The sequence below is a fragment of the Lacerta agilis genome, chromosome 17 (genome assembly GCF_009819535.1).
Source record: "Lacerta agilis isolate rLacAgi1 chromosome 17, rLacAgi1.pri, whole genome shotgun sequence".
NCBI lineage: Eukaryota > Metazoa > Chordata > Lepidosauria > Squamata > Lacertidae > Lacerta > Lacerta agilis.
In genome coordinates this window covers 34619731-34691819 of record NC_046328.1, presented here as the reverse complement: position 1 = coordinate 34691819, position 72089 = coordinate 34619731, and the positions used below count along the sequence as shown (strand labels likewise).

The following is a 72089-nucleotide window of genomic DNA, read 5'->3' as shown; positions in this document are numbered from 1 at the left end:
GAAAACCCATTTCTTACAACACATGTCTTTATTCATTCAAAGAGAAGCTGCGATCTTGCCTGAATTCTTTTAGCATAGTAGGACTAAAACATGTGTCTAGTATTGTGTCGCACAGGATCTAAAATAGTCTTTTTTTCTGCCAAGCATGTCATCTGTTGCATAATAGGACGTTTGGGGCTTAGAGAGAACCCTCTCATATATGTTAGCCTGACTTCCAGTGAGTTCCCAAGGGAGACTCAGAGGAGGCCGGTTTATGCATGCCTTTCCTTGATGCAACATGTAGCAATCTTTAAACATACATTTCACATTGCTCTTAAGCTGTAATGTTTGGATATCTAAGGTGTTCTTAATATTGTGCTGTGTTTGCATAATGGGAATTCCCTTGAATTCTTTCAGCTCTGCCTTCCTTCTCCACCGCTAAGATGTCCTGCTGCTCCAATTGTTGCTGCTCTCCCTGCTGCTGCAAGTGCTGCTGCTGCCCTTGTTGCTGCTGTATTCCTTGCTGTTGCTGCTCTCCTTGCTGCTGCTGCTGTTCCCCCTGCTGCTGCAACTCTTGCGGTTGTGGTTCCTGTGGCTGCGGATCTTGCGGATGTGGTTCCTGTGGCTGCGGATCTTGCGGCTGTGGTTCTGGTTGCTGCTATCCTAGGCAAGGCTGCTGCTGAAGAAGTTCAGTGAATTCTTGAGAACTGCTGCCCCATCCATGCTGGCGGAATCCTTGGATTCATCTGTTCCTGTGCCTTAAGTTTATTCCTGCCTCCTTCTACAACCCTGGATTCTTCTCATCTCCTTTTTACTTTGCTTTGTTTTCCTTCAAGGAGGCATGCCAGTTGTCTTCTCTTTATCACCATGGTGGTCCTGGGGGTCATTCTCTTTTCATCTCTTTGAATAACTCCTCTATGGGGAGGAAATATGTTCATACGGCAGTTAATAAAGATTCTAAAGCACAGTGGAGTGTTCTTGTGTTCCTTTGCCTTGAGATGGGGAATGTGTCATAGATCCCTGCATAAGTCAACTGCCTTGCAACTGCCTTGCAACTGCCTTGCAAGCATCTCCTGCTGAAGGGCTGCTCGCCTAGAAAGGATCAGAAGCCGAGTTCTTGAGGAGCATATCTCCATCTCACATACAATACTGAGAAGGGGGCCATAGCTCAATGGAAGTTCACATGCATGACACACATAACATCCCAGGTTCATTAGCTTTTATCTCTCCTTGAATTAATGGGTGTAACAAAGACAAGGAAGAGCAAGGTCCTTTGTCTGAGATCTGGGACGGATGCCCATCAGAGGCACCTGTCTGGTTTGTAACAGGAGAGAATTCCAAAAATAGGTGCTGCCACATACAAATCCTGATTAAATCAGTATCTTGTAGGGATTTCCTGATAGGCACTATCTGCAGGAAGTTCTCTCTCATAGGAGTCAACTCCAAGGGGCAATATAATGTTTGATGGGTCTAGGTTCCTCCAAGTTGAGGTTCATTGCCATTCAACTGGTGTGTTTGCCCCGCACCATGTGATCAATCATGTGGGGTGGGGGGTATCTAGGTCCCCACAATATTTTATTCAAGTTTGCATCCCTGATCTCTCTCCTACAAACCAAGCTTGGCTGGCTGGCTGCGGGGCAGCGCTGGGGCCTCTGCTGCCGGGGAGAGGGCCCCCATCCCACCCCCAGGACCAGTGCTAGGATTTCTTGCGCCCTAGGCGAGACCACCTTCTGGCACCCCCTGCCAAAGCCTGCTTTAGCGGGAGGTGGGGTGGTGGAGAGGCAAGCAGCAGTTTCACTGCTGTAGCGGAGAAGCTGCTGTTCGCCTGCCCCGCCGCCCGCCCCACGCCAAAGCCTGCTTTAGCGGGAGCTGGGGGAGGTGTAGGGGGCAAGCAGCACCTCTCCGCTACAGCGGAGAAGCTGCTGCTAGCCCCCCCCCCCCCGCCCAAGCCTGGCCAGCGCCCCCTCCATTTTGGTGCCCTAGGCAATTGCCTAGTTCGCCTTAATGGACGCGCCGGCCCTGCCCCCCCCCGAAGCTGTGGAAGTGGTACCGCCTGCAAGAGGCACAGCAGGGTGCACTGCAGCCCCAAACCCCACCAAGGAACTAACCTGAGGAAGTCCAGAGAAGAGCCAGCTTGGCAAGAAAAAAAGTGACCCTGGCGGAAGTGAATCAGCTCTTTACTGACCCTTGTCCCGCCCCCAGCTTGTAGACCTCTTGCGATGGTCTGACCCCTTTCCATTTTAACAGTACAAATTCAACAAACACCCTCCATATCTCCTCCAAATCATTTCTCCTGCATATTCCCCGTCTTACCTTAATGGCACATGTTAATTTATCATTAATAGCTACACCCCACACCTCTTTATACCATTCTTCCATTTTATAATCTGCTTGCCCCTTCCACTTCCAAGCTATAATTTGTGCAGCTGTCAATAAATTTGTGAGAAGAAGAAGAAGAAGAAGAAGAAGAAGAAGAAGAAGAGGAGGAGTTTGGATTTGATATCCCGCTTTTCACTACCCGAAGGAGTCTCAAAGCGGCTAACATTCTCCTTTCCCTTCCTCCCCCACAACAAACACTCTGTGAGGTGAGCAGGGCTGAGAGACTAGCCCAAGGTCACCCAGCAGCTGCATGTGGAGGAGTGGAGACACGAACCCGGTTCCCCAGATTACAAGTCTACCGCTCTTAACCACTACACCACACTGGCAAGTCCTTCACAGCCTGTGAACCTTCCGTGCCATCATAAATTGTTAATAATGCTACCTCTGGACGGTCAGCTTCAACCCAGTGATTTCTGTTCTTTTCTTGAACACCCTTTGCCAAAAAAAAAAATTGTACATATTTACACCCCCACCACATGTGAACATAATTCCCTGTTTCCTGGCATCCCCTCCAACATAACACTGAATATTACTTGTTTATTTGATTTAATAATGTGCTTTTAAAAGGCATGTGCTGGATCGTTAAAACCCACCCTAATTGCTCAACCCATGTCCAGTTTTACAATGGTTACATTTTCTCTCTCTTATTTGTTTTAAGTGAGACATGCCATTCACGTGTGTTCAGCCGTTCATTAAATTTATTACGGTGAAACAGATGACCCCTGGAGACAACTGGTGAGAAGTCAGGAGGTTTTTCATTAATAAAACCCTTAGGCTCTTGACCATTGTGAGGAACACATGTGATGTTCCTACATTCATTCATCCATCTCGTCATAATTATTTGTAAAGCTATTAGATACATGCTACAACTGCAAAGTAGAAGAGTGATCTGGGTCCACCATACTTTATGACATACAAAAAAACCACTTTATTAGTTTGTTTGTTGCATGTATAACCCACCCTTTTCTGCAAGGAGCTCAAGGCGTCCTGCATGGTTCTCTCATTCCTCATTTAGGTGCCACAACAACCCTATGAGGTAGATCAGGCTGAGAGAAAGTGACTGGCCCAAGGTCACAGCTGGCAAGCTTCAAGACCAAGTGGGGGACTGAACCCTGGTTTATCAGGTTGTGGTCTGATATTCAATCCACTAGGCCACACAGGTGCCTTATATGTGCCATGTGTAATACAAAGGAAGAAAAATATAGATAACTAGCTTGATAAAAAGATTTCCGTGCTCCCCAGCAGCAAGTCTAGAATCCTTAGGCACTGTACCACGGGAAGAAATTCACATGATCTCCATTCATCTCAATGAAATTCATTTTAAAGCACTGCTGTGAGAATTGAAGGGTAGGAATTAAAGATTTGCTACTGGGAAATAGCTTTAATTACATACATTTTAAAGTGAAGGATGTGAACGCAGTCAAAGATGACACACTGGATGTCGGTGTGACAGAGGCCAACTGCTGGACTTTAATGAAAGCCTAGTCATTCTTAAGTAGAGCCTCACTCATTGAGGAAGGATGCACCGAGATGTATAAAAAGTCCCACCAACCAGGAGAGATTCACTCACTCACTGGATCCAACATCCGTACCAACACCTGCTGAAGAAGGTGAGTCACATTGCAAAGTTTGTTTAGTATTGAGGTTTCCTTGATTGGAGAAGAACTAAGATCTTGAGCAGCACTCAAACGATCCTGGTTGCTCAAAGGCTTACACTATTGGTTTTACGGTTGTTATTGACCCTGGTTCTCTTCCCACATAATGTGGGAAATAGCCCAGGGTATAACCAGGCAAAAATCCAGATTCTGTGCTTCCACATTGGTTCTCAAGAAGAAGGCTCTACCTCTGTTTCCTGACCTTGGGTCTCCAGCTGCTTTTGGACTACAACTCCCAACATCCCTAGCTAGCAAGCCCAGTGGTCAGGGATGATGGGAATTGTCCAAAAACAGCTGGGGAACCAAGGCTGGGAAACACTGCTCTAGATGGATAACCATGGAGACATCAGATCAAAACCTTGGACAGTGGCAGCCAACAATATCCAATCCTTTAACCAACATAGACATGGCACTTCATAATATAGTCTGAAATCTGGCAGAGAGAAATCACCCCTTTCTTTTAACATATGAAGAATTTGATGTGTCTGACTGGTTCATTTCTTTCAGCTGAACCTCCCTTCCCCATTGCAAAGATGTCCTGCTCCCACTGCTGTTGCCACCAGCGCTGCTGCTCCCCTTGCTGTTGCCAGCAGCACTGCTGCTCCCCCTGCTGCTGCTGCCACCACTGCTGCTGCTCCCCTTGCTGTTGCCACCAGCACTGCTGCTCCCCCTGCTGCTGCCACCAGTGCTGCTGCTCCCCCTGCTGCTGCTGCCACCACTGCTGCTGCTCCCCTTGCTGCTGCTGCCACCAGTGCTCCTGCTCCCCCTGCTGCTGCCACCAGTGCTGCTGCTCCCCTTGCTGCTGCTGCCACCAGTGCTGCTGTCCCTGTTGTGGCTCCCCCTGCTGCTGCTGCTGCCCTTGCTGCTGCCAGCAACACTGCTGCTGCCCTTGCCATTGTCAGCAGTGCTGCTGCCACCCTTGCTGTTGCGGGCACTGTTGCTTCTTCACCTGCCAGCCCTCCCCTGCTGCTCTGGACACTGCTGTTGCCCCCGATGCTGCTGCAGGCAGCGCTGCCGCCCCTCCTGCTGAAGCTGCTGCCGATACCCAAGATGCTGCGACCCATACTCCTGGTTCCACTGCTCTTGCAGTCAGTGCTGCTGCTCTCCCTGCTCCTCCTGCCCCCCCTGCCCGTCCTGCTGCGGTTACACGTGCTCCTCTGGATTCCTTCCGCGACAACTCAAGCCGCTCCCCGATGGAATGCAAGTGCTGAAGAACCCCAGTGTAAAGGCATCGCTGCCACCACTACCATGAGCAATGGATTCTCGGACCACTCCCTGCGCTCACCTTGCTGAGCTCAGCGCCGCAAGCTCTGTACCTTCCTCCTTTATCCAGAAGCTGTTCATCCCTCTCGTTGTCTCTTGGAATGTCAGGCATTTCCAGTGGTGTCACTGGGGGCCTTCTCATTTCCCCCCTCTTCTGTTCTTTTCCTAGCTCCTCTATTGCTGTAGAATCTCCTTGCCTGCATGGCAAAACATAAAGCAACAAATCGCTAATGCGTGATCTTCATTTATTACTTTTTCATAAAGAGAGCAAGAGCGAGAGACTGTGTGTGCGCGCGCATGCATTCATGCGCATGAGGGGGAGAGAGGGAGAGGGAGAGGGAGAGGGAGAGGGAGAGAGAGAGAGAGAGAGAGAGAGAGAGAGAATGAGCTAGGTTCCATAATCAGGTTGGAGTGACTCCATCTAGCAAAATCACCATTTATTTATCTCTAAAGGCAGCTTAACAAATATTCAATGCCATATATATATATATATATATATATATATATATATATATATATATATATATATATATATAAACAATTTAATTATATATATATACTGCTTTGGTGTTTTTAAGAAATCAAAGTGCTTTACAAAACAGTACTTTAAAACTATAGAATTAAAACCATACAAAAAAAGTTAAAATCAGAAATTAGGTAACTATTGTGGTAAGATGTAGTCTTAACTGCCTGCATAGAATAGAAAATAATAATAATAATAGACCTTCAGTTGTCTTTTAAAAGTAAAATAGTTACTTATTGTCCTGACATCTGGTGGAAGGGCGTTCCACAGGGCAGGCACAACTACCGAGAAGGCCCTCTGCCTGGTTCTCTGTAACCTCACTTCTCACAGCGAGGGGACCTCAGTGTCCGGGCTGGACGATGGGGGTGGAGACGCTCCTTCAGGTATCCTTGGCCGAGGCCATTTAGGGCTTTAAAGGTCAGCACCAACACTTTGAATTGTGCTCGGAAACGTACTGGGAGCCAATGAAGATCTTTCAGGACTGGTGTTATATGGTCTCGGTGGCCACTCACAGTCACCAGTCTAGCTGCCACGTTCTGGATTAGTTGCAGTTTCCAAGTCACCTTCAAAGGTAGCCCCACTTAGAGCGCATTGCAGTAGTCCAAGCAGGAGATAACTAGAGCATGCACCACTCTGGTGAGACAGTCCGTGGGCAGGGAGGGTCTCAGCCTGCGTACCAGATGGAGCTGGTAGACAGCTGCCCAGGATACAGAATTGACCTGCGCCTCCATGGACAGTGGTGAGTCCAAAATGACTCCCAGGCTACGTACGCACAGTTACCCCATTCAGGACCAGGGAGTCCTCCACACCAGCCCGCCCGCCCCCTGTCCCCCAAAAGAGTACTTCTGTCTTGTCAGGATTCAACCTCAATCCGTTAGCCGCCATCCATCCTCCAACAGCCTTCAGGCACTCACACAGGACCTTCACCGCCTTCACTGGTTCCGATTTAAAAGAGAGGTAGAGCTAGGTATCATCCGCATATTGATGAACACCCAACCCAAACCCCCTGATGATCTTTCCCAGCGCCTGCATGTAGTTTTCAGCAGGCATTTTTTTAAAAAAGAATTTATTGATTTTCCACATTAAACAACAAATAAACAAATAACAAACCACACAAAAACAAATACATCAACATTACAATTACAATAGCAAAAACATAAAAAAACAAAAGAAAAACTTATACATACCTGACACAAAAAAACACTGCAAACTAATTGTTTAAATCTAGTTTCAAATCTTCTTGTTCTATGATAGTTTTCAGCAGGCATTTAAAGGTTGACAGAGAAGGTGCCTACTGTATCTTTCTACTGGCAGAGTGCTCCACAGTCCTGGGGCAATGACACTGAAGGCACAGTTTCTTATGGTTGCGTTTCGAGGTCCCCAAGCCACCCCTCAAATAACACACACCTCACACAGGAATTAAGTTTTAGGTTTGGGGCATAATTTTGGCCACAACTTTATTAAAATACAAAATGTGAGTGGTTGCATAGGCATTAGTTCCAACTATCTGTCCCCTCCTAGGGACAGCCTAAAATCCGCCCGCCTTGTGGAAGTCAGTAAAGGGAAAACACTTTGGGGAGAGACTGGGGGCAGGGGGTCTTGCCCTCCCTCTCCCCTAATGTTCCCAGGGGCTCTTGCGTGTCCCTAGCCCCTGACCAGGGGAATGGACAAAAGCATGGAGAGCCCCTGGATTCCTTTAACGGAATTCCCCGCGCAGCAGCAGCATTGGAGAGGCAGGCACAGCCAATCCTTACCCCTCCACCAACCAATTGAATAACCAATGCCTAACCACCAACCTTGCAAGTTGTGACTAATTGCTACTCAGTAGGCGAAAACCAAATGGCACCAGCCAGTCAGCCAGATGGAAAAATTCCTACTGCTGGGTGACCTTGGAATCATCACACTTCTCTGAGACTCCTTCGGGTAGTGATAAAGCGGGATATCAAATCCAAACTCTTCTCTTCTTCTCCTTGTCAAAAGAGCGGATATCTATGGATGATCTGCAGAAGTGGATTCTAGAGTCAAGGTATTTGGCATTTCAAGAGAATGGCAGGTAAAGGCGATCAGCAAGCATTACCAGGTATCTTGACAGACAGGACACAAACCACACACTCAAACTTCTGCTGTAGACCACCTCTTTCTGTGACACTCATATGATGCTTTTGAGTGTTCTTTGGCTAAGGTGTGGGGCAATTTCAAAAGTCTTTGAAACTGCTACACACGTTGTTCTGGGTCCTCACCTTCCTTGCTTTCACTTGGTTCCTGCCTCCACTCTATCTTCTCTGACTGATAGCAAATCAAGAGAGAGTTGGGCTGTGAAAGCCAAACCCCATTTTTTCCTCAGCATCATTAATGCAGTGTTTTTCAACCACTGTTCCGCGGCACACTAGTGTGCCGCGAGATGTTGCCTGGTGTGCCGTGGGAAAAATTGAAAAATTACTTTATATATAGTCAATATAGGCACAGAGTTAATTTTTTTTAACATTTTCTAATGGTGGTGTGCCTCGTGATTTTTTTTCATGAAACAAGTGTGCCTTTGCCCAAAAAAGGTTGAAAAACACTGCATTAATCTAATCTACCTTTGATGGTGACTCAGAAACTACAAGTAATCCAGAATGTGGCAGCTAGACTGGTGACTGGGAGTGGCCGCTGAGACCACATAACACTGTCCTGAAAGACCTACATTGACTCCCACTACATTTCTAGGCACAATTCAAAGTGTTGGTGCTGACTTTTAAAGCCTTAGATGGCCTCGGCCCAGTATACCTGAAGGAGCATCTCTACCCCCATCATTCTGCCTGGACACTGAGGTCCAGCGCCGAGGGCCTTCTGGCGGTTCCCTCACTGTGAGAAGTGAGGTTACAGGGAACCAGGCAAAGGGCCTTCTCAGTGGTGGCACCCGCCCTGTGGAATGACCTCCCATCAGAATCAAAGAAATAAACAAGTATCTGACGTTTAGAAGATATCTGAAGGCAGTAATGGAAAAAATAACTAGGTACTGAACAAAGGTGCAAAAGAAAAACTCACACCCTAGTTAACAGTGGCCCATAAAAGTACGTTTCCTGCAGAGTTAAAAGAAGAAAAAATGCAACAGAAACTGACTTGGCTGAAGCACGTCACCAGGAATAAAAGAAAAAGGCTTTCTTTTTTCAGGGCTTTAAGCCATTTTAATTTTAAAGTTGTGTCTTTGGAGAAAGTTATTTTAAACACCACCATGAAAAAGTGACCATTGCAGTGACCTTATCCCTGTTGGAGGGAACTTGAGACACTTGATGCAGCTTTGTTAAACTTTAGTTTTAAGCAAACATAGTTAGAACTCCCTATTAGCTGCTAGCCTTCTCTCAGAGACTCTTTTTAAACTAATTCCAAATACGCTTTATCAAAGAACTCACACTCCCACACTCCCAACCTCCCCACGCCTCTCAACTCCCAAAAAACTCCCAACAAAAACTGCTTCTCAACAGAGCCTTATATACACAGAGTAATGCCCACGCTTCATGCAATTAAGAACAAAACACCGGCACCTGTTTCTTCTGTTTCTTAAACAGACAGTACTGACATCAGACCGGCTCAGGTGCAATTTTGATCACTCAAATAAAACCCAACAGGCAGCCCTGTTTAGGGAAGCTTTTTAATATTTGATGAATTATTGTATTTTAATATTTTGCTGGGAGCCGCCTGGAGTGGCTGCGGAAACCCAGCCAGATGGGCGGGGTATAAATAAAGTATTATTATTATTATTATTATTATTATTATTATTATTATTATTATTATTATTATTATCAGTGTCATCATCATCCTCATCATCTTCATCATCTTTGAAAAGCCTGTTTTGGTAGGGAAGAAGTCCCTCTTTCTGTTTGTGACCCTTGTGTTCCTTCATGTGTTGTTAGACTACAGCTCCCATCTTCCTTGACCACAGGCCATTCTAGTTGCTAGGGCTGATGGGAGTTGTAGTCCAACAGCTGGCTAGCCAACCTGACTTTAACTGGATACACCAAGGATTGAAGGTTGGACTGTGTGCATCCAGAACATAAGAAGATTCACTGCCCTAGCAGAAGAGACTGTTGGTGACTTTCTATCATCAGAAGATAAGAACATGATATGAGCCTGCTGGATCAGGCCAATGACCCATCTATTCCAGCAACCTGTTCTCTCAGTGGCCAAGTAGATGCCTCTGAGAAACACTCTGTCCACCTGTGATTCCCAACAACTTGACTTCAAAGGCTTAATAGCTCTGACAGTGGAGGTGGAACGTAGCAGGACAGTTTCAGACTATGGGCCCATTAAGACCAGAACGGTCAACTTTGAATAGAAGCTGTTCTCCCAGATCATAAACAGAGGCAGGAACTTCCTCCCTGTCCAAACAAACTTCTTGAAGTCATTCATTTAGAGATTATTACTGAATGAACCGCTGTTTGAAACTGCAAAAGAAGTGCTATACTCATTTAACTGAAGCATTTCACACCCAACCCAACTTTAAACCCAAGAAATACAACAAAAAATAACACCATGGGGGTTTTAATAATAATAATAATAATAATAATAATAATAATAATAATAATAATAATAATAATTTATTTATTTATACCCCCACCCATCTGGCTGGGTTTCCCCCAGCCACTCTGGGCGGCTTCCAAAAGAATGTTAAAATACAATAATCTATTAAATGTTAAAAGCTTCCCTAAACAGGGCTGCTTTCAGATGTCTCCTAAAAGTCTGGTAGTTGGTTTTCTCTTTGACATCTGGTGGGAGGGTGTTCCACAGGGCGGTGACATGGTTACAGTGAGATTCTGTGTCCACAGAGGTGGTATTCAAAGTGCTGGCCGGGAAAAGAAAATTGTATCATTCACCAAGATCATAATGAGAACGACGTTTCAGGTTGATGGCATTCATACATCCTTCAAGTACATCAAAGAGGAACGGAGGTGGATGTAGCGATGAACAAAGGAGGCAGGTGCCATGCCAAAGGCATTTGGCAAATTAATAGGTGTGAGGAGCCAACCAACATGTGGGTCGTGTGGCGTGGTGTTTCTTACCTCTGAAGAAAGCTTGAAGTATTGAGGTCATTAATGTGAGTGCAAGGAATCTACCAGCATCCCAGAGCCGACTGTGGTGGGATTATTCCTTGAACCCTGTAGACCCGCTGTTTGCCTTCAAAGCTCCCCTTGGAGTTCTTTAGCACTTGCATTGCTTAGGATAGCAGCATTAGGAACCACAGCAGGAAAACCCACAGTACCTGGAACCACAGCAGGAGGAGCTCCAGCAGCAAGGGTGCTATACAGTAAATCAGTTTCCGCATTTTAGAAGACCACACTGTTGAATTTTACAGTTTAAGGTTCATTACTGTTCCACAGAAATATCTCTTTAAAAGCAAGAAGGAAATGAACTGACCTAGTTTTGCAGCTGTAGGGCAGTACAGCAGGTGATGTTAAGTTTGTATTGATTTAAGGTGTATCAGCAATCAGATATAGTATATAAGGAGGTCTGCGTACCTCTCTCAGTCCCCTAGGTGGTGGGTCACTGGATGGGTCATGTTTCTGTAATGTTCTTATAGCTAATGTAATTTCTGTTATTTTTCCTTTAATTAAATCAACTCATAGTTATGCTTTACAGTCTCCTCAACCTTTTGTTGCGCAGTTGCTTAGCTTAAATATGCCAACACACACATGATATCTTTGGAGGTTTCATTAACTGCTATTTATGCAGTTAGATTTCGTGACTACAGAGGAGGTATTTCAACAGATGAAAGGAAAGGGAGAGCACCCAATCCGCCAAGATGAGAAAGACCATGCAACAGATACACAGCTAGCATGCCTCCTTGAAGCCTCCAAGGGGATGTTTCATTTCATTCACATCCGTCTTATTGGGGGGGCCTTGCATGATTGCAAGGCAAAGCAAAGTAAACAGATGAGGAAAACGCAGGGTTGAAAAAAGAGGCAGGTGAAAATTTAAGAGACAGGCACTGATGAATCCAAGGAGTCAGCCAGCCTTGATGGAGTGGCAGCTCAAATAAGTTTGTGACTGTTGGGAAGGCAGCTGGCTGGGGAGGAGGCATAGGAGGAAGTGGGAGGCACAGATCCTCAGTTCTGGCAACTGTTTCATCAGGCTAGTCTTACCAGTGGAGATCTCTTGTTTGTGATTCATATCTCGAATAGAGAATTAACTTTACTGCACCTCTGTGAATCTCGGCACTGAACCGCATCAGAACCAGCCCTGACAGGGTGCCGTGCATATCCTCTCCCAATGAGATATACCCCCCCCTTTCCAATATTGTATGTGAGATGGAGATATGCTCCTCAGGAACTCAGCCCTTGATCCTTTCTAGGCTGGGAGTTCCTCAGCTGGAGATACTTAGAGAATGCAAAGCAGATCAGCTATTCAGGGATCCATGCCACATTCTGCATCTCTAGGCAAAGGAACACAACAAGGCTCTGTACCATGCTTTAGGATTTTTATTAATTGCCACAGTGAAAGGTTTTCTTTCCACAGATGAGTTATTCAAGGAGATGAAAGGAGAGTGACTCCCTGCACCACCAAGTTGATAAAGAGAAGACAACTGGCATGCCTCCTTGAAGGAAAACAAAGCAAAGTAAAAAGGAGATGAGAAGAATCCAGGGTTGTAGAAGGAGGCAGGTATAAACTTAAGGCACAGGAACGGATGAATCCAAGGACTCCGCCAGCATGGATGAGGCAGCAGCTTTCAACACTTCACTGAACTTCTTCAGCAGCAGCCTTGCCTAGGATAGCAGCCACAGGAACCACAGCCGCAAGATCCGCAGCCACAGGAACCACAGCCGCAAGATCCACAGCCACAGGAACCACAGCCGCAAGAGTTGCAGCAGCAGGGGGAACAGCAGCAGCAGCAGGGAGAGCAGCAACAGCAAGGACTGCAGCAGCAGCAGGGGTAGCAGCAGCACTTGCAGCAGCAGGGAGAGCAGCAACAATTGGAGCAGCAGGACATCTTAGCAATGGAGAGGGAAGACAAAGCTGAAAGAAATCAAAGGGACTTCCCATTAACCAACCTCAATGTCCTCAGACACATTAATGACACTTTCTAGACGTGCTCTGCAGACCAGACCAGACTTGATTCTGGTCATAATGTTTCTCCACTCAGCTGCTCTGTACGGACATTTTGGGCTGCTATTGTGCCCAAACGTTTCTGCATGACATTGCATCGGCTATAAATCCCCATCCTTCAATTTGATTCGTACTAGGTAATTCAGCATACTGTGACTTGAATTTTGCTTAGCTTGGACACTCAGCAAATTGGGCAGCAGCACAGAGACGTTTTGTCCCCGATTCCTCAACCAGGAGTCACAGGCAATGATGTTTCTATAATGCACTCGCCTATATAAAGGGTGAATTATATTCGGTGGTTAAAGTATTATAAGTTGTGTGCATAAGTTGTGTTAGATACACAGTCTCTGAGTCTCCTTAGGCAACTCAATGGCTTGAGAACTTAGGTGTCTCCAAAGATTGCCAGAGTTAGATAATTGCATGTCCAGCTGAGACCGTACCATCCAATTACGCAACCTAAGATAAGATAAAGAAGAGGAGATAGTTCTTTGGATCACCCCACATCCTCTTATAGTAAAGCAGGGCATGTTGTCGTCAACTACTTAAATAATCTTACTGTATATAAACCTCCTTAGGACCATAAAGGCACAAAGGGAGAGAGAGAAGTTTGATCCAGTTCCCACTGCAACTTAAACTAATCCATACTTCTCAAAACAGTAGGCAAACTGACATGGAGCCGCTGTATGGAATTTGCACTTCTCCAAATTTTACAATATAGTTCTCTAACCAAGTAATGCATACCAAAATCGATTATGTTGCCTTAAAATGTACATAGAAATGCACATATTAATGGAAATAATAGGCAAAAAATAGTAATTAGGCAAAATTGCACGTAAATTGAGAAAAAAAATACTGCTGAAGAATTTTCACAAGGGATTGACAAAGCAAATTGGAAACCTTAAAAACTGAATTTATGCTTAGAGTAGACCTATTGAAATCAATGGACCTAAATCACGACCATTAATTGCAAGGTGTCTACTCTGAGTAGATCATATTTTGACAAGGCCCTCAGATTTGTCAGCAAGAATAAAATCTAGAGTGTGAGCTCTGTTCTCCTGCAATCAAGAAAAAAGGAACAGATAACTTACAGGTTCAGCAGTAGGAGTTGGTGTGTGGGTATTGGATCCAGCGAGTGAGTGAAGAAATCCTGGATGGTGGGCCTTTTTATACAGCTGGCCACCCCTCCCCCCCCAAAAATGAGGCACTGCTCAAGAATGACAAGGTCTTCATTAATCCTCAGATGTTGGTTTCTACCACACCATTATCCCGTGCCTAATGCTTGACTGTGTTCTAATCCTTCATTTTAAAACGCATGTGATATATTGTCTAGTAGTAACACTATAATTCTTACCCTGTCCAAATAGGGCACTTAAAGGATTGCTTCCAAATTCAATGATGTTGAGATGAATCGTCATCATATGAATTTATTCCTGTGATATAATGCCTAAGGATTTTAGTTTTTCGACTGTGGACTTGGAGGCATGGGAATATTCCTCCCACCCTCCCTCCCTTCCTCCCATAGCACATGTAACGGTATTTTACATGCTGAGACCCTATCTACCCGCAGACTGCCTCACCAAAGTGGTGCATGTTCTAGTTATCTCCCGCTTGGACTACTGCTATGCGCTCTACTTGAGGCTACCTTTGAAGGTGACCCGAAAACTACAACTAATCCAGAATATGGCAGCCAGACTGGTGACTGGGAGTGACCACCGAGACCATATAACATCAGTCCTAAAAGACCTACATTGGCTCCCAGTACGTCTCCAAGCACAATTCAAAGTGTTGGTGTTGACCATTAAAGCCCTAAAAAGCCTTGGCCCAGTATACCCAAAGGAGCGTCTCCATCCCCTCGTTCAGCCCGGACACTGAGGTCCAGCTCCGAGGGCCTTCTGGTGGTTCCCCCCCTGCAAAAAGTGAGATTACAGGGAACCAGGCAGAGGGCCTTCTTGGTAGTGGCGCCCACCCTGTGGAACGACCTCCCACCAGATGTCAAGGAAATAAACAACTACTTGACTTTTAGAAAACACCTGAAGGCAGCCCTGTTTAGAGACGTTTTTAATATTTGATGTTTTATCATGTTTTTAATATTCTTTGGGGAGCCACCCAGAGTGGCTGGGGAAACTGAGCCAGCCAGATGGGCGGGGTATAAAAAATATTATTATTATGAACATCATAAAGTATGATAGAATTGGAGCATGTGTTTACTTTGTTGAATCTACAGTCTAAGATCTCTGACGGGATCCCCACGTGGTAGGGCTCCGTCTAAGCCACTAGGCCAGAATGGCCTTTGAAACACCTACAAAAGAAAGAGGAGGCTGTCCTGCCCATCTAATATGCAGTTCATTAAATTTTGCTTTAAATTGCAGTTTTTTAAAAAGAATTTCCTCATATTTCTCCTGAAACATTCTCCTGGGACATTGCCCCCCCCCCCCCCGAGACAAGAAAAAGCTGTTAGGCGGTCATGAGGGAAACCCAGCACAGAACGGTTTACGGTAGTCTTGCACTTGACATTTCAGAACCACATATTACATCAAAAAGATGATACTTTCATTATTCAGCAACAAACTGGTCCCATCTTTCCTTTTTACTGAGATAGGAAATTGACATGTGTTCAATGTGTTAATTTTATTCATGAAGGGGGCTTGGAATAGAATGAACCCTGGAAACAAATGTCAGGTTTTTTTTTTTTTTTTTTTTAAAAATCATTTATGATTTTCAATTTTATTCATTTCAATAATTTTACAATAATTTTAACACTTTGAAACCTCCTTCCCCCTCTTTCTGTGGTTCCTTAAATTTATTGTTTTATATTCCAAATTACCTTAACTTAATCATTCATTCAGCTACTTTGAATGTATACTCTTACAAAACTGCAGGTTATTACAATAATCCTGCCAGTGTTCATATCTGTCACAGTTCGTTTGTCAATATTCAATAAGCTATTTCCATTCTTTTATAAAAAAAAGTTTGCTATCTTGATTTCTTTTCTTTTTTTCTGGCACGTCTCGCCATTTCTGGGTATTCCATAAGGTTTTGTATCCATTCTTCTTCCGTCGGGACTTCTTCTTTCCATTTTTGGGCAAATAACATTCTTGACTCTGTAGTCGCATACATGAATAAATTTCTATACAGTTTGGCTAGTTCTGTCCCTAAACAAATGTCAGGTGTGTTGAGCCTGGGGAAATGTGAGGAGGCCAGAGGAGGCCAGGGGCCGTGGCCTCAGGTGCAGATTTTTGAAGGGGGCGTGAAGCACGTGGCCCCAGCCAGCACCCCCATTACAGCGTGGCCCAGCGCTTGTCTCCTGGCATCAGAGGAACCAAAACTCGAGGAGAGGAACACGGGGCCATGTCATAATGGGGGGACCAGCATGGGGTGCCTGGTTCATGCCCGCCAAGTGCTCTGTTGCCCGGCTGCACTCTCCCCAGTGAGAACCAGTGTGGTGTAGTGGTTAAGAGCGGTAGACTTATAATCTGGTGAACCGGGTTCGTGTCTCCGCTCCTCCACATGCAGCTGCTGGGTGACCTTGGACTAGTCACACTTCTCTGAAGTCTCTCAGCCCCACTCACCTCACAGAGTGTTTGTTGTGGGGGAGGAAGGGAAAGGAGAATGTTGGCCGCTCTGAGACTCCTTCGGGTAGTGATAAAGCGGGATATCAAATCCAAACTCTTCTTCTTTTTCTTCTTCTCCCCCCCCCCCACGGGCGGGCAGGCGGTGCTGCCTGGCCTCGCTTGGCTTCGGTGTGGGGCAGGGGTCCCCAGTAATAAAAGGCCTTGGATCAAAAGAAGATAATCCCATTCAACTCAGCCTAATTGTTTATAAAGCAATCCCATAAGTGCCCCTTTAATAATAGCCGGGAATTACAGTGTTTCCAAAACGTAGTTTTAATCATATCCCTTTTCAAAATGAAGGTTACGAAGACAGTCAAGGCTCACATGCAGGATGTTTGGTGCGTGGCAGAGGTCAGCGTCATGGGTTAATGAAGACCTTGCCATTTTTGAGCAGTGCCTCATTGCTTGTGGAATGGCAACCGCTGGTATATAAAAGGTCCACCACCCTGAAGACTCTTCACTCACTCACTGGATCCAATACCCACACCTGCATTCCCTACAACCGAGCAAGGTAAGTTCAGTTCTAATGTCTGTTTGCACTTATCGTGTTCTCGACTGCAAGGGAGCTAATTTCTTGAGCAGGTAGTTCAGCTAGCAGCACCCTAAATTGGCCTGGATTCTTTCAGAGTTTAAGATTTGAGCACGCACCTTGCCTGGCATATTCTCACTCAGAGGAACTGCGATGGTCCAAATTAAAAGATTTTGTGGTGGACTTGTAAAAGGGTAAAAGAGTATGGGGAAATGATCCATAATGAATTGGAAAAAAAAAACGTGTTTAAAAGTACTTCCACCCCAAAAACAGAGTCCTTTCTGTTGGGGATAAATCAGACTGAAATTCCCAGGTGTCCAAAAGGGTTATTTATGTATGTGACTACTGAGGCCTGTTTTTTGTTATCCCAAAAATGGAAAAACGAGCGAGGTCCCAACTAAAGAAGAGTGGCAACTTAAGTTGACAGAATATGCACAATTCGCAGACTTAGCATATAGAATAAGAGAACAAGGAGAACATACGTTTGAAGAAGATTGGAAAATGTTTATTGGATATATGGGAAATGATTGTGTACAGCTGAAAACCCTGGCAACATTAAGATAAATTCAACAGTGTAAACAAGTTTTGATGAATGCAATAATGGAATACTGAATGGCATATCTTTTGTAAGGGATTTATGATACGTAAAATGATCCATGGAAAGAGAAGAACGGAAGTCATTGATATCTTAAGGATGTAAAATGAGTATTATAAATTGTAAAACAGAAAATTTAATAAAAATTATACACACACACACACACACACACACACACAGTTAAAGATTTTTAAAAGCTGGGAAGCCTTCTCTTCTGTTAGTCAATAAAACTGATGGCAGGGGAACTAATTACTGTACACAAAGTGAGAAATGTTCCAATATTTTATAGTGAAACAGGAATCCACATTCTAGTCCAGACAGGTCACTTAATTAAAACTGTCTGGTAAAACTGTCTGTTGAGTAAAACTGGCTTTTTGCTGACATATTGCATGTGAATCTTCACATAATGTAGTGGAAAGGCATATGTAGACCAGTGTTTTTCAACCACTGTTCCGCGGCACACTAGTGTGCCGCGAGATGTTGCCTGGTGTGCTGTGTGAAAAATTGTGTTTATTTGATTCCTATTCAAGAGAATTACTTTATATATAGTTGATATAGGCACAGAGTTAAATTTTTTAACATTTTCTAATGGTGGTGTGCCTCGTGATTTTTTTCATAAAACAAGTGTTCCCTTGCCCAAAAAAGGTTGAAAAACACTGATGTAGACTCACTAAATGGAGAAACATTATCTACACGGGTTACCTTAATGTAGAACATAAGGCATATTTTAGAGGTCTGAATATGCAGTGCTCAGTTAACAGTGAATCCCTTAATTCCCCGAAGCTCCAACACACCTCTCCACCTCAAAGATGTCGTGCTGTTCCAAGTGTGGCTGCTCCCCCTGTTGTTGCAAGCAGTGTTGCTGTTCCCCCTGCTGCGGTTGTGGCTGTTGCAAGCAGTGTTGCTGCTCCCCCTGTTGTTGCAAGAAGTGCTGCTGTTCCCCCTGCTGCTGCTGCTGTTCCCCCTGTTGCAGTTCTGGTTGCTGTGGCTCCTCCTGCTGCGGTTCTGGTTGTTGCGGTTCTTCCTGCTGTGGTTGCTACCCTAAGCAGTGCAAATGTTGAATAACCCCAATGGAAGCCTTCCATGCAAACAGGAGTCTACAACTGATGGTCCAAGGAACTATCTTACCACACATGAGCTCCGGGTTCAAGGGCTGCTGGTTGACTCCCTGCACTCAACTTGCTGAATTCTCAAATTCTCTTTCTATAACTTCCTCATTACATCCTAACTTCTGTCTTCCTCTCATCTTCTCTGTTTGATTCACTTGCATGTTCTCTCATGACCCATCTCTAACAAGGCGTTTCAAATAATGCCATCTTGACCATCTCAATGTGTATGACTCTCTATTTACTCTCTCTGCTTCATTTATCATTCTCATTCTCATGCTGTTGTAGAATGTAACTGCCTCATGACAACCAATAAAATAGTGAACCATCTCCCATAGGCTTGCTTTATTTCTTCCCTTAATATGGGGCGAACAGAAGGGAGCTGCTATAGCTCAATGTGTACAGCCAACACATGCTTGCTTTGCATGCAGTCCATACCTACATGCTAGCCTATTGCGTCCCATGGATGTACTCACCCATGGAGCTATGTCCTTTCCCCAGTATTTTATGCACAGATGGAGGTAAGTGGTGATCCACAAATGACTCAAGAAGCGTACATGTCCTTCAGCTGGAGATATCAGGGCTTGAGATCTGTTAGCACTGGTGAACAACAAACCATGGCTGGATAATGTCAGACCATCTAGGCCTCTCTAGTTGGACACCAGAAGCCTCACAATTCCTCCACCTAAGCACCCTCTTTCCCCAAGAGACACCCCTTTCAACCACAATTGATGTTTTCGCATGAGTGGAATGTTTTCTTGAACTCTGATCATACCTCAATGGAGAATAGAGAAAAGGTGTGTGGGTATGTATAGAATTGTTGTTGTTGTTGTTGATGATGATGTTGTTGTTGTTGCTCTTCTCTTGCTCTTGTTATTATTTCTACACAGTACCACCCTTCATCTCAGGATTACGGAGTGAATTACAATATAAAAACACAAGAATATGCAACATGGTATCCAAAAAAACCCACAACCAACCAACCAACCAACCAACCAACCAAACCCTACTACTGTTTAAAGGACCATATATTGTTTAATTAGCCAAAGGCCTGGGAGAAGAGGATTTCCACCCCCTCTGATGTCTAAAGATCTGTAATCATGAGCTTCCCTGAGGAGAGCATTCCACTGAATTGAATTCAGTGCCCACCACTGGCACAGGACCTCGGGAATTTTGCCCAGAAGAGAAGGAACCCTCCAAGATTCCAAACTTCTGCTTTAACTGATGGGGCTACTGCAATCTCCCACATATTGAGGTGAAATAAGGCAAGGAGACAATGTATATGCTTTGCATAGTTTTATTAGCTTTCATGTATACCTTTAGCTTTTGTATCCACAGTTATTCGAAGAGAGGAAAGGAAAAAGGAGATAATCCCATCCACCAAATATGAGAAAGATTACGCAACAGGCATGCCTCCTGGAAGGACGGCGAAGTGAAATAAAGAGGATGTGAGAATAAACCAGCGCTGATCAGTGGAGGCGGGTGCAAACGTAAGGCACAACAATGGGTGAATCGAAGGCGTCGGCCAGCACCGAGGAGTTGGCAGCTCTCAACACTTCAGAGGTTCTTCAGCACCAGCCTTGCCTGGGATAGCAGCAACTGGAACCGGAGCCACCAGACCCATGAGAACCACAAGAACCACAAGAGCCGGAAGATCCACGAGAGCCGCCACAAGAGCCGCTGGAACCGCAAGAGCCGCTGGAACCGCAAGAGCCGCTGGAACCGCTGGAACTGCTGGAACCAGAACCACAGCAGTGGGAGCAACAGCTGCACGGGCAGCAGCAACAGCATGGACAGCTGCAGCACTTGCAGCAGCAAGGGCAGCAGCAGCACTTGCAGGAGCAGGGACAGCAGCAGCAATTGGAGGAGCAGGACATCTTGGCAACGAAGAGGGAAGGCGGAGCTGAAATAAATCAAGGGATTTCCCATTTAACCAACCGCAACATCCTCAGGCATATTAGAAAGCACATGAGATGCATGCCCTGCTTTAGGAAGACCAGCAGAGACATGCCGTTGACATGTTTTCATTCCCGGTGAGCCTACAAGTGCATTTTGACTACTCATATTGCAATTCTGCTTTTCTGTGATATTGCCCTATGCACCTCTTCCCTTGATTTACTTGATTGTGCTGGGCATCAATCTCTGCTCAGGCTGGCTGCCCAGAGCCATTTCAGCAATAGCACAACAGGTCTTTCGTGAGCTGTGCTGTATGCCGAGAGCCACAGACCATGCTGGTTCTCTCATGAATGTAAGTGTTTAAAGGGTGCGTAATGTTCCAGTATTATCACTTTAGAGCAATCTCAGATGTATCTTCACTACACATTGCATCAGGTAATGCAATGCTTGAAGAGAACTCATCAGAGCTTCTTTTGACATTTCATTAGATCTCAGCGTAGTGTATCTGAGAGGATTGTCTCTGAGCCCACAAAGTCCTATAATGCATCAAATGGCATGCTTGGTCGGGGGGGGGGGATGACTACTTTACATTCTTCGCAATACAATATTCAGCATTTTCCCCCCCAGTCCTAAAAAACTGATCCAAGCCTTAAAGCAACCTCAATTTGTGTGAATAAATGCACATTTTGGATAAAACGATGTGTGTCCAAAAGACTTACTTGATATATTAGATCCTTTGCATCCAAGAGAGATCAGAATTTGCATCTATACAACTAGGCTTTCCTCCAGCCACATCTCCTCAGGTGGCTGGATGTTACAATTCCCTGTGTAAGTTCAATATTTCTTACCAAGAAGGAGAGTTGCAAGAGTACCTCCTCGAGACCTTCGCTTCCCTACAAACAAGGACAGACCCAGAATGAATAAGCACTGGAACAGAGCTCACCTTATTCAGCAGCAGAGTTTGTTGTGGTTATCGGATCCAATGAATGAGTGAAGGACTCCTGGATTGCGGGTCTTTTTATAGAGATCTGTGCATCCTTTCCAAAGTGATGAGGCACAGCACAAGAATGACGAGGTCTCCAAGTATTGTCCTCCACAACACCATCATCCGGTGCGTAATCCTGGACTGTGTTCATATCCTTCATTTCAGAATGTGTGTTATTAAAGTTATTGTGCAGTAGTAGCACTGTAATTCTCCATCCTGTCCAAAGGGGGGCATTTATTGTTTATTTATTAAATCTGTAGACCACTCTTCACCTGTAGATCCCAGTGCAGTTCACAGCATCAAAACACATGATAAAACACAAACATTTATAGTGTTTTTTATTTTAAAAACCCCAATTATTTTGAGGATAACAGACACCATGTGCATTTCTCCCTGAGAGACAGAGCCTAAGGGTTATGTTTTATAAGATTGTTACCTTTTTTGCTTTATTGCCCTATGTAAGATATATAAAAGGACTTTTTAATAATGATTTAAAGTCAACCTTGTAAAAGCCTTTAGTGTTTTCCTTATGATTTGTGGAGATGGAGCAAAAAGAGAGGTCTCTGAAACTGGGGTGATCTCCTAGGTTTTTGGGTGTGTGGGTTATTTTAGTTTTTTTTTTTTTAAAGTGATGCATAGGAAGCTGATTACTCATTGTGACAGCAACATTTTTCTCTGTAATTCCAGAGTGGAGAACCACAGGGCCGCAGGCTTAATTAGATCAACTATGGGTTCCAATTCAGCTCGAGGGGGCTTTCTCTCCAATCGCACACATGTGTCCCGCACATGACACCAGAGTCAGGTCAAAATGCACATGCCAAAGCACAATCAGAAGCCTTAGGGGGCGTTCCAGTTGCTCCTGGGCAAGAGAGCCTTGAAGTCATCTCAGATCAGCAGATTACTGATGGCAACAAGCCTACGGTGCAGTGGACTAGATTCTGATCAAGAGATAGGAAGATATGTCCATTTCAGTCTCTCTCCCTTTGCATATATCCATTTGGACATACAATATTGAGTAAGGGCTGTAGCCCAGTGGCGGAGCACATGCATTGCACACATAACACATACCCCTCAACTGCCCATCCAATTTGGGGCAGCTGTGCTCTTGCACAGGTCATGTGGCTGATCTTCTCCTAGATGGGCTACCTTCCCAGGTTGGAGAACCCCATCTGCCTAGCACTTCCCTCTAGAGAACATACAGAAACTGCCTCCTTGTCCTTCAGGCCCACTATTACCCTTGTCCACTCAATGTGCCAGAGCCTGTTTTTGCATGCAGGGAAGTCCCTAACTCACTGAGGGTTTGAGGCTCATTGGATACACTCACCTGGTTTAGCTGGCCAGTCTTCGCCGTTCATGGGGTGTGGCTACTGTTGCATGCTGACAGCTTCTAGGAGACATAAATGGCAGCAGAGTGCAGGGTGGGGACCAAAGGTGGACACACTATCCCAGAAGGATCAAGACATGTCCCCCACCAGAGGTACTACCACTCCCCTAACCCCCAATCATATGTAGCATTATATGCGAAGAGATCCATGATCTGGAGCAGTGTTCCCCAACCTTGGGCCTCCAGCTGTGTTTGGCCTACAACTCCCACCATCCCTGACCACTGGCCTTGCTAGCTAGGGATGATGGGAGCTGTAGTCCAAAAAACAGCTGGAGGCCCAAGGTTGGGGAACACTGATCTGGAGCATGGAAAGCAGACTGAAAGTATGTGGGTAAAAATTGTGGGAGAGGGAAGGAACAGTGACCGTACTGTGAGTGTCTGCTATAGTCTTCCAAGCCAAACTGAAGAATTGGATGATGCCTTCCTAGAGAGAATCACCAAACAATCAAAAAGATATAGCAGTCATCATGGGAGACTTCAACAACCCTCAATATCTTGGTAGAGTTTCTCAGGAATAAATCTGGAACATGATGAGTGCAAATGATGGGCACTGTCACTCAGCTATGGGCCTTGATCAATATTTTTATGTGTCTATAGGTTGGTCTATATTATATCTCTTTGTTCCTTCAAGGCCTGTGATTTTGTATCTGAGAACTTTAGCATCTAGCAGAAGCTGCTGGACCACTCGGACCAGTTTCTTTGTAAGATAACATCCATAGCTGTCAAGGACTGCCAGTCACATGTCCAATGAGTGAACCCTGTTGCCATAGAGAAAAATAGCTGTGTAGCACGTTGTCTTGTGTCATTATTCTGCTCAGGGGTCGCCTGGGGTTTGGGGGACTCCGCCTGTCCATGCAAACTAAATGTTGGGTAAACAGTAGAACCCATGGAGTCTCTCACAGCTCTCCAAGAGTAGCTCTCCAAGATATCAGATGTCTTCCATGCAATCATGGAATCATCCAAGCAGAGTTTCTGGAGAATGAACCTCAAAACATTATATGCTCTGCCACTGACCTAGAACACTTTCTTACTATTTTATGAGCAATGAAATGTCACTAGCCAAGGATTTGGCTATTGGCCTTTCCTAGCTTGACAGCCCTTTAGAAGCCAGTGCTTGATTGGTGTTACTTTCCACATGAAAATAATATTATTCATTCATTGATTTATATCACCTGCCTCCATCTTACAGCAGAGGAATACAACAACTCTGTGCACTGTGGTTTGGATATATGGATATATATAATCTGCCATCTATACTTTTAGTAAACAAGAGAGGTACTCAGACACATGAAAGGGAAGAGAGAGTGTTGCATCTTCCAAAATGATGAGCCTTTCAGACGCATGGCAAGCACTTCTCCTTCTGAAGCACATCAAAGGGAACTAAGGAGAAGGTGAGAAGAACTTGCTGTTCTTTAAAGGAGGCAGGTGCAAGGCTTAAGGCACTGAACTTGGGAAATTAATGAGTGTCAGAAGTCAGCAAGCACTGATGGCGGAGGTGGAGGTGTGGGGTAATTTGTCAAGCTGCCAGCTCCCTGTTTGCACCGAGTGAGCTTCCCTTGGGGTTCTTCAGCACTTGCATTGCTCGGGATAGCAGCATTTGGAGCAGCCACAATAATCAGAACCACAGCGGGGTGGGGGGAGGGGACAGCAGCTTGCAGCAGCCACCACAGCCACAAGGAGAGCAGCCACACCTGGAAAAGCGACATTGAATCCATAGGAGCCAACTCTAGGGGTCTTCAGCCCCACAATAAAACACTTGAGGGGGCCGCCTCCCAGAAGTTGATGGGCTTTGCCATTCAAATGGTGTCCATGCAGGGCTTACTCCCCCCCCCCCCAATATTTTATTCAAGTTGGCACCCCTGCTTGAATCATCAATCAGCTTTTGTACCACAGGGACGCAGGTGGCTCTGTGGGTTAAACCACAGAGCCTAGGGCTTGCCGATAAGAAGGTTGGCGGTTCAAGTCCCCGCGACGTAGTGAGCTCCCGTTGCTCGGTCTCAGCTCCTGCCAACCTAGCAGTTCGAAAGCACAAAGTACAAGTAGATAAATAGGTACCACTCCAGTGGGAAAGTGGTAGACTCGTAATCTGGGGAACCGGGTTCACGTCTCCACTCCCCCACATGCAGCTGCTGGGTGACCTTGGGCTAGTCACACTTCTTTGAAGTCTCTCAGCCCCACTCACCTCACAGAGTGTTTGTTTTGGGGGAGGAAGGGAAAGGAGAATGTGAGCCGCTTTGAGACTCCTTTGGGTAGTGATAAGGCGGGATATCAAATCCAAACTCCTCCTCCTCCTCCTCCTCCTCTTCTTCTTCTTCTTCTTCTTCTTCTTCTTCTTCTTCTTCTTCTTCTTCTTCTTCTTCTTCATCTCTAGTTCAACTAGTTATGCTGGCCACATGACCCAGAAGCTGTACGCCGGCTCTCTCGGCCAATAAAGCGAGATGAGCGCCACAACCCCGGAGTCGTCTGCGACTGGACCTAATGGTCAGGGGTCCCTTTACCTTTACCTTTACCAAAGGCTTGCTGTCATCACTAATCAAATGAACCGAGATTAATTAAGATTTTGTATTAAAGTAAGAAGATAGATTATGGAATTAAGCTTATAGAGATAAGATAAAGATGATTTGTTTTGATATAATGGTCATTGATTAGTAATGGTAATGAGCTTCAAAATTATGTTTATTACGATAAGCTTATGAGGAGATGTTAATATTGCTAGACTAGGAAGATTTAAGGTGAGTGTAAGGTAATAGTTACAAAGTTACTACAGTATATTAGAATGGAACGCTGAAGAAAGGGTGGAGGAGGTCCTTTATAGGATATAAAATAAGATAAGATATAGATGAGATATTTTTCTTTTTTCCCTTTTCCTTTTTCTTTTTTCTTTTCTTTTCTATGTATAATGTGTATTGTAATGTATACTGAGCAATGCTGTTTTTTTCTATTTTTACTTTTATTATTGGAAAATCTAATAAAATGCTTATTAAAAAAAAACAAAACAAATGAACCGAGATTATCTCAAGCAACTCTGGCCCAGAAACCATTGCAACCCCACCCCCAAGGCTCCTGATTTTGTTTTGACAGCTCTTGATTTTGAGGTCATGTGTGGGGCAGGTGGGTGCGGTTGGGTGGGGGAGAAAGCCCCTTCGGCTGAATTGGAACACATACTTAACCTAATTAGTCCTAGTTTTGTGGTTCGTTGTTCTGGAATCACTGAGAAAAACCGCGCTGTCACCCTACGCCATCAACCTCCTATGTGTCACTTAAAAAAAAGAATCTCCCCTCACATCAGAACTCACACTGAACTTCAGAGACCCCTCTTTTTGCTCTACCTCCACAAATTATGAAAAAAAGAGAGTAAACCTTAAACAAGATTGGCCTGAAGTCATCATCCCAAGTACTTTATTATGCCACGGAGGGTAGTAAAAAAAAAAATAAGGTCATAATCTTAAAAAAAACAAAACAAAATCCTTAGGCTCTGGATCTCAGGGACAAATGCATACGAATTCCATTCATCTCGACATAATTGTTCTTTAAGGCAGCCCTATAAATGCCCCCTTCGGACAGGATGAAGAATCACAGTGTTAGTTACTGCAAAATAGCTTTAATCACATACGGTCAAAAATTAAGGATATGAACACAGTCCAGGATTATGCACCGGATGATGGTGTTGTGGAGGACAATACTTGGAGACCTGGTCATTCTTGTGCGGTGCCTCATCACTTTGGAAAGGATGCACAGGTCTCTATAAAAAGACTCGCAATCCAGGAGTCCTTCACTCATTCATTGGATCTGATAACCACAACAAACTCTACTACAGGTAAGGTTTGTTCATTTCTGCTGTGTCCTTATTTGAGGAGAAACAAAAGTTATTGAGGTAGTATTCTTGCAACTCTGCTTTTGCACAGCCTTACTATTATCAGTGTCCTTCTTGATATTTTGATATCTTGATATTTTGCCCTTTGAGGAGATGTTGCTAGAGGGAAGCATAATTGTATAGATTCCAATTCTAATCCAAGACTTACATCAGGTTCCTCACTGGAGCAAGGTGGTTTGAGAATATTACATCAATCCTGTCCCGACTGCACTGACTACCAGTTAGTTTCTGGGTCCAGTTCAAAGTGTTGGCTTTGACATAGAAACCTTTAAACATCTCAGGACTGCAGCACCTCAGGGACCACCTGAGGGCCGGATTTAGGTTTGATGAGGCCCTAAGGTACTGAAGGTAATGGGGCCCTTTATATGTCTAGCTGTTCTTTGTCAACAACAAATTGTCGCTGTTTTGTGTGTGTTGAATATATGCTATATGGTAATTTATGGACCTAATAGGTATCTAGCGCCATTTGCACGTGTTGCCATGCAACCAGTCCATGCAGAATGTAGGCACCCTATACATAGAAAGGAGCAAACCAGTGATATTTTAGGGAGCAGGCTAGCAGGCAGGGCCCATTATTTACATCATAGGAGCCTACACAACACAAAACACCGTTGCTGTATGTAGGTTTTATTTTTTTTATTTTTTTATCTTATATTTTGGAAATCTACATCCAGTTGTTTTTTTCCTTTAATTTTTTTTGGGGGCCCCAAGACAGTGGGGCCCTAAGCTATAGCTTGTTTAGCTTATACGTAAATCTGGCAGTGGACCACCTGTCCCCATAATAAACGACTCGGACCCTGTAGTCATGATCTGAGGCCCTTCTTTGTGTTCCCCCTCCAAGAAGGGTCCTTCTTCTGAATTGGCTACCCATTTGTGGAATGCTCTCCATTGAGAGACTTGCCAGGCCCCTTCATTACATATCTTAAGGCACCAGGCGAAAATGTTTCCCTGTAGCCAGGCCTTTGGCTGATTAAACATTTTATGGCGTCTTAAATGGGTTTGTTGTATGGGGGGGGGGGGTTATTTGATTGTTTCTGTTTTGTTGTGTATCCTCCCCCCCCCAGCCCCCATTTTGTATTTTTATGCTGTGAACCACCCTGTCATCTTCAGATGAAGGGGGTGTACAAATTTAATGAATAAAAGTGAACAAATAAAGCTACACTGATCATCAATGCTCTCGATTGCCTGCGAACAGTCAAGTAGAAGGGTAGAGATAACGTAGCCAGGATAATATTGAACCCAAGCAAAAGTGTAATAACAAAAAAATGCACTTCTAGGATCGCTGAGATGGGAGGGCAATATTTGAAAATCATGGCTCTATTGGTCTTCCTAATGTAGAGCTTGTATACAATGTGCCTGTGGATGTTCTGTTTGCTTAATGGAAAACCCCTTGATATCTTTCAGCTCCGCCTTCCTTCTCCGTTGCTAAGATGTCCTGCTGCTCCTCTTGTGGTTTCTTTCCCTGCCGCTGCCACTATTGTCCTTGCTGCTGCTGCTGTCCTTGCTGCTGCTGCTATCCTTGCTGCTGCTGCTGCCCCTGCTGTGGTTCTGGTAGTAGTGGCTCCAGCAGTGGCGGTTCGTCTTGCTGCTGCCCTAGGCAAGGAGGCTCCAGCTGTGGCGGTTCGTCTTGCTGCTGCCCTAGGCAAGGAGGCTCCAGCGGTGGCGGTTCGTCCTGCTGCTGCCCTAGGCAAGGAGGCTCCAGCAGTGGCGGATTTTCTTGCTGCTGCCCTAGGCAAGGAGGCTCCAGCAGTGGCGGTTCGTCCTGCTGCTACCCTAGGCAAGGAGGCTGGTGCTGAAGAAATTCAGTCTTGAGAGCTGCTGCCTCGAATCCACCAGTGTCTAAGTGTTACATTTACACCTGCCTCCTTGTTGAACCCTAAATTCTTCTCATCTCCTCTTTACTTTGTTGTCCTTTGAGGAGGCATGCCACATGAGTTCTCTTTATCACAGGATTATCTCTCTTTCCTTTCTTCTCTTTGAATAGCTCCTCTGTGGATACAAAATCTAACCATATTCTTGGCGAGTAATAAAAACATCCAAAGCATATATTTCATCTTCTTGCCTTATTTCGCCTTAATATGTGGGGAATTGCGGTAGCTCCATGAAGTCATGCAGAGGGTTACAGCCAAGGGGGCTTCATCATCTTCTGAGCAAAATTCCCGAGGTCACGTGGGCAGCCCCAGAGGCAAAAGTGAGTGGAGCAATGGATGCAAATGTTATCTATATTCAGGAGGCCAGTTTCTACACATATCCACACAAACACTGGTCTCAGGCAGGCAAGCAAGCTCCGATAAGAATTAATGAATCTCTGACAGTTTTATGTACGTATGTTTATTTACAATTTACATCCAGAGAGGAGCTCCAGGCCTGCTGCCATTAGCTAAGAGTTGATCACTCTGAGTCTCCACCCCTGTCGCAACACGTAGGGTGCCAAAGTCCAGTCCTTCCTCTTTTGTACTTCCATCGCATCTTAACCCTTTCAGCTCTTCTGGTTCGAGGAGAAATTGGTGGAACTACCCCTAGCCCCACTATCAAACGACAATTCCTCCAAACACTGTATCCCAGCTGGTTGCACAGCAACCCCCTCAATGTCTTCCATCTCCTCCCCTCCCTCTGCCTGTGAGCTCTCCGAGTCTGGGAACTCTTGATAAAGGGGGACCAAACTAACCCACTCCTGCTCGGTCTGTGGATGCAATCTCTCACTTCCAGAGTCAGACTCTGGCTCCCTTTGTACTGTCAATCCTTCATCTCCAGAGTCTGACTCTTCCCAGGCATTCAGCCACATCCCCGACACATCTCTATCCTCAAGGAAACATTTTAGAGTTCTGAGAAATGTTCCCACTAGATAAAAACATCAGTGGAGGCTTGTGAGGAGGGTTGGTTATGTTTGGATTCATTTTGGAAAGAGAATGGTTTTTTATGGAGGAATTGTGGCCTGCCAACTAGAGGTAACAGATCTCAAACATTGGTATGTCCAGTTGAAGGGCCCTAACCGGGGGAAGCCTGATTATCTGACACGACACTTGGTGGGCATGAAGCCAGCATCCCCAGCATAGCCCAGCCTGGTTCTCCTCTTCACAAGCATTGGTTCCTCAGACATTTAGAGAGGAGAGCCGGGCTATGCTGTGTGAGGTTGCCTGCTTCATGCCCTCTCAAAAATCCACCATTTGTCCATTAGACCATCATCATTTATGTCAGCTTGGAGCAGCTCTTCAAGAACTCAGGTCCTGGATCCCTCAAGTTGAATATGCAATACATTGGAATTGGTATGGCCTGCATTCAAAGCCTGTGCTCCTTATGCACATTGAACTGTTGGAAGGTCTCCCCGCCCTTCATTTTTACCACCAAAATCCTACCCAATAAAGAGAGTTTCATCCTCCCCTATGTCTCCATACCTTGACTAATCTTACTCCACCCAACCACTTAATTGCTCTGGATCAGATGAGCATTCTTATTTGTTATCCAAATACAGTGGTACCTTGGTTTAAGAACAGCTTAGTTTATGAACAACTTGGATTAAGAACGCTGCAAGCCTGGAAGTAGGTGTTTTGGATTGTGAACTTTGCCTTGGTTTAAGAACATGTTCCACTTCCTGTTGAGTGCATTCCATTTGTAAATTGAGTCCCCCGCTGCTATGGGAAAGCATGCCTTGGTTGAAGAGCACTTTGGTTTAAGAACGGACTTCCGGAACGGATTCAGTTCGTAAACTAAGGTACCACTGTACCTAAGTATTTCACTTTCTTCTCCACCTTAATACCCAATATTTTTTGCACCTGGGTTCACAGCAGCACTCTTGGAGATTTGTGCGCATGCAACAAATTAAAATAAGGCTATGTATGATAGTTTACCATTTTATTAATTGTCATGCGGGGCAAGCACATGCTACAACAATAGAGGAGTTAGGAAGGAGAAGAGAAGAATCAGAAAAGTGAGCACCCCACTCATTGAGGTGGTCATGAGGACACCGTTAGAAATACCTAACAGGCATGCATCCTTGGGGAGTTTCATTGTGAAGAGTAAAGAAAGAAGAGAGGAATCTACAATGTATTGGGGGGGGAGGAAGGTACAGAGTTGAGACATTGATCTCAGCAAGGAGTCAACCATAGGTCACTGAAACCAGTGCTATCATGGCTGATAGTGTTGGTAATGGTGGTGGCTCCAGACCACAAGCCATAGACACCTGCTTGCCTTCAGAGCATCCATTGGTGTCCTTCAGCACCTGCATTGCTTGGGATAGCAGCATTTGGAACCGCAGCAGGAAGACCCACAGCACCCGGAACCACAGCAGGGGAAACAGCAGCAGCAGGGGGAGCAGCAGCAGGAGGACTGCCCTCCACAGCAGCCGCTGCAGCAAGACTGACCGCAGCAGCAGGGGGAGCAGCCGCAGCAGGGGGAGCAGCTGCAGCAGGGGGAGCAGCCGCAGCAGGGGGAACAGCAGCACTGCTTGCAACAGCAGGGAGAGCAGCCACACTTGGAACAGCACGACATATTTGCAGTGGGGAAGGAAGGCAGAGCTGAAAGGGACGAAGACATTGCCCTTGAACCAACCACATCAGACACATTAAACTATCTACATCTCAGTGCCCTGCATTGTAAAGGTAAAAGGTAAAAGGACCCCTGACCATGAGGTCCAGTCGTGTCCGACTCTGGGGTTGCGGAGCTCATCTTGTTTTACTGGCCGCGGGAGCCGGTGTAACAGCTTCCAGGTCATGTGGACAGCATGACTAAGCCGCTTCTGGTGAACCAGAGCAGCGCATGGAAACGCCGTTTACCTTCCCACCAGAGCGATACCTATTTATCTACTTGCACTTTGACGTGCTTTCGAACTGCTAGGCTGGCAGGAGCAGGGACCGAGCAATGGGAGCTCACTCCATCGCGGGGATTCGAACCGCCAATCTTCTGATCGGCAAGCCCTAGGCTCTGTGGTTTAGACCACAGCGCCACCTGAGCCCCATGCCCTGCATTGTGGAGATTGGCAAAAATGGGATTTGCACTTAATGTTTCTATGCTCAGCAGTTCTCTTAGTGCACTTAGAAACCCTGTTGGCTGCCACCCTCCAAAGTTCAGATCTGAAGTCTCTGTGGCTTTACATCTAGAAGGTTTCACTTGAGAAATAATATGGGATAGACAGAGTCTGGAATGTTGGACACCCTTGGACCCGGATGTCTAAACCACTGGACCCGGGTGTCTGGACCCTTGGACCCGGGTGTCTAAACCCCATGACAGGATGAGCTCCCATTGTTCTGTCCCAGCTCCTGCCAACCTAGCAGTTCAAAAGCATGTCAGTCCAAGTAGATAAATAGGTACTGATGCGGCAGGAAGGTAAACAGCGTTTCCGTGCACTCAGGTTTCCATCACAGTGTCCCATTGCACCAGAAGTGGTTTAGTCATGCTGGCCATATGGCCCGGAAAGTTGTCTGTGGACAAACATCAGCTCCCTCAGCCTGAAAGTGAGATGAGTGCCGCAAACCCATAGTCACCTTTGACTGGACTGAACCATCCAGGGGTCCTTTACCTTTTTACCTTACCTAAACCTTACCTAAACCCTGGGTAAGGATGAAAGCATGTCAAAGTGCAAGTAGATAAATAGGTACCACTCCAGCGGGAAGGTAAACAGTATTTCTGTGTGCTGCTCTGATTCGCCAGAAGCATCCTAGTCATGCTGGCCACAAGACCCGGAAGCTGTCTGCAAACAAACGCAGGCTCCCTTGGCCTATAGAGCGAGATGACACCACAACCCTAGAGTCGTCTGCGACTGGACCTAATGGTTAGGGGCCCTTTACCTTCACCTTTAAACCCTGGGGTAGTCTGCCCATAATTTGGCAAGAGGCCCAGAATGGTTCCCAAGCAGAAAATCAATGGTGCCTTTGCAAGATCAGAGTCGTTGGGAGACCTTTGCTCCCCTGTGGTCAAGAAAGGAGCAACAATGAACAAACTCTGGAATGGGACTTACCTTGTTCAGCAGGAGGAGTTGGCGTGAGTTTTGGATCCAGTGATTGTGTGAAGAACTGCTGGGGGTGGGCCATTTTATATGGTCTGTGGAACCATCCCCCAGCAATGAGGCATGACTCAAGAATGCTGACCTCTCCCTTACTCCTCAGTGGTTGGCCTCTACCACACCTTCATCCACTGTGTGGACATCCTTCATTTTTAAATGTATGTGATTAAAGAAATTCAACAGTAGTTAACCCTGTCATTCTCCCTCCTGTCCAAAGGGGTCATTTATAGGATTGCTTTGAAAAGGATTATGTTGAGATGAACAAATGAATGGGCGTCAGATGAGCATCTAACCTCAATCCAGAGCCTGAGGATTTTATTTCTAGAAAAAACTTTTGACTCCCTACCAATTATTTCTAAGGGTCATAGGTTTCCCCATAAGAAATATAATTTACACTAAACACATACTAATTTCATGTCTGATTTTAAAAACCATAGAATCATAGGATTGTAGATCTGGAAGGGACCCACTGTAATGACCGCTGTCCCATCAACCGGAGGGCACCCTTTGCGTGGCCGCGTGCAGCACCCCGTTCCCTGAGACAACGGCAGAAGTTCCTGGTCCATCTCCCCATGTCACAGCCCTTTGAGGTTCCCGCCAAGCCTCAATTCTAATGAACCTATCTGTGGCGGGGGGAGGCGGAGCTCTTTGCGTAGTTAAAAGGGGCGGAAGCCTGCCTGAGAGAGCGCAGTCAGCTGAGTCGGAGGGGAGTCACTGGCCATATGCTGAAAGGTTGCCAGTGATCTCCCCAGTGTTGTGGTAAAATGGGGGTGGACACTCCGCGTAAACAAACATCTTCCAGAGCCAGCCCACTTCCTAGACAGACCTAATTACCCTGATGTGCTCCAGATTCCCAGCTGGGGACTGGGAGGTATACACGCCCAATGTCTAAACCAAGGTCTTCCTACCTATGAAGGTTTAAATAAAGTTGTGGCCAATTTAATCCCATAACACATTGTCACGAGTCATTCGTTTTTTCCGGGTGGCTCTTAGGGTCGGGGGTCTCTGCCTGGGCACGCAATAAAAAGCTGTAACTATTTTATGGCCAAATGTGCATTTAACCAGTGAGATGTGCTTTGTGATATAGCAAATTGCTCAAGAATTTATTTATTTATTGTCAATGTTTCCAACCTCTGGAAGGTCACAGTTTCCTCATCATCTGAGTAAACAGTACTGATGGAGGCAGTGGTACAGGAAAACGACTTTAGATTCTGAATGGTCTTATGGAAGGACGGAGTTCTTTGTGTTAGGGGTGGGGAACCTGTGTCCCTTCATATATAGTTGAACTGCAGATACCATCAACTCCAGTTGGCAAGGCCAATGGTGAAGTTTGATGGGCGTTGGGAGTCCAACAATCTCTAGAGGGACACAGGTTCCCCATCTTTAGGGTAGACGGTACTGATGGATGCAATGGTGCAGAGAAGTAATTTCAGACTCCTGACCCAATGGTCTTATGGGCCACTTCGATCAGAAGCAGGGAACAGCCTACATGACCAATGGTGTCTAAAACTCTGGAGGGCAGCAGGTATTCCAGATCTAAGGTCTAATTAGGTCAATGAGCGAATGAAGACATCTCCATTGTGAGCTCATTTTCTCAAGTTCCATTTGGCCCTCCCTGGGCAATGAGGCACCACTTAAGAATGACAGGTGTTGAGTAGCTACTAAGGCAGATGTTCATCCTCTATGATGTCTGTTGCTGTGTTCCTTGATAGCGCTTACATCATTTCATTAAAAGGGCACTGTGCTGTGGCATATGATTAAAGCCAACCTCTGCTAATAGCAACCCTATGGTTCCCACCTTTCACCAGAAGGCATTTCAGGACACGAGGTGATCCTAGTGGAGCTGCTTGCAGGGAGCACACATGGGGAGCAGGGTTTTTTTTGTTGCACAATTGCAATGACTTTGATGAATCCACCACATATATTTTAGCTTAAGATGCATACAAATATTCATCTTTTTGAGGGAAAAGTGTGTTGAAAATAATGCAATTTAGGTGTGTGTGGTTTTAAACAACAACAAAAATCAGAACAATCCTGGAAGTTATTTACGGACACAAATGAAATCGACACAAATTAGAAACAGAATTATCTACCCAACCCTGATTTGAACATACTAAAATATACATTGAAGTGCCTATCATAAATGAAAACAGAAACTTAGATGATTTTCTTAAATAAATTTGAAATCAATGTAGAAGTTGAATAACAATGTATGTGTGCGCGCGCGCCAGCTGAAAAACACTTTTTTCTTTCTTTCTGAAAACTAATTAGAATTAATGTCACATGGATTCCATGTTAGAATGGAATGAAGGGGGCTTATGGTATGAATCAAACAGAAGTCACTGAGCTAAACCAATGGGAATGTATCCAACTAAGACCAAATCAGAGCAGACCCATTAAAATAATTGATCCAAGTGAGTCGTGTCCATTCATTTCAGTGGATGTACTCTGAATATGACCAACGTCACATGCAACCCATACAGGTGGAAACTGGGTGGTGGTAATGCTTTGGGAAGCTGCATCTGGTCCTTGAGTGACCATTCCCTGCTTCAAACCATTCTTGGGATCCATCGTCATAAGATCAGGGTTATTATTTAAAGGTTGCCAGGGCCACTGACACCTCACTGGTACCTTAGGTAGCCCACCTGACTTCACTGGGTGCCAAATGTCTTCCTCAGTAAGCATACTTAATACTATATGTCACATGGATTCTGTGATTTGATGGGAAACCAACAGCAACATTAAACCCATATGTCTCCAGTGGGATATGCATACGATGAGACCTTCCGGCTCGTGAATCAGGGTCTGTCGTCATCGGATCCCGGAAGACAGCTTAGTAAAATGTCCAGCATCCTTGATATTCTCCCATTTAAATTAATCCTCTGAGTGCCTCTTAGACACACAAGCAAATTACAGTGCTATTAGACGAAACTAAGTTTAATAATAGACCACAAATAGACTTAGTTCATCACAAATACAGTGAGGACCAAGAAGGATCATGGACCGGATGTTGGCACACGGGATGCAAATGCATTTTGATGGCCAGAGGAACTGGGCATGCTTTGACGCTGTCTCACTTCCTTCGGAAAGGGTTCCCAGAGCTACATAAAAGGACTGCAGCTCCTCAGCCCTTCATTCACTTGACTTCATTGTCCTTCCATTGACCACTCCCAGTAAGGTAAGAGAAGTTCTATTGATTCTTATGACTTGGGAAAAGAGAGGGTAGGGATAACCTTTGGCAGAACGGAAGCTATTCCTTCATATTATGAGACTGTTGTGTAAGTGGGTGCTAAAGTTAATGACCAGCCTGTTCTCTGCTGGAGAAGTACAGTAACTCTCCGGCAGAGCCTCTGCTTTGTATGGTTCAGTCTCTAGTATATTCAAGTGGGACTGGGAATAGTCCCCAGTCATGAAACCCTGGAGAGCCACAGCCACTCATTGTAGGCAATACTGTGATCCAAGGGCCAATGGTCAGTCTCAGTATAAGGCACCTTCCAGTGCTCCTATCCTCCATTGGTTATGAACTAATGACCTTCGGTAGGATGCAAGCCATTACTCAAAATTAGGTTTCTTTTTAAAATGACATTTAAAAAGTTTGTTGCTTTTGTTCATTGCTGACATATAATAAGAATGGAATCAGTTGAGAGATGTCTCATTTCTCTTGCAGAAATCCATTAAGGGATTTCGTTAATTTAATCATATCTCAATTTGCTTTTGTCCTCAATTTAGATATATCAACCCTATATTTTAACTCTGTTCATCTTGGAAATTGTGAGCTTTGGGTCTTGTAATTGGTTTTTGATGCACCTGTGGCCAATTGATAAAGTGTGCTGTTGTTCACGATAACCCCATTGATTGTGAATCGATAACCATTGATAGAACATAAGATTGTTGATAGAAAGTGAGAAAACTCTTGAGACTTTTGCACCATGACACCGCAGGGAGAATAACATCAGTGTGGGTGTTAAGAAGACTCTTATGCTGGTGAGATTAGGGCTTACCCACATTTGTAGGTACAGCTCTGGGTTTTAAAGCTCTCTCCCTGAAGGTGTTGGGGTTCCCTCCCTGGCACTTTTCATGTGAAAACCCACTCTTTGTGGCTGAATCAGAGCAAATGGCAATCTGCAGAAAACACAAATTCTCATTTGTTCTAATTCAGCATTAAAATAGTGGGCTTTCCTGAGGAAAAAGGTGTGTGTGGGGGGGAGGCTTTTGGACACAGACAAGGAAAGCGTGGAACGGCACCTAGAAAGCACAGAGAAAAAAGTAAGTGTGGATGAGTCCTCCCTCTTTACCCTCTTTACCCTCCCACTTTGAAAACTGTTCATTCCTATTTCCTTATGAAAGTGTCTCGGGTACAAAGTCCTTCTGAATGAAAGTGAATCTCTGAACATTCTCTGAATGGAGAAATGCCCAGTGAGTGTGTTTCAGTCCTACTCAGAGAAGACCTATTGAAATGAACGTCCTTAAGTTAGCTGTGGTCATTTATTTCAGTGGGTCTGTTCCGAGTAAGGCCAGTGTTGGATTCCTACAACCCATTCTGTGCATGGGAGGAATTCTCGGCCACTGAAAATCCACCGTTAGTTTGCTGTGACGGATGAGGGAACCAGGGGGCTAAGACTGAAAGTCCAAAATAGGAAGGGGCCAAGCCTGTTGCTTCTTTTAACAAAGGTAAAAATGGTAAAAAAAAATGACCATCAGGAGCTGAGAAAAGTGAGAAAAGTGTGGGTTGAATAAGTAATAAGTGAGAATAGGTATAAAAAACCCACAAGCAAATCTGGATGAATTAAGTCTGGATGGTATCTGAAGAAGTGTGCATGCACACAAAAGCTCATACCAAGAAAAAACTTAGTTGGTCTCTAAGGTGCTACTGGAAGGAATTTTTTATTTTATTTTGTTTTGGATGAATTAAGGTGATTGTTCATTGTTGTATAACCAACTGGAAAATCTTTATTGATTTTTTTAAATGGTAAATTACAACATTAAACTGCAGGTCCACGTTTTGAGCATATTTGAAACACAGTTCAAAGCACATGACTTCCCCCAAATAATCCAGGAAACTTTGATCCCCCCGCAGTGCTACAACTCTCAGCACCTTTAGTGAACTATAGTTCCCAGGATTCCTTGAAGGAAGCCATGCGCTCAGAATGTGTTTATGGTGTGGATCTGCCCTAGATGAGCAGTGCGTCCAGAACTGCACCCCAAGTCCCCCACCCTAGCAAAAATGGGGAGGCCACATCACCATATATTCTCCAGAAAGGACTCAGATTCTCGTACGGTTCAGGAGAAGATTGAAAAAAGAATTTACAAAACGGCCAGCAAACTTCCTTTCTGAGACTACTTCAGATAAACTATAGTTAAATGCATCAAATTGGTAGGACCTTTGCTTGGTAGGATCAGGAGATCTACAATGGTGGGAAAATCTGACCATAGAAGGGAACTTCTCATGACCAAACAACCCCTATGTGAATTTAGGGCACATCCATTTTTTTAACAATATTGAGTAGTCTCATTATAACAGGAGGGGGGGTGGAGGAATGAAAGCATCAAACATCGCTTCAGACGAGATTGTTCAGGATCCCGGTAGGATACAGCTGATCACCAAAAACATACATTTATTATACTAGGACACGGGTGGCGCTGTGGTTTAAACCATTGAGCCTCTTGGGCTTGCTGATCAGAAGGTTGGCAGTTTGAATCTCTGCAACGGGGTGAGCTCCCATTGCTCTGTCCCAGCTCCTGCCTAACTAGCAATTCTAAAACATGCCAGTGCAAGTAGATAAATAGGTACCACTGTGGCAGGAAAGTAAACGGAGTTTCCACGCGCTCTGGTTTCTGTCACAGTGTCCCGTTGTGCCAGAAGCGGTATAGTCTTGCTGGCTACATGATCCAGAAAGCTGTCTGTGGACAAACACCGGCTCCCTCGGCCTGAAAGCGAGATGAGCGCTGCAACCCCATAGACTCCTTTGACTTGACTTAACCGCTCAGGGGTCCTTTACCTTTACAATGTATTTATTATACTACCAATAGAACAGAATTTTTTTAAAAAAATATTATAGCAATAAGTTTTGGCTTCCATCTGGAAGCCACTGGCTACCCACCATTGCCCTAAATTTTAAATGCCACCAGTAGAGTTGTTATGTTGGTTGGGAAAAAAATATTGCTAGCAATTTACTGTGCGTTCCACTTCACTAGGGGGTATACCTTATACCTACTTAATGATAAAATGCTTGTCTTGGAGTACGCCAACAATACCACGGTATTCTGAGTATGCCTTGCAAACCAGTCCTGCAAAGCTACTAGAGCATGACTGCTTGTGGCACGTCAGAGGCCTGAAATATGTAGCCTGTCCATAAGAAAAAGATTATTACTGCAGGTGAAGAAAGAAGTAGCTTCCCCCCCTTTTTTTTGCAAGTTTGAGCTGGAATATGAAGCACATTTTAATGAAAAGAAGGGGGATGGACGGACACCCTGCTAAACTCTCCCTCTCATTTTCACAATAACTTGGGGACCTGAAAAATGTGGCAATTTTTTAAAAAATTGTTCTTATTTGGCATTTCTACAAAATGAAAATGTTTGTAATGTCGTTTTGTTGCCCATGGGATCCCTGATTGACTGGAATGTGTATAAGTCAATAAGAATCTCCATTCCATGTCTTTTTTAAAATTTATTTTTGCCAAAGATGGAGCAGTAAGAGGAATGACAAAAGCAAATTGGGTTGGGTATGTGGTGGGGTCTTGTAGAGCATTTGCAACACCCTAGGAAATCCATGCAAGAAATGGTTATCCATAAAAAACAACGGAGAGCTTGCCCCTAATAAATGCAATGTCTTTTTTATTATTCCATTTCAGCTTTGCCTCCACTCCATAAATCATGGGCTGTAACGATTGCTGCTCTTCATCCTGTGGCACAGCTCTCCTGTGCTGCGCTGTGCCCTGCTGTGGCCAGTCCTGCTGTGGCCAGTCCTGCTGCGGCCAGTCCTGCTGCTCCCCCTGCTGCAGCCAGACCTGTTGCTCCCCCTGCTGTTGCATCCCTTGCTGCTCTCAATCCTGCTGCTCCCCTTGCTGCAGCCAGTCCTGCTGCGGCAGTTCCAAGGGCTGCAGCCAGTCCTGCTGCGGCAGTTCCAAGGGCTGTGGCCAGTCCTGCTGCGGCAGTTCCAAGGGCTGCAGCCAGTCCTGCTGCGGCAGTTCCAAGGGCTGCGGCCAGTCCTGCTGCGGCAGCTCCAAGGGCTGCGGCCAATCCTGCTGCGGCAGTTCCAAGGGCTGCGGCCAGTCCTGCTGCGGCAGTTCCAAGTCTTGCTGCATTCCTTGCTGCCAAACTTGCTGCGCCCCCTGCTGTCCTCCATGCTGCAGTACCAAAGGATGCGGCTCCAAGAAATGCTAAGGAATAAGGAATGCAGTCTCAACAGAAGCTTCCAGGTGGAATTTACATCTTTGACAGAGTCACCCTGCTAAATTAAGCACCTAAAGCTTTGAACCTCCCTCCTTCTCTCTCTCTCTCTCTCTCTCTCTCTCTCTCTCTCTCTCTCTCCTTCTTCCCCTCCCTTTAATCTTTTCTGATGTCTTCTCGGCAATGAAAGGGGGAGCCTTTTTAAGGTCAGACACGGTGTCCCCATTTTCTTCTTGGTGCCTGGGCTCCTTTCAATCATATTTCAATAAACTTATATGATGACTTGATATTCTTGTAGCCAATGGTTTCCTGAGAATATTCTCATGCCTATTATTCTTGCAATTAATTTATTAATCATCTTCTGAACCACTGACTCAAGGCTATTTACACGTAAGGTGATTAGAAACGCAAAACAACAAGCGTATTTAAAAAGAAGACTTAAACCATACAAAGTCATGATGGAGAACCATTTATCCGGCTGGGAAAGCTTATTGGAACAAAAGCATCATTAACCGTTTCCAGCAAGTACAGAAAGTGGGTGCCTGTTGTGTCTTGCCAGGAATGCTGTTCTGCAGAACAGAGGCAGCCACTCTCAAAGCCCTGCTCCAGGTCACTGCTGAGAGGGCATTTGAGGTGATTGCAATTTGCAGGAAAGACTCTCCCACATATCTCAGTGATCTACTGGGTGTATAATGGGAAAGGCTGTCTCTCAAGTTACCTGGTCTTGAGCTGTATAGGAACTTAAGAAATACCTTGATGGATTAGGTCAATAGCCCACCCAGTCCAGCATCCTGTTCTCACAGTGACCAACTAAATGCCTAGGGAGGATCTGCAAGCAGGACTTGTGCTCAAGAGCACATCTTCCCTCCTGCTACTTCCAGCTACTTGTTTTCAGGACCATGTTGCTTCTGACAGTGGAGGTAGTTTCAGCTAGGGGTGTGGGGAAGATCACACCTTACATTCCAGCTTGATCATTGAGATTGCCATTCCCCAAGTTGGTGCGTCTCATTTGACATCGACAAGAAACCCAAGCCTTTAGTTCTATTCACCCGTTCCTGTGTGATGCTCTGCCATAGAAATTCAGCAGGTGCCTTCTGTGCCAACTTTAAACTCAAGCTGAAAACCTTACTATTACACCAGGCCTGTGCAGGCAGTTTAGGAGACCTCCTTCCACAATGGTTCATGGGTGTTAGTTTTTAATCTTTATGTGGTTTTTATGACAGTGTTTTATTTTTCATTGCTATAGAAAGCTTTGATATATTTTTATGACATAGGTAGAGGTAAAGGGACCCTTGACCATCAGGTCCAGTCGTGTCAGACTGTGGGGTTGCAGCGCTCATCTCGCTCTATAGGCCGAGGGAGCTGGCATTTGTCCGCAGACAGCTTCTGGGTCATGTGGCCAGCATGACTAAGCCGCTTCTGGTGAACCAGAGCAGCGCACGGAAACACCGTTTACCTTCCAGCCAGAGCAGTCCCTATTTATCTACTAGCACTTTGATGTGCTTTCAAACTGCTAGGTTGGCAGGAGCTGGGACCGAGCTGGGACCGAGCAATGGGAGCTCACCCCATCACAGGGATTCAAACCGCCAACCTTCTGATCAGCAAGCCCAAGCCCTAGACTCTGTGGTTTAACCCACAGCGCCACCTGGGTCACACATTTTTATGACATAGCGGTATATAAATATATCTTAAAAATACATCTCAACTCAATTTATTTTGGCTTTAAGCCCATAGACATAACAACCAAAAACAGAAACAGCACAGTCTGGTTTACAATTACTAACAATAAAATAGATTAAAAAGGATACAGTACTCATCTTAAAACTACATATGGAGAGGCTTGGGGATGCATGTGGCCTCCAGGTCTGAGGTTCTCCACTCTTGGACTAAGCAACAAAAGTTTGGCTCTTGGTTCCGAACCTTCCCTTTCAAACAGTTGCACAGTCCGAGCAAACACATTAAATGTTTTTCAATGCTGCGGTGTTCCTCCTTGTTAAGTTGATAATGAGGTTGTTGACATCACTCAAATTTCCTGGAACGCCAAACCCTGATGCTTATCTTCCTAACTGTATATCTCTAGTCTTGTTTAAATTTAAACATTTAAGAGCCCTTTCTCTCCTCCCCACTCCAAAAAAGAAGTAAAGGGGAAGAAGTAGTTATGGAAATTCCTGCAAAAAGATTGAATTCACCCCCCATCCGTAATTAAATAACCAACAGGGTTCCCCACTCCTGTCCTAAGTCTGTCGTGTGCCTGTGGTGGCTACTTCATTCTCACTTTGCCTGCAAAGCCTCACCTCCAGTCGCCACTCCCTACCACCCAACGCCAGCCCTGTGTACAGTCTAGACACGGATATGTGGCAATGAATCCATTAGGGCAATGGGGGCACTGCCTCACCAACCTTTCTCAGCCCTCAGCAAATCTGAAAATATTTGTTGCCTTGCCATCACACAGAGCGTGACGCTGCCTGTCATTCCCTCTGGCTCCTCCTACTCCTGGTGGCTTCTCTGTCCTACCAGTCCCAATGGGCAGTACCAGGTGCCACTGGCTTTCTGCTGTGCCTCCCATCAGAAGAGAATGCCTGAGTTGTGCCTCTGCTATGACTCTGTCTGGGACCAGGAGTCGGATTCTTCTTGATCAGGTGGCTGCGAAGCCAGTGTTCCCCGCAAGCCCAGCTCAAGAATGTGGCACTGCCATGGTGATTCTGAGGACTCCATTTCAGAAGACCCTGGAAGACCTGAACCACCCTCAATCTGTTGCAGTAGGAGGCTTTGCCCCTTTAAGCAGAGCAGAATCTCACACCATGTGTGGTGGCGCTCACAATTCATCTGTACCTAATGAGCAAGGGCTCAGTTTCAGCTTATTCTTCAGTGGAACAACTTCAGAGCTCTGTATTTCCCTTTGGACAAGTCTGCATCCAGGCTGACCTTTATCCCGCCTTGCCTCGTTTCCATCCTGAATGCCACCTTGTCTTGCAACCTGTTTGCCACACTTCAAAGTAGGACACCATCATCCCTCTCAGCTATCAGCTAGAAGTGCAATGGATATGGAGGCTGGCGAGTTGTGTTTTAACAACTTCTCTAGAGCATAACAATGTGCACTTCACACACACGCACACACATACACATCCTTCCAGTAGCACCTTAGAGACCAACTGAGTTTGTTATTGGTATGAGTTTTCACCAGACCCTTATTTATAGTGAGAGGGTTGGGGGGGGGTATTACTCAGAAGGGTGGTGGGAATGGGTGATTGGCTGATAGGTGTGGTAAAACTGTTGGCGACTGTTAATGACTGCAATTGGTCTTAACAGGAAAAAGCAAGGGGTGAGATGGCTAAAAATAGCTTTATTATGTATAATGAGATAAGAATCCAATGTCTCTATTCAGACCAGGTCTCTCCATGGTTTTAAGTTTGGTGATTAGTTGCAATTCAGCAACTTCTCTTTCCAGTCTATTTATGAAATTCTTTTGTAATATGACAGCTACTTTGAGATCTCTTATAGAATGTCCTGGGAGACTGAAGTGTTCTACTGGTTTCTCTGTCTTGTGGTTCCTGATGTCAGATTTATGTCCATTTATCCTTTGGTGTAGGGTTTGGCCTGTTTGTCCAAGGGCACTGTTGGCATTTGATGGCATACACAATGTTAGAAGATGAGCAATTAATTAATGGATTCTTACCTGTAACTAAATGTGCACTTGGAGATGGAAGTCCATTAGACACCCACCCACCCAATACTACATGCAGAATCTGACAAATGTCAGGTGGGATGTCTGTCCACCTCACACACCTTCACCCTCAGCTGTCTGAAGCAGCTGCCTCACTGCCTAATGGCAGGGACAGTCCTGACATAGCCAGAGGAAACTCCCAGAAGCCCATGTGCATTGCAGCATCTAGGAACTGTGATGGAAACAAGAGATTCAAGGGGAATAAAGCAGAAGACAAATGGAACATACGTCATTTCAGAAATTTTATTGTTGCTTCATTAGGAGATTGAAACACTGAGTATGTCTGTAGCCAGCATAATGTCGATCAGATGTGGCTGGATTTGGTGCACAACAGAAGTTGAGACGCTTGCTCTCATTAGTCCCATTCAGCACGGTTAAAGGATGATGGGTGTTGTAGTCCAACACGAACTGGATGGTGCCATTTTGGCTATGCTACGAACCTCTGCTGGTTTTATACTATGAGGTTCTATGATCTTGGGAAGCATAGTTTGTTGAGGTTGCCGAGGTTTCTCTGGTGAAGAAAGCTAGGGCTCTCTTGCAAAAGAACTACAGTTTCCTGTGGAATGACAGTTTCAGCCTTTAAGTGTAGAATACATGCAAAGAAAGGAATCGCTAAAGAACTGTAAGCCAGACTAACAAGGACACAAAGAAAAACAATGAGAGTGTCACCAACCCTGTGATTATATAACACGATTAATGTTTGATTCCAAGAACAAAGTGGGGAGAAGGGCAGAACACAATGCAATTAGAGTGTGGAGGCGGGGAAAAAGCTTCAGGCATCTAATCCGGCACAGAAGATAATCCAGAAAGTAGACAAACTGGGACTGCAAATTATGACCTTCCTTCACCTCTCAGCTGCTGAGACTGAGACTCACAGGACTACTCGGTGCTGATGGTGTTCCTTTAGCATTTCTTCACTGGGGGGCAACACTGCTGGATGGGGAGCTGAGCCCTAGGAGCACAGCAGGACGAATAGGAATACCGGGTGATCCAACAGCTTTGGGTGGGTCTGCTGACATAATAGACCAGTCTTGGACTGGGCCTCCGGCAACAGCAGCAGCCACGACCTCTGCAGCAGCGACAACAGCTCATCTTTAGAGAGAAGGGTAAACCTAGAAAGAAAGATTGGGAAGGAGAGTTACAGAGAGTTGAACTAGGCCAAGCAAGGTGCTATTGCTCTCCACTAATCCCTGAGCGACGCATTCACTTCCCCTGACCACTAGTTCTATGTCTTGACATGTTGCTTTTGCCACCATCTCAAAGTTCAAACAACCATGGAGAAATCTTTAATTCCTGCCTATATAGTTTGTTGCAAGAGATAAGAAATGTTTGTTCCTGTTCAAAGCAGGAAGGTAAAAGGCATTTCCGTGCGCTGCTCTGGTTCGCTGGAAGCGGCTCAGTCATGCTGGCCACATGACCCAGAAGCTGGACTCCCTTGGCCAGTAAAGCGAGATGAGCGTTGCAACCCTCAGAGTCGTCCACGACTGGACCTAATTGTCAGGGGTCCCTTTAACTTTTGCCCTTTCTTCTCTATGCACCAAAAGGTTTTGTTGACAGCCTAAATCCAACTATTGGGAACATGGCTCTACATACACCAAGAGCCAGGGTTGGTAGAGAGTTGGGCGAAGACCTAGGAGAGTGTTCTTGTCCCCATTCAAACATGAAGCTGGTCTAGACATTGTCTCAGTGTGGTTGGGAGGATAAAATGGGTAGAGGGAAAACCATGTATGCCACCTTGGGCCACTTGGACGAAAGGTGAGTTAGGAATTTAATAATAATAATAATAATAATAATAATAATAATAATAATAATAATAATAATAATAATAATATCCTAGGGTTGCACTCAATTCAGTCCACTGAAATAAATGGACCCAAGTTAGGCATGTCTGTAATTTTGGATGTGTCTACTCTGAGTAAACCCTGATGCTGGGAAAGATTGAGGGCACAAGGAGAAGGGGATGACAGAGGACGAGATGGCTGGACAGTGTTTTCGAAGCTACTAACGTGAGTTTGACCAAAATGCGGGAGGCAGTGGAAGACAGGAGTGCCTGGCATGCCCTGGTCCATGGGGTCACGAAGAGTTGGACATGACTAAATGACTAAACAACAAACAACAACTCTGAGTAGCAAAAGCATTGGCTACAGCCCCTATATTCCAGGGATGGGAAACTCGCTGGATCTCCACTCCTCCTTCATCATCCCCAGTCACCATAGCTAAGTGTCAGGGATGGTGGGAGTCTAATAGTATCTGGAGTGACACAGATTCCCCATACCTGGCCTATTCTTTCAAGAAGATTGTTTTTGGCTCTGGTATGGGACAAAATGGAACCGAGACACAGAGCTGAGGGACAGCCTCCCTCTCGACAACATGAATTTATGAACTTGCAAAAAGAACTGATAGTGAAGGAATGTATGAAGGAATGAAGGAACAACCAAATTCCACCAAACATATATTTTCCCTGCATCAGAAGAGATCAGCAAAGTGCAGCTTACCTTGCCCAACTTTGGAAGTGCTCAAGAAGTTCTAACAAACGAGTGAAGAGCCTGTGGACCAGGGACCTTTTATATGGCAAACAAACCCTTCCTAGAGGAAGTGAAGCAGTTCCAAAAAGCCACCAATTCTTGATGAAAGGCTCATATCCTCTCTGGTTTGCCACCTTCCAGTTTAAGATACTTGGCTTAATCCATATATCTCATTAAATATCTCTCATTAACTAAAATTGTGGGTGATTAATGCTATCCCGGTTTAATACACTGATGATTTTGACATCGAAGTGGAAAGCACTTAGAGAAGTATTTATGGATGATACAGTATAGCATCAGGTGAGTTGCTCAATGGGGCCCATTAACTGAAGTCTCTTGCAGGTGACCCAGTGCTCGGAATGAACTACGTAGTTGAGTGCACTGAATTAGTTCACAAAACCTTTGGACTACAGTGGTACCTTGGTTGGCAACCATTTTGGATTACAACCACATCAAACCCTGAAGTGTGTGTCCTTTTGGGGGGATTACACCCCCCTTTTTATTACAACCCGATTTTTTGGGGGGAGGCCCTATTGACGAAAGTGCGCCTTGGGTTACAACCTGTTTTAGTTTACAACCGGACCTCCGGAATGGATTATGGTTGTAAACCAAGGTATCACTGTATACCTGAAAGTAGTTCCCATAATTGTCTGGTAAACTGATGGTGAATTAGTTTTGCATGCCCAGGCGGAGACCCCTTGACCCAGGCAACACCAGGGTGGAATAATGACTCCTGACAACATGCTATGGGATTAAAATTGGCCACAACTTTATTAAACTTTCAGATGTTGGAAGACCTTGGCTTAGGCACTGGGTGTTTATCCCTCCCAGTCCCCGGCCGGGGATCTGGGGCACATCAGGGTTAACCAATCTGTCTGGGGATTGGGCTGGCTCTGGAAGACATACTGTATGTTTAAGCAAAGAGCCCTCCACTCATTTCACTGCCTATGTCCTACACTGTCTGAGGACAGGATACTTGAATGATTCCATACTACCAACCAGTGCATGAGATAAGCGTTCCTTTGGTGGCTTTGCCTCTGTAACCCCTCCTCCACCACCACCACCACCACCACCACCACCAAAGGTTAGGTGGGTCTTAGACTTTATAATTGCCTACCCAGAAAAGTCCCCATGGGTCCTTCTGCCCCCCCCCCTTTTGGGGAGGGGCAGCCAGTGAATACAATTTCCTTTAAACTTTGAAGAAGGTGCATAAACAACTCTATAAGAAGCTATTTAACCAGGCCTTTGGCTAAATGTGTTCTTTTAAAATTAGGTTAAATGTGCCCTTTTAAAATGTGTTCAGGAGGGATGATTATTGGGTTGTTTTTGTTTTGATTTTTATTAAGTTTTTTGTGCTTTTTTATATAATGTTTATTTTGTAACTGCCCTGAGTTACCTGCGGGTATAGGGAGGTATACAAATTTAATAAATAATAACAATAATAATAATTTACTGCTTTGTCTATATTTTTTCATTTATCACATTTTGTAAATGAACAGGATGGCATAAAAAGAACTTTGCTGGATCAAATGAACATGAAAGGGACAAACATGATCTGGAGTTTGTTCTTTTTGAGACTGGTTTGAGAGCCAGTGTGGTGTAGTGGTTAAGAGCAGTAGACTCGTAATCTGGTGAACCAGGTTCGCTTCCCCGCTCCTCCACATGCAGCTGCTGGGTGACCTTGGGCTACTCACACTTCTTTGAAGTCCCTCAGCCCCACTCACCTCACAGAGTGTTTGTTGTGGGGGAGGAAGGGAAAGGAGAATGTTAGCCGCTTTGAGACTCCTTTGGGTAGTGAAAAGCAGGCTATCAAATCCAAACTCTTCTTCTCCTTCTTCTTCTTCTTCTTCTTCTTCTTCTTCTTCTTCTTCTTCTTCTTCTTCTTCTTCTTCTTCCTGGTTGAACTTGAACCAGAACTTCAAAAGTTAAGTTCTAGTATCCTGAAGGATGCTAGTTCCATAACATCCATTTCTGCTGCACCTGTTTGATTGTTACTCACCATTGACTTCCATGAATTGTATCCATTGACCACTCCATGCTACATATGCATTCCTTCATATTTGATGAACACTTGGAAAAGACTGGGGCCACGTATGAAATGCAGGAGTGATTCATGTGGAATCTGAGCAACCTATCTCCTGCCTGATCATTTGGAGCATCATAAAATGCTATCTCGCCTTCTGAAGGCTGGTAGTAGGTGTGATGAGATGGACATATTGCAACACGAGTGCATGATCTGACCATTGGGAAATGTCATCTTAAAGAATAACAGCAATTAGGATGCAAGGGAGAGCAGAATCCATATTAGGACGCGGGGTTTCCAGGTGACGTGGCAATGAACTAGCTGGTAAAAAGGGGGGGAGAGAAAAATTAATGGAGGTGCAAGCATCTATCAATATCTCTTAGTGAGATCTAAATGGAACTGCCAAGTTGAAAGGCAGTATGAGAACATTAAAAAGGTAAAGGGACCCCTGACCATTAGGTCCAGTCGTGTCCGACTCTGGGGTTGCGGCGCTCATCTCACTCTGTAGGCCGAGGGAGCCGGCGTTTGTCTGCAGACAGCTTCCGGGTCATGTGGCCAGCATGACAAAGCCGCTTCTGGCGAACCAGAGCAGCACCCAGAAACGCTGTTTACCTTCCAGCCGGAGTGGTACCTATTTATCTACTTGCACTTTGATGTGCTTTCGAACTGCTAGGTGGGCAGGAGCTGGGACCGAGCAACGGGAGCTCACCCCGTGGCAGGGATTCGAACCACCGACCTTCTGATTGGCAAGCCCTAGACTCTGTGGTTTAACCCACAGTGCCACCTGGGTATCATGAGAACATTAGAAGAGCCAAAATATGCAGGGATTTATGATATGCAAAAAGAACCATGGAAAGAGAAGAAGGGAAGTCATTGATATCTTAAGGATGTAAAAAATGAGTACTTTAAATTGTAAAACGGATTTTTTTAATTTTTAATTTTTTTATTGAAAAATATATTTAATATAAAAACATACAGATAGGCATATATAGATATGCATACATACAATACATACAATCTCCCACATCTTTGATATAGAATACTTCAAATGGATGGTGGAGGGTACGGGTGGTAGAGGGTAAGAAGCAAAACAGAAAATTTAATGAAAATTACAATTAAGAAGAAGAGTTTGGATTTGATATCCTGCTTTATCACTACCCGAAGGAGTCTCAAAGCGGCTAACATTCTCCTTTCCCTTCCTCCCCCACAACAAACACTCTGTGAGGTGAGTGGGGCTGAGAGACTTCAGAGAAGTGTGACTAGCCCAAGGTCACCCAGCAGCTGCATGTGGAGGAGCGGGGACGCGAACCCGGTTCCCCAGATTACGAGTCTACTGCTCTTAACCACTACAACACACTGGCTCTCTAAGAACATTAGAAGAGCCCGGTCTTCAGTAAAGTGTTGACCCCAAATTGTGCTGATAAGCAGGGATGTGATCCTCAAATGCTGCTGGTCTCCAGCTCCCATCTCTCTTGGATATCGGTCATGTTGGCTGGAGCTGCAGGAAATTGGAGTCCAACAACAGCTGTCCACAGGATCCCCACATAAGAAGAGGCTGCTGGATCAGGACAATGACCCATCTACTCCAGCCTCCTGTTCTCCCAGTGGCCAACCAAATGCCCCAGTAGGAAGCTCACAAGCAAGATTTGAGCATGAGTGACTCTCCCCTCCTGTAGTTTCCAGCAACTGGCATTTCAAAGCACTGCTGCCTTCTGTGGGAGCACAGCATAGCCATCATGCCTAGCAGCCATCAGTAGCCTTACCTTCCACATTTTTCCCAATCCTCTCTTAAAGCCACCCAAGTTGGTGGCCATCACTGTATCCTGTGGGAACAAGTTCCATAGTTTAACTATGCGTGGTTGGAAGAAATGCTTGAATGGAAATTCCAATGGAAACTCCCAAATCATCCAACATTCATTACTGGATGTCCACGAGTTCTAGTTTGATGAGAGAGGTAGAAAAACTTTATTGGCTTTCTTTGCGCAATGCATAATTTAATAAACGGAATGGAGTTTGATTACATGAAGCCAAGCCTGATTTAAGTAATTGCTCATCTATGCAAAAACTGTCATCAGTACTACCTCAAACACTCTGGCTGAGATCAAAGGATGTGCTTGTGATGCAATATCTCATGCTTATCACACCTAACACCCATGCTCAGAAGGTGAGCTGGTATATGATGACCAGAAAAACACTCCAAGTGATGCTGCAGCTGATAAGTATATTATTTACACAGAATAACTTTGGAAGTTATGTGTAAAATCTAGGAACCCATGACTTTATATGTGAAAAGAATTGGATTGTAGAAATACGACGTGGCCTTTCACCCAGCGTTTTCATTGTTCTGGCTAAAACCTTCACTCCTGGAGACTTAACCTGGTGAACAAACAACCCTTTTGCTGACTACCTTTGAAATGTTTGAAACATGCAATAAATGCCCCCCCCCCATTTGTCATGTGTAGGGGACCTGTGGTCCTCCAGATGTTGCTGGATTCTAACTCCCATCATTACCAGTCGTTTTGCTTTTTCTGGGAGTTTATGTATATTTTCACGGGTTTCCTCCAACCTGTAGAGCAGATTTGAGGATGGTGCAAGTCACACACAGGGTGGAGAGGGGGAAGTTTCATTGCCCAAATGGTTCATTATGGTTATGCAATTATTTAGTTGAATACTGGTGTTTGCTTCTAACTAACTTAAAACAGTTATACCCAGACTACTTTAGTCCACATGTTTAGCCAGACTACTTTAGTCCACATGTTTGTAACCGCAAAGCTGGACTACTGCAATGAGCATGTGAGGGCAGCCCTTTTGGCCTTGTTTGGAAGCTTTAACTGTTGCAGAATGTGCTGGCCCGATGCCTTATAGGAGTATCTGGCTGATGGAGGCATCTGACTAACATGTGACACCATTGCTAAAGCATATTCACTGGCTGCCCGTCTTACCAGTGAGCCAGGTTCAAGATCCTCACATTAAAATACAAAGTCCTGAACACCTGGGGTGTATGGAGTGTTAGGGAAGGGGGCACGCCTTTGCTCGCCACCCTGTACTCAGCTCTCACATGTGGCTCCTAGAAACTGTTAGCATGTGACAGCAACCACAACCCAGGCATGGCTTTGACTGGCTCAACCAGGAGAGGGTAGCCAATGAGTCTCAAACCCTCAGTGTGTTAGGGACCTTACTTGCATGTGAAGACAGGCGCCAGCAGATGAGACAAATAGTGGGTCCAAAGGTCAAGAAGGTGGTTTCTGTATGTGTTGTAGAAAGAAGTGAGGGGAAGATCGGGCTCATCAATCTGGGAAGGTCCTGAGAGATCTACATTGGCTCCCAGTACGTTTCCGAGCACAATTCAAAGTGTTGGTGCTGACCTCAGTCCTGTATACCTGAAGGAGCGTCTCCAGCCCAGACACTGAAGTCCAGCACCGAGGGCCTTCTGGCAGTTCCCTCCCTGTGAGAAGCCAAGTTACAGGGAAGCAGGCAGAGGGCCTTATTGGTAGTGGCACCCGCCCTGTGGAACTCCCTCCCATCAGAGGTCAGATAAGCAACTACTTGACATTCAGAAAATACCTGAAGGAAGTTTTTAATCTGTGACATTTTAATGTATTTAATATTTGCTGGAAGCCGCCCAGAATGGCTGGGGGGACCCAGTCATATGGGCAGGATACAAACAACAACAACAACAACAACAACAACAACAACAACAACAACAACAACAACTCTGGTCCTGAACCTCCACAGTCTTGTGCGATAACTTCAGCAGAAGAAAAGGCTAAATAGTAAACCCTACACAAATCCAGAGTGGAGTCCCTAACATATTGAATGGCAATCTTTACAGCTCCTTCTGGGAAGTCCTGAAGCCAAGCTGATGCCAAACGTATGGATGGACTTTGGTTACATGAAGCCAAGCCTAATTTCAGTAATTGCTCATCTACGCAAGTACTGTCATCAGTACTATCTCAAACACTCTGGCTGAGATCCAATGATGTGCTTGTGATGCAATATCTCATGCCTGTCACACACATCTCATGCCTGTCACACCCCCATGCTCTGAAGGTGAGCTGGTATATGATGACCAGAAAAAACACTCCAAGTGATACTGCAGCAGATAAATATATCATTAACGCAACATGACTTTGTAAGTTATGTGTGAAATCTAGGGACCCATGACTGTATATGTAAAAATAATTGAATTGTAGCAATAAGTCGTGGCCTTTCAGCCAGCGTTTTCATTGTTCTGGCTAAAACCTTCACTCCTGGAGCCTTAACCTGGTGAATAAATAACTCTTTTCCTGCTTGAAACATGTAGAAGATGCCCCCCCATTTGTCATGTGTAGGGGACCTGTGGTCCTCCAGATGTTGCTGGACTCTAACTCTCATCATTACCAGTCGTTTTGCTTCAATTTTGCAGAAGAAAAGGCTAAAGAGTAAACCTTACACAAATGCAGAGTGGAGTCCATAAGAGGTTGGATGGCAATCTCTACAGTTCCTTCTGGAAACTCCTGGAGCTAAGCTGATGCCAAACATATTGATGTGCTTTGGACCACACCAGCAAGGCCTGTTGTCTGGGGAGCTCTGGACATCCACACAAACTGCCCAGGCTTGCACCCTGGGGAGGTGACGTCAGTGTTGCTAAAATAGTGGTTTGACTTCAGCCCAAGAGGCACACTCCATTGTTTTCGAGACAGATGAATGCCAACAAGAAGAGCTGAGCTCCCTCAGGGACCACTGAGATCTTGCAGGAGCACTGTTGGTCATTTCCTGAGTTGGCGAGACTCAGTTGACAACAAAGAGGAGACCCACTGAAATTTAATAAATGATAAAATCTCTTTAACCAGATATTTGATTGATTAACAGTCTATGGCTTTTTAGTGTGTGTGTGTGTGTGTGTGTGTGTGTGTGTGTTGGGTGTGTGTGTGTTATCACTTTGTTTTGCTTTTGCCTTTGTTTTATTATGTATTTTGTGTTTTCAGTTTGTAATTTTATGTTTGTGATCGTTGGCTGATGTGCAGTATACAAATTTAATAAATAATGATGGTGGTGAATGGATGGATGGATGGATGGATGGATGGATGGATGGATGGATGGTGATCTCATGGAAGACAGAGCAGACCAACAGCACAAGGTATTGCCATTAATTCAGATTTATTCATTCATATCCCAGACACCATGCAGAAAATGAAAGCAACATCTATTTTCAGGAAAAAAAGACTCCTTCATTTGGATTTTTGAGATTGATTGAAGAATTTCAGTTTCGTGAGGGATACAGGAATGAAGCTGGAGGCGTCTAACTGTGAGGTTAACCCAGGAGGACAACAAGCAGGCATTAAATATATATATATATATTGACATTGATCTCAATATCTCAGGTTTTGAGCTGGCAAACACCAAGCTGGCATTCGCTTCTGGGTGTTAGGATTGCTGTCAAGCTTCAGATCCAGAGCCCAGTTAACAATTTCTAAAGTGCTCAGAACTTGTACTGCTGGAAAGTATAGCGAGACTGGTTGCAAGAGCCCTGGCTAGAGCAGCAACATGGAGAGCGGCCACATCTGGAACAGCAGCTACGCCTGTGGCAGCAGCAGGGAGAGCAGCCACATCTGGAACAACAGCTACGCCTGTGGCAGCAGCAGGGAGAGCAGCCACATCTGGAACAACAGCTACGCCTGTGGCAGCAGCAGGGAGAGCATCCACATCTGGAACAGACTTGACGGCTTTGGCAGCAGCAGGGAGAGCATCCACATCTGGAACAGACTTGACGGCTTTGGCAGCAGCAGGGAGAGCAGCCACATCTGGAACAACAGTTATGTACTTGACGGCTTTGGCAGCAGCAGGGGGAACAGCCACATCTGGAACAGCGGGAACTCTGGCCTCCACAACAGGACATTTTGAGGGAATTAAGCTGAAAGAAACAAATAAGGATTTAGTGTAATCAAACCACAGTTTGTTCAATATGCATCTAGGAAGTCATGATTTCCCCAAAGTGCTTTTCTGTTCAGCGTTATTTATGTCTATATAATATTTTAGTTTCTTCAGATCAATTTCAAATTGGAATGTATAATACATTCTTATTCAGTATCCTCAAATCTCACCACTCTAGGTTTTAATATGCAATCAAATTCAATAGTTTGAATGTGATTCCCTTCCCACTCCCCTGTGAATTTGAAACCTGAGCAACTTAACACTTTCAGTCTGTTCCATATTATTTAAGCAGCCTTCAGATATGTCTATTTGCTTTCTGATACATTCAAATAAAGTTGCACACCAACCATCTAAAGTCTTCAGGCATCCAATGCCCTTTCCAATTATTTACCAAAATGAATAAATAAACAAGCAGTACATGTGAGCTCAGTATCTTTTTCTCATAAAATATAAGATTGTTTGTCAACTGTCATCTTTAGAAACCATCTCTAGAAAGGAGGTACACAGAGGTGGCCCTTGTTTCTTTCTCTACATGCTGTCCCTCCTTATCCTCTCCCCCCCCCAATTGCAGCTCTAGATTGTTCTGGATGGAGCCAATTGCATATGGAGCAATCCAAGGATACTTCAACCCAATCTGGACAAGTCCAGTAACTCGTTTAAGCTCAAAATCTGACTAGATCCAAAACAAAGCCCTCAAAATGATCCCATGGATTTCACACTTCCTTGAGTTTGGCCTATCCAGCATTAGGTCATTATTTAGAAATTATCTGAATAGTCTCAGAAGATTTTAATGGTTGCCATCGGAAATGTACAGGTATGGTTCTCAATCACAGCAAAGAGCACATCAAAAATCAAGCAGTAAAGTAGACAGCCTGGTGGATCTGATCCTTCAAGTATTTTTAGTGGATCCATCCAATAACACAAATTTCAGGACTTGGGTTCGGAAAGACATTTAATGCTTCCCAGCAATTGAATTCAACTTACCTTGTACAGCAGGCAGAACTCGTCAGCTCAATGGAGATTCAAGTCAACGAGTGAAGAGTTGAGAGACAGAGGTTCCTTTTGTAGAGCTCCAAGAGTCCTGCCTCCTTGAAAATGAAGCACCACCAATGAATGGACACATGCTTCATTGCTACTCAAAGCACATATCTATGTGCTGAATCCACTATCTACCAATCACATATTTGTTGAGTTTACCCACATCTTCCACTATGACAGCATTTCCCCAAGGCATGTAATTAGGTGGCATTGGTGTTTATCACGCTATAATCCTCACATCACACACACTCGGCGGACGTAACTTCAGAAGTGTGGTTTCTTGAATAGCAACACTGGCAAGAATGGAATGGACCTTTTCATTGGATCCATGTGGCTGAACATCCCCATGACTCAACAGCGCAGGGTTGCTCAATAGTTTCTTATTCCTCCTGAGCTTCATTGCTTAGGTTCAGAAATTCCTTTTAATCTATTTGCCACGGTTAGCTAGATGTGTCCATTCTGATAAGTCAAAAGGGAAAGATGAGATCAACATCTCAAAGACGTCAGGGTATTTTTCCCTCCCACCCCCCAAACAATACCATAAGAACATAGAAAGAGTCTACTGGATCAACTCAATGGCTCTTCTAGTCCACTATCCTGTTGTCACAGTGGTCAACAAGATGCCCATGGGAAATATGCAAGCAGGATTCAAGCACAATAATACCTTCCGCTCCTGTGGGCTCCAGTAACAGAATTCTGTGTTTCCCACTGTCTCATTAGAGGGCCTGTGTCATGGTCTGCATCATACGAGAGAAAAGTGAACTGTTAGCAAAAGACTCGTGACCTTATCTGTCTTCACAATTCTACCTGGCATTTTTAATCACTTCTCTCTGGGTAAGGATGGAGAGCATGTCAATGTTGGCTTAAAAAGCTGCTGTATTGGCTGTGGTTACATGAGTACACATAGGATTGTAGCCAACTAAGTTATATAGAGCATAGATCTATGCAAATCAAAGAATCTATGTCCAGCGAGGAATTTAGTGCTGTGCTGGTGATTCCCTTGCACACAAGATAGATAATAGGTGTCAGGGACTGGGCAGAGGAGGAATGGTGGAGACCCCCTCCTCAGCCTGACCCTTCCAGAGAAGAGGAAGATAGTTGAGAATTACAACAGGGGTTTGAGGGAGGTCACAGCTCATAGGCAGAGGAAGCAAAATGTTTTGGAATAATGAGAGAGGAGGAGGAGGAGGAAGAAGAAGAGGAAGCACCAGGGAGTGACAGCTGATGGACACAGTGTCCTTAGAAAGCATTACAGACCCCCCCCCCTCTCCCAGGACCCAGCAAGCCTTGAAAGTAGGAGAGCAAAGAGCTCAAAGACAGAGGGCACTCATCAGCACCAGTAGAAGAGCTGATGAAGATGATGAATGAGGAAGTGGGGAGACGGGGGAGCAGGGAGATTCACTCAGGACAACACCATAATTCAAGAGGCTGGGTTCTAAAGCCTCTCTCTCTGTAATACTGAATAAAAAGCAGATGGTAAGAACATTCCTTGTCTTTGTACGTTCCTCGGCAACTGGACATGAAAGTTGCTGGCAGCATCCTGACAACAGGTTGCTCAGATTGCTCATGAACCAGTCCCACATTTCACACATGGCCCCAGCCTTTTCCAAATTTTCACCCAACTTGAATGAATACATTAATGGAAGGAGTGGACAAGAGAAGTCATTCTGGCTGGAGCTGCGGGGAATTGAAGCCCAACAACAGCTGTCCACAGGTTCTTCCCATCAGAAGAGGCTACTGGAGAGCCAGTGTGGTGTAGTGGTTAAGAGCGGTAGACTTGTAATCTGGTGAACTGGGTTTGCGTCCCCACTCCTCCACATGCAGCTGCTGGGTGACCTTGAGCTAGTCACACTTCTTTTAAGTCTTTGTGCTGGTGGAGAACCGTAACAATAAATTATCTATCTATCTATCTATCTATCTATCTATCTATCTATCTATCTATCTATCTATCATCTATCTATCTATCTATCTATCTATCTATCTATCTATCTTTGAAATCTCTCAGCCCCACTCACCTCAAAGAGTGTTTGTTGTGGGGGAGGAGGGGAAAGTAGAATGTTAGCCGCTTTGAAACTCCTTTGAATAGTGATAAAGCGGGATAAAAAAATACAAACTCAGCTTCTACTGGAGCTGCGCAATGGCTTATCCAGTCCAGCATCCTGTTCTCACAATAACCAACCAGATCTCCCAATTGGTAGGTCACCATCAGGATTTGAACACCTGAGTGACTCTCCCCTCCTGTTGTGTCCAGAATCCGGCATTCAGAAGCACTGCTGCCTTGAATTGTGGAGGCACAGCAACACCATCATGGCTACTGGCCAACCCTCTCTTAAAGCCACCCATGTTGGTGGCCATCACTGCCTCCTGTAGGAATGAATTCCATAGTTTAACTATGTGTGGTCTGAAGAAATGCTTGTACCTGTCCCGAATCTTCCAACATTCAGCCATATTGGATGTCCACAAGTAGTAGAATTACGAGAGAAGGAGAAAAGGATTTTCCCTATTGGCTTTCTCCATGCAATGTATAATTTTATAAACTTGTAATGCCATGTTACCTCTATGGCAGCTTTTCTCTAAACGAAACTGTCCCAAATGTTGTGTATCTCCGAGAAGGTGGAGGATGGGCAAGCAAGAAGAAAGGGTGTGTGTGTTTCATGTTCTGCTTATTTGCACCTTGCTGTCCTCTACAGAAAACAGAACTCTGTACCGGATGGACTTTGGTTAGATGAAGCCAAGCCTGATTTTAGTAATTGCTCTACTACGCAAGTACTGTCATCAGTACTACCTCAAACCCTCTAGCTAAGATCCATTCATGTGCTTGTGATGCAATATCTCATGATTATCATACCTAACACCCATGCTCAGAAGGTGAGCTGGAAGTTATGTGTGAAATCTAGAAAGTCATGACTTTATATGTGAATTGGAGTGTAGCAATACGACGTGGCCTTTCAGCAAGCGTTTTCATTGTTCTGCTTAAAACCTTCACTCCTGGAGCCTTAGCAGCATAGTAAACAAACAATTCTTTTCCTGACTACCTTTGAAATGTTTGAAACATTCAGAAGATGCCCCCCACCCCCAGTTTGTCATGCTTTGGGGGACCTGCGGTCCTCCAGATGCTGCTGTACTCTAACTCCCATCATTACCAGTCATTTTGCTTCTTCTGGGGGTTTACTTATATTTTCAGGGGGTTTTCCCAACCTGTAAAGCAGATTTGAGGATGGTGCGGGTCACACACAGGGGTAGAAAGAGGGGAAAGTTTCATTGCCTAAGTGGAAGTCATTATGCTTATGGCCTGAGTTGGAAACTTCATCTGGTGCAGAATGTGCCAGGTACATTGTCAATGGAGGCATCTGGCTGATGGAGGCATCTCATAATACCATTGTTAAAGCATTTTCACTGGCTGCCCATCTACCCCTGAGGCAGGTTCAAGGTCCTTGTATATACAAAGCCCTGAACAGCTGAGATCCAAGGTACCTCAGAGACTACCTGAACTCCAGGTATCTCATCTCAGTTACTGAGATCATCTGCAGGATGAGCATTGTTGCTCACTTCCAGAGTTGGCGAGACTCACTTGAGAACAGGAAACCAAACCTTTAGTGTTATCAGCTCAGTTCAGCAGGAACCTTCTGTTTCAACTTTTAAATGCCCCCTGAAGGCTTTTTTTTCTATTCCACTAGGCTGAGGCTGGCAATTAGGAACACAGTCAAACATTGACCCCCGAATGGCTCCGTTTTCAAATGATTCGGCTCCCAAATGCCAAAAACCCAGAAGTAAATGCTCTGGTTTTCAATTTTTTGGGGGGAACCTAAACTTCCGAAGTAGCTTCTGCTGAGTGCAGGCAGCTCTTGCAACCAATTGGAAGCTGTGATCCGGTTGTCAAATGTTTCAGAAGCCTAACAGCCTTCCAGAACGGATTACATTTGACAACCGAGGTTTTACTGTACATCTTTCCACAAGATACAGGTGGGTAGCCATGTTGGTCTGCCATAGTCGAAACAAAATAGAAAATTCTTTCCAGTAGCACCTTAGAGACCAACTGAGTTTGTTCTTGGTATGAGCTTTCGTGTGCTCACGAAAGCTCATACCAAGAACAAACTCAGTTGGTCTCTAAGGTGCTACTGGAAAGAATTTTCTATTTTGTTTCTTACCACAAGAGTTTGCTGATCTCTCAGTTTGACTTTCTATATATATATATTTATTGTATGGTATGTACAATTGTAAACTGCTGTGGTATTTTTTATGAATTGTGGTGTATATAGATAGTTTTTATAAAAATATAAATGTATTAGTAAGTGTTTTATCTTGGTTCAGAAGTGTCTGTTACAGTTGCTTCTCTGCAAAGAGGAAGGTTGTGTGGCCTCCCTTTGTTCTGGTTCTCTCTTCATCCTCCTCCTTTGTTAAGAAGTTTTGCTGTAGCCACAGCATTGGCATGGAATTGGCTGATGAGTGCAGAAAATTGATTGGCCAGAGTATGGGGAAATTTAGAAAGATACCTCCCGTTGTCTCTCCAAGTTGAAATATCAGTATGAGGGTGATGTGATTTTTTAAAAAAGTTGTCTGTTTAATGCTTTTATTGGAATTTTGCCCCAACTTGCACTGGAATGGCAGAGTTGCATTAGCAGGGACCTATGTACACAGAAGGGCACCAGAGCTGTGTTTTATTAGTTGCCCAGGCTGGAATGCAGCCATTGGGCTGGAGAAGGTTTCTCCACCCATTCATAAACCAACCCTGGCATCCAATGTCATCCCATTTCACAATCACAGCAAGAACTTTGGATCGTATTCAACCAAGGCCACATTCAAACCATATGTTTCAAATACTATGATACATCTTTAGCAGTCATGGGTTCCCCTTAGAATTCTGGGAGCTGTCATTTCTTAAGGGTGCTGGGAGTTGTCATGGGACAGCTTATTCCCCTCCAGGAGCTACAATTCCTTGAGTTCCCCAGGAAAATGGATTGTTAAGCTCCCCTGAGAATTGAAGCTCTGGGAGGGGAACAGAGGTCTCCTGACAACTCTCAGCACCCATTACAAATGACAGCTCCCAGGTTCCTTTGATGGAAGCAAGGACTATCAAAATAGCACCAGAGTGCTTCAAAAATGTTGTATGAATGTGGTCTAAGTTATTCCCAGAAGAGACCCACTGAAATTTAATGGATGACAAAATCTTCTGTTTCAGTGTATCTGAAGAAGTGTGCATGCACACGAAAGCTCATACCAAGAACAAACTCAGTTGCTCTCTAAGGTGCTACTGGAAGGAATTTTTATTTGGTTTCTTTTACCAGGTGTTTGGCTGATTAACATTATGTGTCCTTTTAAATGTGTTTGTCAGAGGTGATAATCTTTTGCTCTTCTCTTTGTTTTATTGTGTATTTTGTGTTTCATTTTGTGTTTTTGTGTTGTGAATTGGATGAACGGCATTACACAAATTTATTAATTGATGATGATGATGAATAGGTGGTGATTTCATGGGAAACAGACCAGACCAACAGTACAAAGAGCATTGCTGGTCATTTCCTGAGTTGGCGAGACTCAGTTGACAACAAAGAGGAGACCCACTGAAATTTAATAAATGATAATATCTCTTTAACCAGATGTTTGGTTGATTAACATTCTATGGCCTTTTAACTCTCTCTCTCTCTCTCTCTCTCTCTCTCTCTCTCTCTCTCTCTGTTATCATCGCTTTGTTTTAATCTTTGTTTTATTATGTATATTCTGTATTCAGTTTGTGTTTTTATGTTGTGAACTACCCTTTGATCTTTGGATGAAGGGCAATATACAAATTTAATGAACGATGATGATGGTGAATGGATGGATGGTGATTACATAGAAGACAGACCAGATCAACAGCACAAGGTATTGCATGAATTCAGATTTATTCATTCATATCCCAGACACCATGGAGAAAATGAAAGCACCATCTATTTGCAGAAAAAAGACAATTTCATCTGGATTTTTGAGACTGATTGAAGAGAAGAATTCCAGTTTCCTAAAGGTTGCGGGAATGAGGCTAGAAGAATCAGCCTCAATGAAGGCAACTCAGGAAGGCAACAAGCAGGCATGAAATACATATTTTTTGACATTGATCTCAATATCTCAGGTTTTGAGCTGGCAAACAGCAAGCTGGCATCCACTTCTGGGTGTTAGGATTGCTGTCAAGCTTCAGATCCAGAGCCCAGTTGACAATTTCTAAAGTGCTCAGAACTTGTACTGCTGGAAAGTATAGCGAGACTGGTTGCAAGAGCCCTGGCTAGAGCAGCAACATGGAGAGCGGCCACATCTGGAACAGCAGCTACGCCTGTGGCAGCAGCAGGGGGAGCAGCCACATCTGGAACAGGCTTGACGACTTTGGCAGCAGCAGGGAGAGGAGCCACATCTGGAACAACAGCTACGCCTGTGGCAACAGCAGGGAGAGCAGCCACATCTGGAACAGACTTGACGGCTTTGACAGCAGCAGGGGGAGCAGCCACACCTGGAGCAGCGGGAACTCTGGCCTCCACAACAGGACATTTTGAGGGAGTGAAGCTGGAAGAAACAAATAAGGATGTAGTGTAATCAAACCATGGTATGTTCTCATCCATGCATTGTTCAGTATGTGTACAACTTGGAAGTCATGATTTACCTAGAGTGCTTCTCTGTTCAGTATCCTTTCATTATGGTTCAGCCTCATTATTATTATTATTTTATAATTGTTCATTCTATTATTCAATAATTTATAATTACATTAATTATTTCCGTATAATATTTTAGCTTTTTCAAGTGAAGGTAGGAATGGAATACATAATTCATCTTTATTGAACATTCCCAAAGTTCATCACTTGAGATTTTAATATGCAATCAAAATCAATAGTTTGAATGTGATTCCCTCTGCACTCCCTCTGAATTTGAAACCTGAGCAACTTAATACTTTCAGTCTGTTCCATATTATTTAAGTAGCCAGACCATAGCTGTCAACTTTTCCCTTTTCTTGCGAGGAATCCTATTCGGAATAAGGGAATTTCCCTTAAAAAAGGAAAAAGTTGACAGCTATGAGCCAGATATGGCTAGTTGCTGTCAAATACATTCAAATAAAGTTGCATGTTGTTGTTGTTGTTTAGTTGTTTAGTCGTGTCCGACTCTTCGTGACCCCATGGACCAGAGCATCAAATGTTTTCAGGCATGAAATACCCTTTTCATGAATTAACTAACTAACTAACTAACTAACCCACACCATTATATGTGAGCTCTGTAACTTTTTCTCATAAAATATAAGATTGTTTGCCAACTATAATCTATAGAAATCATCTATAGAAAAGAGGTGCACAGAGGCTGCCCATGCGTATTTCTCAGTTCTCTCTCCTAAATGTCAGTCTACTTCTTCCTTTACTGTTCTGGGTGGATCCAATTGTACAGTATGTAAGTCCGGCATCAACTCTAATCTTCCTGTTTCTGCTCAAAATCTGACCAAGTGCAGAACAAAGCCCTCAGAATGATCCCATGGATTTCACACTTCCTTGAGTTTGCCTATCCAGTATTTGGTCAATATTCAGAAACTCTCTGAATAGTCTCAGAAGATTTAAATAGTTGCCATCAGAAATGTATGGTTATCAATCAAAGCAAAGAACATTCCCAGCTGAAGGAATAACTCATATTCTATCAGTAAAGTAGAACACCTGATGGATCTGATCCTTCAAGTATTTTGGGTAGATCCACCCAATAACACAAATTTCAGGTCTGGTGTTATGGAAGACATTATATGCTCCCTAAATTATCAGCTTCCCAGCAATTGAATTCAACTTACCTTGTACAGCAGTCAGAACTTGTCAGCTCAATGGAGATTCAAGTCAACGAGTGAAGAGCTGAGAGACAGAGGTTCCTTTTGTAGAGCTCCAAGAGCCCTGCCCCCTTGGAAATGAAGCACCACCGATGAATGGACTCATGCTTCATTGCTACTCAAAGCACATGTCTATGTGTTGCATCCACTATCTACCAATCACATATTCGTTGAGTTTAACCACATCTTTCACTATGACAGCATTTCCCCAAGGTCTCTAATTAGGTAACATTTGATGCTTATCACGCTATAATCCTCACATCGCACACACTCTGTGGAGGTAACTTCAAAAGGGCGGTTTCTTGAATAGCAACACTGGCAAGAATGGAATGGACCTTTTCATTGGATCCATGTGGCTGATCCATGACACAACAGCGCAGGATTGCTCAGTAGTTTGTTATTCCGCCTGAGCTTCATTGCTTGACCTCATAAATTCTTTTTAATCTAGGTGCTGTGGTTCGCAAAATGTGTTCAGCTTTGTAAGTCAAAAGGGGGAGGTGAGATCAACATCTCAAAGTTGTCAGGGTATTTCTTCCTCCTCTTCTGAGCCCTACCCCCACGCCCAAATGACACCATAAAAATGTAAGAAGAGTATACTGGATCGACTCCAATGGCTCATCTAGTGCACCATGTTGTTCTCACAGTGGTCAACCGGATCTGCCCCTGGGAAACATGCAAGTAGGATTCAAGCACAATAGGACCCTCTCCTCCTGTGGTTTCCAGCAGCAGAATTTTGTGTTCCTCACTGTACCATAATGAGGGCCTGTGTCACATTCTGCATCACATAAGAAAATGCCAGCTGCTACCAAAAGACTCATGTCCTTATCTGCTTTCACAAATCTATGTGGCATTTTTAATCTCTTCCCTCTGGGTAAGAATGGAGAGCATGTAGATCCACCCAATAACACAAATTTCAGGACATTTAATGCAACAGAATTTTGTGTTTCCTACTGTCTCATCTCTTCCCTCTGGATAAGAGGGAAGAGCATGTTCAATGTAGGTTTAAGAAGCTACTTTAGGAGTTATGTGCTTGAACCTTTGGTTACATGATGAACACATAGGATTGTAGCCAACCAAGTTATATAGAGAGCAGAACTGTGGAAATCAAAGTGCTGAATCTAGTTCTGTTCAGGTGGCTCCTCTGTACAGGGCACCGAGCCAAGAGAGTTGCAAGATAATAAATGAATGAATTGTTGTGAAAAGAAGAAATATTTAGAAGCAGGTGCCAGATTTTGTCCTTGCTCATGGTGCCACATAAAGCAACTACACTATTCCGAACTTAAAAATGGAAAGCGTAATGCTGGTGGTAAACAAAAGAGGTTTAAAGACTGTCTCAAGGCAAATCTTTAAAAAATGTAGTATAAACACCGACAACTGGGAAACACTGGCCTGCGAGTGCTCCAATTGGAGAACAGCCTTCACCAAAGGTGTCATGGGTTTTGAAGACACTCGAACTTAGGACGCAAGGGAGAAATGTGCTAAGAGGAAGGCACGCTTGGCAAATCCACACCGTGATCAACTCCTACCTGGAAACCAATGTCCCCACTGTGGAAGGACGTGTGGATCCAGAATTGGCCTCCACAGTCACTTACGGACTCATTGTTAAAACCATGTTTATGGAAGACAACCTTACTCGGCTATGAGTGATTGCCGAAGAAGAAGAAGAAGATATTAGCCATATCCGCCCCTGCTATGTCTTTCAACTTCAATGGGTCACCATGTGGATACAATATCCTCATTGGAATGAAGTATTTAAGAAAGATGGGATATGATGATTTGGGGAACGAATATCACAACTAGAGAGAGACCTATTGGAATGTAATGTAAAAGTGCTGTCTAAAATGTATAAAATATTACTGGCGTAGGAGACAAATGATGACCAAGTAAAATTCTCAATGATACATTGGGCAATAGATATTGGTCGTTAATATAGACATGGAAGCATGGGAATGATTGTGGAATATGGATATAAAATTTACAGCCTGTTATGGTCTAAGAGATAATTATATGAAAATGATATATTGATGGTATCTAACATCGAGTAAATTGGCAAAAATGTATAAATCTAAATCAAATAAATAAATAAATACTGGAAATGTAGAGAGAAAGACTGTTCTTTTTATCATGTGGTGGTCTTGTAGTAAGGTTAATGAATTGAAAAAAAGATGTTAAAAATAACCGGAAAAATAACTGGAAATAATTTTATAATGATTTATAAAAGAATGGAGATGGTTTATTGAATATTTACAGATAAATTGTAAACAGATAACAACATTGGCAGGTTTATTGTAATAACATGCAGTTTCTTAAGAGTATATATTTAAAGTAGATGAATAAATGAACAAATTAAGTTAATTTGGATATGCAGAAGATATTAAAAAGAAATTTAAGGAATTGCAGAAAGAGGGGGAAAGAAGTCAAGTTTTGAAATGTCAAAATGCTTGTAAAATTAGTGAAATGCATAAACCTGAAAATCATAAATAAAGTTAATTTTTATATCAAATTATTGAATCACAAAAAAACCTTATAGTGATTATATGGCACTCCTTTTTTTCCTGATTTTTTTTTTAGCCAGTGCATAGAGGGCTATGTTTTAATTGTTGTTAGTTACCTTGGGATCTTAGGGTGAAGGGAAGGAAATAAATTATACTACTACTACTATGATTACTACTAATTATGAGCCTGAATAAACCAGATCAACAAAAGATCAAAGTAATTTTGGAGTTCTGAATTAGTGGGCAGTATCCAATGTTACTCCCACTTAGAGCAGACATATTGAAAATAATCAATATTGCTAATTTAAGTCAATTCATTTCAATGGGTTCACTCTGAGTGGGCCTTTGCCAGCAGCAATCCACTGGGTTACATTCTGTGTCGGTCCTACTCAGAGTATTCCCGTTGAAATTAATTGTTGTTGTTGTTCAGTCGTTCAGTCGTGTCCGACTCTTCGTGACCCCATGGACCAGAGCACGCCAGGCACCCCTATCCTCCACTGCCTCCTGCAGTTTGGCCAAACTCATGCCAGTCGCTTCGAAATTAATAGATAGTTGAAATTAATAGACATGAATAACAGGATGGGTGACACCTGGCTTGAGAGCAGTACATGTGAAAAGGATCTAGGAGTCTTGGTAGACCATAAACTTGACATGAGTCAACAGTGTGATGCAGCAGCTAAAAAAGCCAATGCAATTCTGGGCTGCATCAATAGGAGTATAGCATCTAGATCAAGGGAAGTAATAGTACCACTGTATTCCGCTCTGGTCAGACCTCACCTGGAATACTGTGTCCAGTTCTGGGCACCACAGTTCAAGAAGGATACTGACAAGCTGGAACGTGTCCAGAGGAGGGCAACCAAAATGGTCAAAGGCCTGGAAACGATGCCTTATGAGGAACGGCTTAGGGAGCTAGGTATGTTTAGCCTGGAGAAGAGAAGGTTAAGGGGTGATATGATAGCCATGTTCAAATATATAAAAGGATGTCATATAGAGGAGGGTGAAAGGTTGTTTTCTGCTGCTCCAGAGAATCGGACACGGGACAATGGATTCAAACTACAAGAAAGAAGATTCCACCTAAACATTAGGAAGAACTTCCTGACAGTAAGAGCTGTCCGACAGTGGAATTTGCTGCCAAGGAGTGTGGTGGAGTCTCCTTCTTTGGAGGTCTTTAAGCGGAGGCTTGACAGCCATCTGTCAGGAATGCTTTGATGGTGTTTCCTGCTTGGCAGGGGGTTGGACTGGATGGCCCTTGTGGTCTCTTCCAACTCTATGATTCTATGATTCTAACTTAGGCCAATTAAAGTCAATGGGTCTAATCTGCATAGCTGTCAACTTTTCCCTTTTCTTGTGAGGAATCCTATTTGGAATATGGGAATTTCCCTTAAAAAAGGGAAAAAGTTGACAGCTATGCTAATCTGTCAATGTCTGTCATCCAAACGTTTTGTAATGCACCCTGCTTGGTGTCTACTGAAACTTTCCATTCCTTCCACCCAGTTGCATCTGTTTCTCCCTGACCACTTCATAAAAAACGAAGATGACCAACTCTTTGGTTATGTGGTGGTGAACACATAACCCAGGCACTACCATAGACTTGGATGGCCAATGCTTTAGTTACTTGAGCAACACATCTAAGAACCTATCCCTGAGTTATATTGCCAGCCAATAAACCAAATGCCACGGAAGGATTATGAAGTGAACACCTTGGTTACGTGGCCAACACATGATTCTCAGCCTACAGTACGGTTGAATGACAAATACCTGGAGTATGTTGGTCAGCTAGAGCACGATAATGAGTCATGGCCATAACTGGGATCATGGAGTGGAGGCTGAACAGATTATTCACTGGAAAGCTCAAAACTGAAGTTTATAGCTACTGAGGAAGATAGCAAGAAAGGCTGGTAAGGAGAAGAAGGCCTGGGATGAAAGAGAACTATAAGGCTTTTGTTAAAAAAAAACCACAAGCTTTTTTACTGGGTATAGTGTATAAAAAGATACCAAGACAAGATTTAAAAAATGTTCTTATATGCAACAACTGTGGCAAGAATTTTGTTAGCCCCAAAATGGAAACAACACAAAGTACCAACAAAACAAGAGTGGCAGATGAAATGGATGGATTTTGCATAATAAGCGAAACTGATGGGAAGAATCCGGAACCAGCGAGACCAAGCATTCCAAATAGACTGGAATAAATTTATATTATATTTGAAAGACAACTGAAAGCAATTAACATCACTAGCAGGGTTATCTGAAGATCTGTAAGATGAAGTTGTTACTTATTCGGTTGGAGTAATTTAATACTTTAGGTAATGGTATAACAAGAATAGGACGAGGAAGTGAAATGCAAGGATGCAAAAATTAATTTTGTAAACCATTAGGCGGGACAAAATAAATAAATAAAAATTCCTTCCAGTAGCACCTTAGAGACCAACTAAGTTTGTTTTTGGTATGAGCTTTCGTGTGCATTTGGGCATGCACATGAAAGCTCATACCAAAAACAAACTTAGTTGGTCTCTAAGGTGCTACTGGAAGGATTTTTTTTATTTTTTATTTACTATGGCTGACCAACATGGCTACCTACCTGTCATTAGGCGGGAGGGAGGGAAGTCGGCAGGCTCAGTTGAGCCAAAGTGTTATAATAAGAGGATATGATGTTATGTAATGTGATTATATGTAAAACTAATTGAAATATACTCGGAGTCAAGTGTGAATTTAATGCTCTTTATTCAGCTCATAGTAGTGAGGAATGCAGTTTCCCCAAAATGTTTGCTTTATATACACTATTTACACAATGGGCCCCACGTGATTGGCTAATTCCCGGATACTCCTGTATGCCAATCGGAGTGCGGATTCACTTCCACCTGGAGCTGGATTGGGTGGCTCCTGCAGACCAATCAGACTGCTGCAATCTCAATCCTATTGTTCTGGGACCAATCAGACTGCTGCAATCTCAATCCTATTGTTCTGGGACCATTCAGACTGCTGCAATCTCAATCCTATTGTTCTAGGACCAATCAGACTGCTGCATTTTGGATCCTATTCAACTCAGTACATAACACTAATAAAAACATTTTTTAAAAAATAGAAGGAAGGTGTGGTGAAACAGTCTCTGTTGGCAAGCCAAGGGACAGTTGGTGTTGGAACCCACCCAGTAAGCTGCAAAGGTGGTTGGAGAGACTTTCTACTGAAACCTCTGCTGGAACAGCAAACTGTTGCTTTAAAACAAGGTTTCAGAATAGCAAGGAGGGCGTTGGGCAAAGCTCTGTTGTGCGAGATTTTTTGATTAACTATGTTGTGCTCATCTCTGTTATTTCTTCTTGTAATTTTTTTTAAAAAAAACAACTGTCCCTTTCCAACCCTGTTCCAAATTCTCCCAATACTTTCGTATCTCATTACCCAATAGCCCATGGGTAGGCAAACTAAGGCCCGGGGGCCAGATACGGCCCAATCACATTCTAAATGCAGCCCACGAACGGTCTGGGAATCAGCGTGTTTTTACATGAGTAGAATGTGTGCTTTTATTTAAAATGCATCTCTGGGTTATTTGTGGGGCATAGGAATTTGTTCATTTTTTCTTCTTCAAAATATAGTCCGGCCCCCCACATGGTCTGAAGGACAGTGAACCGGCCCCCTGCTGAAAAGGTTTGCTGACCCCTGATAGCCCCTTTACCATGGATTAAGCTGTTGTGCAACCTGCCTTCATTTTTGCTCGCCTATCCAAGCCTGATGTCAGCCAAATCCTGCACTACAAATCTTCCAATGGGGGTTGTGTAATGATAACTTCACACACACACACACACACACACACACACACACACTGTATAAAAATACATTATTCCTGGATGTATATTTTATGTTGTAAAGACCTTAAAGGTAAAGGTAAAGGGACCCCTGACCATCAGGTCCAGTCGTGTCCGACTCTGGGGTTGCGGCGCTCATCTCGCTCTATAGGCAGAGGGAGCTGGTGTTTGTCTGCAGACAGCTTCCGGGTCATGTGGCCAGCATGACTAAGCCACTTCTGGTGAACCAGAGCAGTGCACGGAAACACCTTTTACCTTCCCTCTGGAGCGGTACCTATTTATCTACTTGCACTTTGACGTGCTTTCAAACTGCTAGGTGGGCAGGAGCTGGAACCAAGCAACGGGAGCACACCGCATCACGGTGATTCAAACCGCCAACCTTCTGATCAGCAAGCCCTAGGCTCTGTGGTTTAACCCACAGCACCACCCTAGGGATGTATTAATGGCTAGAATATTTACCATAAACTGGGGAAACCTGTATTCAAAGATCACCTTGATTTCTCTACCACATATAAAATGAGGAAGACACCATCATGAGATAGTTAGATGAACAGCAGGTTAAAATAAAGTAATAATCATGCAACTGAGAGGCACATTGAGTCTGCAGGGTTGGACCTTGCTGCACCTGGACTCCTGCTAAATGCATGATCTGCTAGCAACCACGAGGGAATGTTGCATTGAATGTAGAAAACTCTCAGATCTGGAAGATGGCTTTAAAACCAGAAGAAAAGAAGAGCTGGCTGGGTTAGGCCAATGATCAACAACTCAAGACAATGCCAGGAATTCAGAATTTTATTAGTGGACATAAGGAAGAGCTACAGAGAGAAAAACACACCCAATACACCAAAACGAAAATATAAAACACCATATATATCCCATGAACAAATCAAGGCACTTTAAGGGGTTTTCAACATGTTTTGAAGAGAGGAATCTTAAATTTCATGAAGGAGGCAGGGACAAAGCTTGAGACATCTCACTCAACAGGAAGGGAACCAGCATGCATTGAAATATTGGTTTGTGTTGATGTTGATTCCAATATTCTGATTATTAAGCTTCTAACCAGGAACCCAGATTCTGTTTCCAGGATCTGGGCTGACTGTCTAGTTTTTGCATCAAATGTCCCATTAGCAGTTTCTAAAGCATTCAGCACTTGTACTGGTAAGTAGAGCAGCAGGTCTGGCTGCAGCAGCAGGGGACACAGCAACTCTGGTTGCAACAGCAGCAGGGGGAACAGCCACACTGATTGCAACGGCAGCAAGGGCTGCGACGACAACGGGAACAGCAGCAGGGAGAGCAGCAGGACTGGTTGCAGCAGCGGGGGCAGTAGCAGCGGGGCTGGGAACTGCAACAGCAGGGGTAGCAGCCACACCTGGAGCAGCAGGTCAACTTGCGACAACAGCAGGGAGAGCAGCCACATCTAGAACAGCAAGACTGGGAACAGCAGCAGGGGGAGCAGCCACACTTGGAACAGCTCTGGCTCTGTGAACAGCAGCATGGAGAGCAGCCACACTTGGAACAGCATTTAGCCTTGTGGCAGCAGCAGGGGGAACAGCCACACTTGGAACAGCCCTGACTCTGGGAACAACAGCATGGAGAGCAGCCACACTTGGAACAGCATTTAGCCTTGTGGCAGCAGCAGGGGGAACAGCCGCACTTGGAACAGCATTTAGCCTTGTGGCAGCAGCAGGGGGAACAGCCACACTTGGAACAGCCCTGACTCTGGGAACAACAGCATGGAGAGCAGCCACACTTGGAACAGCATTTAGCCTTGTGGCAGCAGCAGGGGGAACAGCCGCACTTGGAACAGCATTTAGCCTTGTGGCAGCAGCAGGGGGAACAGCCGCACTTGGAACAGCTCTGACTCTGGGAACAGCAGCAGGGGGAGCAACCACACTTGGAACAGCATTGAGTCTTGTTTTGACAACAAGCCATTTTGATGGAGCAGAGCTGAAAAAAAAGTGAAGAGTTGTTTTCAGTAATCAAACCATGCAGTATTCACATCCATCCATGCATGGAGAAATACACAATACATTTTTCTCTTCTTGTTATGCCTTCAGTATATTCCAAATTCCTGACAATAATTACAGTTACAGGTGGGTAGCCGTGTTGGTCTGCCATAGTCAAAACAAAATCGAAAATTCTTTCTAGTAGCACCTTAGAGACCAACTGAGTTTGTTCCTGGTATGAGCTTTCGTGTGCATGCACACTTCTTCAGATACGATCTGAAAGCTCATACCAGGAACAAACTCAGTTGGTCTCTAAGGTGCTACTAGAAAGAATTTTCGATTTTGTTTTGACAATAATTAGTTATAGAAACTATACTTGACAACCCTGTTGTTATTTCAGCCGTGGCATGAGAGCCCAACACATATCAACATGGAAAGACAGAACTCAATAGATTAAAGGAACTTGAAGTCCTATAAAGCATTAGGTGAACATTTAGCCAAAAAAGCTAAATGACATAATATCTGAAGAACAATTGACAACGAGGAACGAAATTCTGAAAAAGGATTTT

The 72089-nt window shown here is 44.3% G+C and overlaps 1 long non-coding RNA gene across 1 annotated transcript; it reads right to left on the bottom strand.

The window, feature by feature from the left end:
* Positions 1-61331: 61331 nt before the first annotated feature.
* On the bottom strand, positions 61332-63395 carry LOC117038811. The gene is made up of 2 exons (XR_004425719.1): positions 63250-63395; positions 61332-61994 (listed from the first exon to the last, which is right to left on the bottom strand). It is a non-coding gene; the product is annotated as an uncharacterized LOC117038811 (long non-coding RNA).
* Positions 63396-72089: the final 8694 nt, after the last annotated feature.